The sequence below is a fragment of the Ascaphus truei genome, chromosome 14 (genome assembly GCF_040206685.1).
Source record: "Ascaphus truei isolate aAscTru1 chromosome 14, aAscTru1.hap1, whole genome shotgun sequence".
Lineage (NCBI taxonomy): Eukaryota > Metazoa > Chordata > Amphibia > Anura > Ascaphidae > Ascaphus > Ascaphus truei.
This window is the reverse complement of record NC_134496.1, coordinates 16,538,470-16,600,305: the sequence shown is the minus strand read 5'-3', so window position 1 is coordinate 16,600,305 and position 61,836 is coordinate 16,538,470. Positions and strand designations below refer to the sequence as shown.

The 61,836-nt window shown below is 49.1% G+C and overlaps 2 protein-coding genes across 10 annotated transcripts; both read right to left on the bottom strand.

Moving 5' to 3' along the window:
- Positions 1 to 3,896: 3,896 nt before the first annotated feature.
- Positions 3,897 to 41,493, bottom strand: RIN1 (Ras and Rab interactor 1). 6 transcript variants are annotated; one of them, XM_075569862.1, is made up of 11 exons: positions 40,825 to 41,487; positions 39,289 to 39,507; positions 31,654 to 31,831; positions 29,961 to 30,075; positions 18,708 to 18,780; positions 17,665 to 17,756; positions 14,504 to 15,568; positions 13,642 to 13,947; positions 13,093 to 13,224; positions 9,780 to 9,916; positions 3,897 to 6,807 (listed from the first exon to the last, which is right to left on the bottom strand). In XM_075569862.1, exons 2-11 carry the CDS (start codon positions 39,354 to 39,356, stop codon positions 6,493 to 6,495), a joined length of 2,481 nt encoding a protein of 826 aa, XP_075425977.1. In that variant the 5' UTR covers positions 39,357 to 39,507; positions 40,825 to 41,487; the 3' UTR covers positions 3,897 to 6,492. The 6 variants fall into 6 exon arrangements, with proteins under 6 accessions (XP_075425977.1, XP_075425981.1, XP_075425976.1 ...); XM_075569866.1 differs by having other exon boundaries at positions 39,289 to 39,411; positions 40,825 to 40,927; XM_075569861.1 differs by having other exon boundaries at positions 3,898 to 6,807; positions 39,289 to 39,449.
- Positions 41,494 to 49,380: 7,887 nt separating this feature from the next.
- BRMS1 (BRMS1 transcriptional repressor and anoikis regulator) lies at positions 49,381 to 59,984 on the bottom strand. 4 transcript variants are annotated; one of them, XR_012787944.1, is made up of 12 exons: positions 59,734 to 59,984; positions 58,097 to 58,215; positions 56,393 to 56,483; positions 56,130 to 56,257; positions 55,904 to 55,983; positions 53,247 to 53,343; positions 52,857 to 52,949; positions 52,132 to 52,196; positions 51,786 to 51,825; positions 50,890 to 51,013; positions 49,807 to 50,730; positions 49,381 to 49,773 (listed from the first exon to the last, which is right to left on the bottom strand). XR_012787944.1 is itself a non-coding variant. In XM_075569857.1 (11 exons), exons 1-11 carry the CDS (start codon positions 59,967 to 59,969, stop codon positions 50,607 to 50,609), a joined length of 1,197 nt encoding a protein of 398 aa, XP_075425972.1. In that variant the 5' UTR covers positions 59,970 to 59,984; the 3' UTR covers positions 49,381 to 50,606. The 4 variants fall into 4 exon arrangements, 3 of the variants coding, with proteins under 3 accessions (XP_075425972.1, XP_075425973.1, XP_075425975.1); XM_075569857.1 differs by having other exon boundaries at positions 49,381 to 50,730; XM_075569858.1 differs by having other exon boundaries at positions 49,381 to 50,730; positions 59,788 to 59,984.
- Between the last annotated feature and the right edge of the window lie 1,852 nt (positions 59,985 to 61,836).

The following is a 61,836-nucleotide window of genomic DNA, read 5'->3' as shown; positions in this document are numbered from 1 at the left end:
AGCTGCAGGCGATGTTATACACAGAGCAGGGTGTGTATCTGTATTATACGCAGAGCAACGTGTGTATCTGTATTATACGCACAGCAGCGTGTATCTGTATTATACACAGAGCAGCGTATCTGTATTATACATAGAGCAGTGTGTGTATCTGTATTATACACAGAGCAGCTTGGGGTAAATGTATTATACACAGAGCAGCGTGTGTATCTGTATTATACACAGAGCAGGTGTGTAACTGTATTATATGCAGAGCAGCGTGTATCTGTATCATACGCAGAGCAGCGTGTATCTGTATTATATGCATAGCAGCGTGTCTGTATTATACACAGAGCAGCGTCTATCTGTATTATATGCAGAGCAGCGTGTATCTGTATCATACGCAGAGCAGTGTGTGTATCTGTACTATACGCAGAGCAGTGTGTGTATCTGTATTATACACAGAGCAGCGTGTATATCTGTATCATATGCAGAGCAGCGTGTGTATCTATCTGTACTATACGCAGAGCAGCGTGTGTGTCTGTACTATATGCAGAGCAGTGCATGTCTATTATAATACAGATACAAAGAATGATCACGAGGCACCTCCCGGGGGCCCCAGCTCGGGGACGGGACCCTCTCTTCGGAATCTTGATGACCCCCCAAGTGATTACAGAGGTCCCCGCGCTCTTCCCCACAGCAATGAAACCGATTGCCGGTGAGAGAGCGGGGCCTCTGTAACACAGCAGCCCTCCTCCATAATGTCCCCCGGGGGCCCGTTAAAGCGTAGTTACGTCACTGCACTGTCACTGCATGATATACAATGCACTGTCACTGCATGATATCCGTAGGGAATATAGCTGTAATACACACAGTAACCACAGGGTGGCACCGTCACTGTATGATATCCATAGGGAATATAGCTGTAATACACACAATAACAACAGGGTGGCACTGTAACTGCATGATATCCGTAGGGAATATAGCTGTAATATACACAGTAACCACAGGGTGTCACTGTCACTGCATGATATCCGTAGGGAATATAGCTGTAATACACACAGTAACCACAGGGTGTCACTGTCACTGCATGATATCCATAGGGAATATAGCTGTAATACACACAATAACAACAGGGTGGCACTGTAACTGCATGATATCCGTAGGGAATATAGCTGTAATATACACAGTAACCACAGGGTGTCACTGTCACTGCATGATATCCGTAGGGAATATAGCTGTAATACACACAGTAACCACAGGGTGGCACCGTCACTGCATGATATCCGTAGGGAATATAGCTGTAATACACACAGTAACCACAGTGTGGCACCGTCACTGCATGATATCCATAGGGAATATAGCTGTAATACACACAATAACCACAGGGTGTCACCGTCACTGCCATGATATCCATATTGAATAGAGCTGTAATTCACACAGTAACCACAGGGAGGCACCGTCACTGCAAGATATCCATAGGGAATATAGCTGTAATACACACAGTAACCACAGGGTGGCACTGTCACTGCATGATATCCATATTGAATAGAGCTGTAATTCACACAGTAACCACAGGGAGGCACCGTCACTGCAAGATATCCATAGGGAATATAGCTGTAATACACACAGTGAACACAGGGTGTCACCGTCACTGCATGATACCCATAGGGAATATAGGTACATGATATATACACGCGCAGATAGACAGAGACAGACAATAAATTGATGATTTTCAAAATAGCTACACCATAAAATATATACATTGTCTTTCTAAATGTGTAAATATGCAACACCATTCTAAATCTATTTATAATAAAAGTGAATGTTGTGAGTCTGGTACTAGATGCGGTGAATCTGATTGGTCCTCAGCCTCTGGCCAATCAGATTGGTGGCTCTATGACGTCACCCAACTGCCACTCTCTTCCCCTCGGCCTCACCACACACACACACACACACACTCACACACACACACTCACACACTCACACACACTCACTCTCTCTGTCCTCTCCCCCCCCCCCCCCCCCCATCACCCTCACGTGCGCCGCCCTGCACCGGCTCCCGGACGGAGGGGAAGCGCGGCGCGGCCCTCCTGCCCCAGCTGCCAACTTCAGGCTCCTCCCCCCGCGCTCCCAACAGGCTCCCGGACGGAGGGGAAGCGGGGCCTCTCCCTGCCCCCCCCCCCTCCCTGCCCCCCCCTCCCTGCCCTTCACGCACCCCACCCCTGCAATCCCGGGCAACGCCGGGTATATCAGCTAGTTAACTATATAAAACAATTCCACATATACAGGGAGAGAAAGTGAGGAGTATCAAATATTATATCACATAGAGGGATATAAACTAAATGTTTATGTCTCTAAATTGCAGATGAATATAGCAATAATAAAAGGTATTTTCCTTATAGAGCACTGATATGACAGTGTACATAGCTTCCTGGGTCACAGAGATATGGAGTAACTTGCCCAAGGTCATTCAAGGTGACTGCTTATGAATCGGGGTCACAGGCAGTGACTTATTTGCTCACCTACTCCAGTACTGAGGCTCACAGATGTGACAAAGTGCTTCGAGCAGAAATGGGATCTTGTGGACAAGAGGTTAAGTAGTCCCAGATAGCATCCTTTATGTCAGGATGGGCAACTCCAGTTCTCAAGGGCCATCACAGGTCAGGTTTGAAGGATATCCCTGCTCTTCCACACAGGTGACTCCCTTTACTTCATATTTTGGTTTGTGTGTGCCCTGTTTCACACCACACCACACACACACACACACACACACACACACACACACACACACACACACACACACACACACACACACACACCACACACACACACACACACACACACACACACACACACACACACACACACACACACACACACTACGATACCGTGTTGAAATGAAATCAGAGGCAGTACTCCAATGGATAATCAAAAGTACATTGTGAGTTACCAAGACACCATAACCGACGTTCTCAAGGTGAAGTCTCCTTTATCTCATAGATTTGCACATCATGTATATATATGTATTTCACATATATTGTTAACCCTTTAGGCAGAAGCGCAGGGATTCACTTCCGTTTATATATATATATATATATATATATATATATATATATATAAAATCAAAAAATAAATAGATGATACCGTTCTGTGGCTAACAGAATGCTTTTATTTGTGCGAGCTTTCGAGATACACTGATCTCTTCTTCGGCGATGTTACAATGAATGAAGCAAAAGGTATACTTAAAAAACAGTAATTCTATTAATGTCTCTTGGAATGTTATCTGTGCTGTTCCTTCCCCCGGTGTGGATGTGTTTTATGGCTAGAGGTGTCAAAAGGTTACTGAAAGCAAGTGAAGAAAGAGTGTGTATGTGTATCAGTGTGAATAAAAATGAATGGAGCCCACAGTATATACAGTGCTATACACAAGGTGTGTGTGGAGTGGGAGTGGATATAAATGGTGTGGGTGTGGAAATGTGAGAGTTTGTAGCACAACTAAAAGTGTGTGTGGATACTTAGTGGTCCCTATTGGTGTATAGGGATGGAAAAACAAGGAGTATTAGTATGTGTGAGAGACAGCTGTGTGTGCATACATATATATAGTCAATAAATGAGAACAAAGGCACTCCGTCGGGTAAACAGTGGTGGGTGGCAAATCCTGTATGAGCAAAATAGGCAATACGATACCGTGTGTACGAATATCAGTGGCAGCACTCCAGAAAGTAGTCAAAAAGATTTGTATTAATAAGAATTATTTGGATTGATGTCTTATTAATACAAACCTTTTTTGGACTACTTTCTGGAGTGCTGCCTCTGATATTCGTCCACACGGTATCGTATTGCCTATATATATATATATATATATATATATACAGTGTTCGACAAACCTATACATTTGCACGCCCCGGGCGAGTGGATTTAACATCGTGGTGAGCTCCTATTGGCCCAAGCAGCACACGTGTGGTACTAGGTGGCGAGTAGATTGTTTTGTTCGGCGAGTAGATTTTTTGGTGATTTGTCGACCACTGTATATATATATATATATATATATATATATATATATATATATATATATATATATATATGATTCCGTGACAGGGGTTATCATAAGACAGAGATTGAAGATGCTCTGATTAAAGCAAGAACAACGGACATGACAGCATTGCTTATATTAATACAAGAAACACTGGTGACAAACGTTTAAATGTCATCAGCACATATAGCATGGTCTCCAGCCTTATTAAGCACAGTGTACACAAGAACTGGCACATCCTATCCAATGATGCCCAAATTGGTAACCTTTGCAAAGACCCACCTCTTTTCTGCTATGGAAGAGGTTGCAATTTGGGCAATACACTAACACAGGCAGATCCGGTGGCAAAATATGTGCCAACAACAACCTGGCTGGCAAGGAAACCCGGGGCATTTAAATACCACAGCTGCACCAATTGCCAGTTTATGCTAACGGCCAAACATTTGCTCATCCTGATAACGGCAATCTGATTAAAATCAGGAATGACCTAAACTGCGAATCACGATTTGTAGTATACATCATCCAATGTCCCTGCGGTTTATACTACGTCGGAAACGACAAGGACGCTGAAAGGAAGAATTGCCATTCATAGATTCCCCATCAGGAAGCCACTTCAGGGCACCAATGGAGACGAGGAACTCAAAATTCGACCGGTGGCAAGACACTGTCTGGCAACTTGGCAAGTATGCAGTGTATACCGATACTTCAAGCACACACCCCACCACGGGCAGGGGACAGAAACAAACTATTACCCCAGCTTGAAGCTAAAATGATTTTTTGATTTTTGACTTAAAAACAAAGTCTCGGAGTGGCCTGAATGAAGACTTTAAATGAGGATGCTTCCTATAACAGATTGTTTCTGCTTTGTGGCTAGAATATCCTCTCCTTCCCATTGCAATGATTCATACATCAGCTGTGGATTTCATGGCGTCCCCCCCGGGACCCTCCGACGGCTCAGTGTTACTGGTGACCCTTGCCTTTTTAGTCCTGCATTTCTCCTCGTTTCTCCGATACGTAGCATGACCACGGTCTACCCTTCACAGCCCTGTCACTCGCCCTTGTGCCCGTGGTTTCTTCCGCGATCCACATCTGCAGTGTTCAGCGATGACAACTGGCCAGGATACAGCGGCGCGCATGCGCATTGCTTTGTCAACTCAACATTGATCTCCATAGCAACCACAGACGCTTAGAAAAGAAGCCCGTAGCGGAGAATCAGCTGACACGCACCAAGAGATGGCATCCAGATTATGCAGGATTTAGGCTGCGCTTATAGTGCCGGCGACGTCACGCTGCGGCCGCTGGAAAAATCAAATTGACTTCCAGCGATTGCGACCAAGCCGTCGCTCCGTCCCTTTTGCTATAAGCGCACGCGACGGCGGCAATACCTTTGTTTTGCCGCAACGTCGCGTCACCTGCACTGTAAGCGCCGCCTTATTCAAATTGGCTCATCCTCTGATGGACGGCAGCTGCACTCATTTGCAGGCTTTGTGAATATGTAATTGATTGGGCTAATTGAATAATGGTTTTGTTTGTCTTGTGACACAATTGGGTGTGGGTATAAATGTCTGTCACCATCATTATGTCTGCGTCTCCCTTGAGAAAGGTCCCTTTGTGGGCACCGAAACGTCGCTTTGTGTGCCACCTATTTCAATATACTTTGGATTTCTCTACTACTGTGTGCTGTCTCGTTTTTGCTAAACATCTGTCCGGTAAAACTTTCCCTATACTGTACATACATACCTCCGTTTAACACTAAATACACACGTCCAATGGAAGAAACACTGGCATAAGGTTTAATTCACCGATCTGAGCTACTCTGCATCTTTGGTCCTCTTCTGCTGCACTGACAAAGTTCTCTGGGGAAGATCATGTGACCAGGCAGTCACTAGATTCAATTGGTGCACTGCTAGAGAGAGGGCAGGGCTCAGAAAGGGGTGTGCCAGAGTCTGTTTCAGAAGAGGAAGGGGATGTGACTGTGTAAATGGTTGCTATAGAACCAAAACATGCTTGTTACATTATAATACATTAAAAATGTGATTCAGAGTTGTTGTAGTTATTTTTTTTAAATGCTACAAGTATTTTCTCATAGTACAGAACTGATTCATTTAAAAAAAAAAAAAAAAAAAAAAAACCACACTCATGTTGGATATTGCTTGGTCTGCAGCTTTAAGTCAACAAGCCAAACACTCAATGGATTCTGTATCACTACACAAAAAATAGAGTCCGCTGTCCCGTTTGTCTATTTAAGGCCCATTTCGGGCGCCAATGGTTTTCAAGTAGAAGATACTATAGGGTTATTTTGGGGAGGGGGGTCCGGCGAGGATCACACAGTGAAAGAATACTTTAACGCCGACACAGCACCCACAAAAAGAAGTCCCGTGTCATCTTCATGCCTATCGGGTTTCGGGTGCCAATTCTTGAATAATAGGAAATACAATAGGGAGGGGGTTACTTTTGTTTTAGGAAGGTTGAATGGAAGGTCAACTTGCCAAATCCGGGGAGCCCCCCTTCTCTGGACAGGCCCCCTCCCTCTCCTCCAGACGCTGGTAACAGAAGTAGAAGCTGGATCCCGCCGCCCTCAGCTGGGCTTTAATCTCCTGGGGCAGGGAGTCGGGCGGGAGCCGCTGGTGGTCGGCGCCGGTATGGAGGGAGATGCCATACTGCTCAGGGTGAGGGAGCTTGAATTTGAGCGCGCAGAGGCGGCTGAGGTCGGCCGCAGTCTGTGAGGGCCGCAGTAGGATGGTCTTGGTGGTGCAGCCATTGACTGGATCCTGATGGGCGACTCGAAGGAAGTTCTGCGAAAGGACACGGATAGGAAAAATTACTCCTGTCATATCCCCCCTCCTCTCTGTATCATATCCCCCCCTCTCTCTATCATAGCCCCATCCCTTCTCTTTCATATCCCCCCTCCTCTCTCTCTATCATAGCCCCATCCCTTCTCTGTATCATATCCCCCCTCCTCTCTGTATCATATCCCCCCTCTCTCTCTATCATAGCCCCATCCCTTCTCTTTCATATCCCCCCTCCTCTCTCTCTATCATAGCCCCATCCCTTCTCTGTATCATATCCCCCCTCCTCTCTGTATCATATCCCCCCCTCTCTCTCTATCATATCCCCCCTCCTCTCTGTATCATATCCCCCCTCCTCTCTCTCTATCATAGCCCCCTCCCTTCTCTTTCATATCCCCCCTCCTCTCTGTATCATATCCCCCCTCCTCTCTCTCTATCATAGCCCCCTCCTCTTTCATATCCCCCCTCCTCTCTCTCTATCATAGCCCCCTCCCTTCTCTTTCATATCCCATGTAAGAGAGGTGTGCAGAGGTACACAATGGAGCCCATTTAAAGTGAAACTAAAATTAGGCTTAATTGCGCCTGTCCCTTTAACACAGCAAAACATATGAAAATAAGCCAAACAAAAGACCTATCTCCGCTTTGGAGAATATCTTCACATGTAGTCCAGCCCTCTTTAACTGGGTGGTCAGCTAAGCTAATTACCAGCCCCAAATATATGTACATTTATACAGATATATAACAGTCCCATAAGAAAGTCTTATCTGTTTCTTGTAGCTGTAGGGGAAGGCTTCTCTGCTCTCCTGGGTCAGCACCTTTGTGTGCTAAGGCAATGTCTGTCTAGGTATAGAGTTCTGGTCCCCTTGTCTTGCTAAAGGCAAAGGGAGACACCCGGGCGCTACCCAAACTGAAATATATGGGAGAAATAAAAAATTCTTTTCAGAACATCACGTCCTTATAAAGTATATAAGGTTCCCATCTGCTTCGTAGTCTCTTCCTGTGACTCAAACCCCAATAGGATCTATCCAGGATCCTTAATGGTGCAGAAATACAAGAAAAAAAGGGGGAGCACAGGTTGTCTTGCTATCAGCATACAGTCCAGTCCTTCTGCAGCTCAAGACATCGGTCCTTCCTTAGTTCAACCCCCTATTGTGAGGCTCGGGAATCCTCCTCCTGTGTCTCACATGACACTATTTCACAGAGCTCTGATTAGGCAGGTGGGGTTGGTTGATTGCATGTGTGCAATTAACCAGCACACTGCTGGATCAGAGGCAAGTTTCTTAACATGGGCAAGTCCCTGTTACATCCCACCTCCTCTCATATCCCTCCTCCTCTCTGTATCATATCCCCCCTCCTCTCTGTATCATATCCCCCCTCCTCTCTGTATCATATCCCCCCTCCTCTCTCTATCATATCCCCCCTTCTCTCTATCATATCCCCCTCCTCACTCTATCATATCCCCCCTCCTCGCTCTATCATATCCCCCCTCCTCTCTGTATCATATCCCCCCTCCTCTCTATCATATCCCCCCTTCTCTCTCTCTATCATACTCCCCCTCCTTTCTATCATATCCCCCCTCCTCGCTCTATCATATCCCCCCTCCTCTCTATCATATCCCCCCTCCTCGCTCTATCATATCCCCCCTCCTCTCTATCATATCCCCCCTCCTTGCTCTATCATACTCCCCCTCCTCTCTCTATCATATCCCCCCTCCTCTCTATCATATCCCCCTCCTCGCTCTATCATATCCCCCCTCCTCTCTATCATATCCCCCCTCCTCGCTCTATCATACTCCCCCTCCTCTCTCTATCATATCCCCCCTCATCTCTATCATATCCCCCTCCTTGCTCTATCATATCCCCCCTCCTCTCTATCATATCCCCCCTCCTCTCTATATCATATCCCCCCTCCTCGCTCTATCATATCCCCCCTCCTCTCTCTATCATATCCCCCCTCCTCTCTCTATCATATCCCCCCTCCTCTCTCTATCATATCCCCCTCCTCTCTCTATCATATCCCCCCTCCTCGCTCTATCATATCCCCCTCCTCTCTCTATCATATCCCCCCTCCTCTCTATATCATATCCCCCCTCGCTCTATCATATCCCCTCTCCTCTTTCTATTATATCTCCCTCCTCTCTCTCTATCATAGCACCCTCCCTTCTCTTTCATATCCTACCTCCTACCTCCTGTCATATCCTCCCTCCTCTCTCATATCCCCCCTCCTCTCTCTCTTTCTCTCTCTCATATCCCCCCTCCTCTCTCTCTCTCTCATATGCCCCCTCCTCGCTCTCATATTTCCCCCTTCCGCCTCTCTTTCATAACTCCCTCCTCTCATATCCCCCCTTTCCTCCTCTCTCTCCCTCATATACACCCTCCCTCCTTTCTCTACCATGTCCATCCCTCCCTCTCTCATCTCTCCCTTCATGCTTCTCACACCTACCTCCCCCTCACATCTTTATCACCCCCTCCCTAGTTTGCCTCTTATATACACCTCTCACACCTCTCACCTCTCACCCCTCACACCTCTCACCCCTCTCACACCTCTCAATATTATCTCTATTATTTATTTATATCTCTCCTCTCCCTCCTTTCTCTATCACACCTTCCTCTTCTCCCACATCCTCTCCTTTTTCTCATATCCCCCTCTCCCTCCTATATATCTCTATCAAATCTGCGTTCTCCCTCTCTCTCTCATCTCTCCCCCCTCTCTCAGCTCTCCCCCTATCTCTCTCATATCCCCCTCTCCCTCCTATATATCTCTATCAAATCTGCCTTCTCCCTCTCTCTCTCTCATCTCCCCCCTCTCTCTCATCTCTCCCTCTCATCTCCCCTTCCCCCTCTCCCCCTCTCTCAACTCTCCCCTTATCTATCTCTCCCTCTCATCTCCCCCTCTTCCTCCTCTGTACTGTCTCTGTGCACCCTGTATATGACACTTTCTTTTCACATGGTGAATATAAGGGTGGGTGAGTGGGATACCTGCAGGTCATTGAGTGAGGGCAGCCCTTGCTTCCTGCGGTGCCACTCAGTGAGTGAGAGTCCAGCATCCTGAGGCTGAGTGTGCAGAGAGGAGAGAACAGACAGGGAGGCACAGACACTGGTCAGATAATAACCCCCTACAGAGAGAGAGAAGGAGGAGACGAGAGAGAGAGGGGGGGAGAGGGAGAGAGAGAAGGGGGAGAGGAGAGAGAGAAGGGGGAGAGGAGAGAGAGAAGGGGGGGACAGGGGGGAGAGAGAGAAGAGAGGGAGAGAGAGGGAGAAAATGGAGGGGGAGAGAGAGAAGGGGGAGAGGAGAGAGAGAAGGGGGAGAGAGGGGGGAGATAGAGAGAGAGAGGGTGGGGAGCGAGAGAAGGGGGAGAGGAGAGAGAGAGAAGAGAGAGAGAGGGAGAGAAGAGGGGGAGAGGAGAGAGAGAAGGGGGAGAGGAGAGAGGGGGGAGAGAGAGAGAGAAGGGGGAGAGGAGAGAGGGGGGGAGAGAGATAGAGAAGGGGGAGAGTAGAGAGAGAGGGAGAAAAGGGAGGGGGAGAGAGAAGAGGGAGGGGAAAAGGGCGAGAGAAAGAGAGAGAAGGGGAAAGTCATACACAGTAACACAAGGTGAGACACACACAGTAATCCACAGTGACACACAGTTATACATATTGACACACACAGTTATACACAGTGATGCACACACAGAGTCACCGACAGAGGTACACACACAGTGACAGTTATACACAGTGACACAGACCCCGACAGTGATACACACACAGTGACATAGTTATACACAGTGACACAGTTATACACCGTGACACAGAGACAGAGACACTGACAGTGATACACACAGTGACACAGTTATACACAGTGGCAGAGACACCGACAGTGATACACACAGTTACACCGTTATACACAGTGACACCAACAGTGATACACACACAGTGACACACACAGAGACACCGACAGAGGTACACGCACAGTGACAGTTATACACAGAGACACAGACACCGACAGTGATACACACACAGTGACATAGTTATACACAGTTTCTCAAACATCCAGGGGGAGCATGTAGGGAAAAGAGAACAAAATACACAAATATAAGTGCAGACGTTTCTAAAATTAAATGGATAGTTAGACTGTGTCTGGGCTCATATAGTTGCTCTACTCACAGGACGTTGGAGTTTAAAAGGCAGCTGGCAAATAAGGGTTGCCACCCATGCAGATAACTGTAATCAGGGCCCCCCTTCGAATACTCCGTCAGCAGTAATAACATATAAAATGAGAGAGAAAGCTACATAGTGCGATCAATTGGATAAACTTTATGTAAAATATGGGTAAAAAATGCGCACTTACAATGTGCCAATTAAAAATATGCGTGTATCACACAAAGGTGAATTGGAGGTTTCCCGAACCGCTCACCGCCTCCCTTAGGTGTTTGGCTGGCTTCCACGGCTCTGTGTCCCGAATCGGAGCTCCCCTCTTTGCGCCGTCCGGATATGTGACGTCACGGCTGCAGGGTTGGTTTGCTACGGGTCGCCTCCAAGTCCAAAATTGGTCCACTCAACGCGTTTCGCCCAGCTAGCAAGAACTGTTGTCGGCTTCGTCAGGAGTACAACCGACCAATTTTGGACTTGGAGGCGACCCGTAGCAAACCAACCCTGCAGCCGTGACGTCACATATCCGGACGGGCGCAAAGAGGGGAGCTCCGATTCGGGACACAGAGCCGTGGAAGCCAGCCAAACACCTAAGGGAGGCGGTGAGCGGTTCGGGAAACCTCCAATTCACCTTTGTGTGATACACGCTTATTTTTAATTGGCACATTGTAAGTGCGCATTTTTTACCCATTTTTTACATAAAGTTTATCCAATTGATCGCACTATGTAGCTTTCTCTCTCATTTTATATGTTATTACTGCTGACGGAGAATTCGAAGGGGGCCCTGATTACAGCTATCTGCATGGGTGGCAACCCCTATTTGCCAGCTGCCTTTTAAACTCCAACGTCCTGTGAGTAGAGCAACTATATGAGCCCAGACACAGTCTAACTATCCATTTAATTTTAGAAACGTCTGCACTTATATTTGTGTATTTTGTTCTCTTTTCCCTACATGCTCCCCCTGGATGTTTGAGAAATTGCTAAACTTTGGAACCCGTGAAACAGGTCCCACCAGTGGGTTTTGAGCTGGGTGTTTAGATAATCTATTCATTTTCATCACCTTTCACTTTAAATTATTATTTTTCACATTTTCTTTTATTTAGAGTTGTTTGCGCCTTGTATCACTTTCTTCACAATATAATAGTTATACACAGTGACACACACAGTGACACACACAGTGACACAGTTATACACCGTGAGACAGAGACACTGACAGTGATACACACACAGTGACACAGTTATACACAGTGGCAGAGACACCGACAGTGATACACACAGTTACACAGTTACACACAGTGACACACACAGAGACACTGAATGTGATACAGACAATGGTACACACACAACACACACAGAGCCTCATATACAGTGACACACACACACAGTAATAGAACACAGTGATACACACACAGTGATACAAAGTCACATGCACAGTGACAGAGTGAAACACAGTAAAATTGACAGTGATACACAGTGACACAACTTCACACACACACACACACACACACACACACACACACACACACACACACACACACACACACACACACACACACACACACACACACACACACACTGATACACAGTCACTGACACAGTGACACTGTAATACAGATAGACACATACACACACTGTGATACACAGTCAGTGACACAGTGATACAGATTGACACACACACACACACACACACATACTCACACAGTGATACACAGTAATACAGATTTACACACACATACACACACACACACACACACACACACACACACACACACACACACACACACACACACACACACACACATACAGTGATACACAGGCACTGACACAGTGACACAGATTCACACACACACACAGTGATACAGAGTCACTGACACAGTGATACAGTGATACAGATTGACACACACACATACACAGACGTGATACAGTCACTGACACAGTTACACTGTAATTCAGATTTACACACACAGACACACACACAGTGATACACAGGTACTGACACAGTGACACTGTAATACAGATTTACACACTCAAGTGACAAACAATGATACTCAGTGATACATATTTTAACACAAGTGACATACAGTGACACACACACAGAGACACAGTGACACACACACAGAGACACAGTGACACAAAGACACAGTGACTCAGGCCCCTCTCTCACATTCCCCCAGCATGGTATCCTGAGGCAGCAGCTCCACCATATACTGTGTGTGTACCAGGAGCTGGGGCAGATCACACAGAGCCAGCACGTAACACAACGCCGGGAGGAACTCATCTGCCCCGCACGCATCATCTGAGGGAGACAGGCACATGCAGGCACATGACAAGGCTTATTATACCCCATTTCCTCCCACCTCTCCCTCCTCCCTAATTCCATGCTCTCTCTCGCTCCTGTAGATGTCCTGGCAGGCTTGCTGCATCAGACTGACCTTATCACACAGCGATAACCTCTCTGCTCTCCCCTCTGTCCTCCTCTCCCCCACTCCCCCCTCTCTCACCTTGCTTGGTACCCATGCTCCTGTAGACACCCTGGCAGGCTCACAGGGTGAGTATCCCCCTCTCCCCTCCCACTCTCCCCACACTCTCCCCCCCCTCTCACCTTGCTTGGTACCCATGCTCCTGTAGACACCCTGGCAGGCTCACAGGGTGAGTATCCCTCTATCCCCCTCTCTCCCCACACTCTCCCACCCTCACTCTCCCCCTCTCTCACCTTGCTTGGTACCCATGCTCCTGTAGACACCCTGGCAGGCTTGCAGCAGCAGATTGACCTTATCAAATGGTGAGTATTTATCCTGCAGTCTCAGCAGTTTCTGACGTATCCTATCCAGTTCCTGAGCCCCGGGGACCCTCAGCATCACCCCTAGGAGGGCCGGGCCTCCCCTCTGCACCTCCTGCATGTTCCTCCCAAGTCTCTCCAGCTCTCCCTTCTTGTCCAATCCTCTCTGGATTTCAGACACGAGCAGAGACCTCAGCGGCTTCAAGATACAGCGATGCAGGGATTTCTCTAACACGCGGGCTGTGGGGGGACATAGCTCAGTCTCTGTATATAGAGGTGAGAGGGAGCTCAGTCTCTGTATATAGAGGTGAGAGGAAGCTCAGTCTCTGTATATGGAGGTGAGAGGTAGCTCAGTCTCTGTATATAGAGGTGAGAGCGAGCTCCGTCTCTGTATATAGAGGTGAGACTGAGATAGCTCAGTCTATGTATATAGAGGTGAGAGATATTTCAGTCTCTGTATATAAAGGTGAGAGATAGCTCAGTCTCTGTATATAGAGGTGAGAGGGAGCTCAGTCTCTGTATATAGAGGTGAGAGGGAGCTCAGTCTCTGTATATAGAGGTAAGAGATAGCTCAGTCTCTGTATATAGGGGTGAGAGATAGCTCAGTCTCTGTATATAGAGGTGAGAGGGAGCTCAGTCTCTGTATATAGAGGTAAGAGATAGCTCAGTCTCTGAATATAGGGGTGAGAGATAGCTCAGTCTCTGTATATAGAGGTGAGAGATAGCTCAGTCTCTGTGCCCGTTCACTCCTCTCTCTGTATACAGATGTCTCCACCACCCCTGTTGCCCTTTTTACCTTGCTCTCCTTCCGGCACCAGCGTGTCCAGCTGCAACTCAGAACTTCCCCTCAACAAATCCTTCATCCTGTTCATGAAATCTCTGACCTCCTTCAACAGAGCCTTGTAGGATTCATCCGCCTCCTCCATTCCCTCCGTCCTCTCCTCCTTTCCCTCCGTCCTCTCCTCCTTTCCCTCTGTCCTCTCCTCCTTTCCCTCCACCCTCTCCTCCACACCTATCCTCCTCAGAAACCCTTGCAGTTCCCCACCAAACTCTGATGTGACGTCCCTTCTCATCTCCTCCATGGACACCAGCATCTTTCTCTCTGGAGACAGGAGGGAGAGGAAGGCCCCGCTGACAGCCCGAAATGAGGAACGACCACTCCTCTTCTTCCTCCTTCTATGAAGTTGTGGAGATGACTTCCCACCATCCTCTGAGGTCCCCTCTTCCGCACTGCTCATGGATGCACTGTCCTGCTCTTCCATAGATGGTAGGCTGTTGACGTTGGGTTCTTCCATCACCTTTGGCTCTTGGGTCTTCCTGGTGGGCATGGGGACCTTGTACTCCCCGGCGTCCTTAGGAGACACCTTCAACCAAAGCTCCATACTGCCCTTGCTCAGGCTTTTCTTCAAGCGTTGTCTAAGAGATGATTGAGGTCTTCTATACTCTTGGTCTTCTTGGGTCCTTTCAACCTCGACCCTTTGAGATGTCACCTTCTCTTCCTTCTCCTCCTCTTCCTCTTCCACTGCCTCTTGGGAGGGCACAGGGGGAGGTGGGTTCAGAGGGGGCGAGAGGAACCCTGAGTTTTCTGTTGACACCCTGACCTTGACGCTTCTCTGGAACTGGGATCGCTTGATGGACCCAGAGTCCCTGGGTTGAAAGAGGGGATTGAAGAAACAGAGGGGGCCCTCCGTGCCTCCTAGGGAGAGCTCCTGGGGGCTGCGGGTTTTGAGAGAGGGCAGGAGGCCTGGGGTTAGTGTGTCTGGGAAGTCAAGAAGAAGTGGGGTGAGAGGAGGAACGGGGACAGGAGGGATGGCTGTGAGGGTTGAAGAATCTCGAGTATTGAGGGAGGAACTCCAGAACTCTGCGAAGGTGAGAAGGTCACATAAAGCGAAAGTAAAGACAGGGAAACATTGGTGCAGTTGGCGGTGGGAGTAATTCACCGCATCCCCCTTCCCAAGGAGAGAGCACAATGCAGACAAAAACGGTAACCCCCCCACCCCCATCCTCTACATTGTAAGCTCCATGGGGCAGGGCATTGTCTGTTTGTCATAACATATGTACAGTTGTGTGAAAAAGAAAGTACACCCTCTTTGAATTGTATGGTTTTACATATCAGGACATAATAACAATCATCTGTTCCTTAGCAGGTCTAAAAATTAGGTAAATACAACCTCAGATGAACAACAGCACATGACATATTACACCGTGTCATGATTTATCTAACAAAAATAAAGCCAAAATGGAGAAACCATGTGTGAAAAACCAAGTACACCTTATGATTCAACAGCTTGTAGAACCACCTTTAGCAGCAATAACTTGAAGTAATTGTTTTCTATATGACTTTATCAGTCTCTCACATCGTTGTAGAGGAATTTTGGCCCACTCTTCTTTACAACGTTGCTTCAGTTCATTGAGGTTTGTGGGCATTTGTTTATGTACAGCTCTCTTAAGGTCCCGCCACAGCATTTCAATCGGTTTGAGGTCTGGACTTTGACTGGGCCATTGCAGCACCTTGATTCTTTTCTTTTTCAGCCATTCTATTGTACATTTGCTAGTGTGCTTGGGATCACTGTCCTGTTGCATGACCCAATTTCGGCCAAGCTTTAGCTGTCGGACAGATGGCCTCACATTTGACTCAAGAATACTTTGGTATACAGAGGAATTCATGGTCGACTCAATGACATCAAGGTTCCCATGTCCTGTGGCTGCAAAACAAGCCCAAATCATCACTCCGCCACCACCGTGCTTGACAGTTGGTATGAGGTGTTTGTGCTGATATGCTGTGTTTGGTTTTCGCCAAACGTGGCGCTGTGCATTAAGGCCAGACATCTCCACTTTGGTCTCGTCTGTCCAAAGGACATTGTTCCAGAAGTCTTGTGGTTTGTTCAGATGCAACTTTGCAAACCTAAGCCGTGCTGCCATGTTCTTTTTAGAGAGAAGAGGCTTTCTCCTGGTAACCCTTCCAAACAAACCATACTTGTTCAGTCTTTTTCTAATTGTACTGTCATGAACTTTAACATATAACATGCTAACTGAGGCCTGTTGAGTCTGAGATGTAACTCTTTGTGTATTTTGCAATTTCTCTGAGCATTGCACGGTCTGACCTTGGGGTGAATTTGCTGGGACGTCCACTCCTGGAAAGATTGGCAACTGTCTTGAATGTTTTCCACTTTTGAATAATCTTTCTCACTGTAGAATGATGGACTTAAAATTGTTTGGAAATGGCCTTATAACCCTTCCCAGATTGATGGGCAGCAACAATTGCTTCTCTAAGATCATTGCTGATGTCTGTCCTCCTTTCAACCTCAATGCTCCAGACCAGCAAACTGCTAAAACTTTGGCTTTTATAGAGTTGGTCACACTTGTTGATGATTAATTAATAAAGGGCATTTGATTAGCAGCACCTATCTGCTACTTAGCATCTTACTTCCTATGGAAGCAGTAAGAGTGTACTTAGTTTTTCACACATTGCTTCTCCATTTTGGCTTTATTTTTGTTAAATAGATAATGACGCAGTGTAATATGTCATGTGTTGTTGTTCATCTGAGGTTGTATTTACCTAAATTTAAGACCTGCTAAGGAACAGATGGTTGTTATTACGTCCTGATATGTAAAACCATAGAATTCAAAGAGGATGTACTTTCTTTTTGATTGCCCTCCATCCCTCATTGTACTGCGCTGCGGTGTATGTTGGTGTCATACAAATGTATGTATGCATATCTTCATTTATATAGCGCCCTCAGTGTACTCGGCGCTTTACAAAGACGATACAGTCCGGGGAATTATAATAATACAATAAGCGCAGCAAAGTCAGACAGTAGGAAAGGAAATCCCTGCCCCGAAGAGCTTACAATCTAAGTGGTAATAAATACAAAATAATAATAATGAAATGAAAGAAAGGGAGAGACAGATAGTGATTTATGGTGTGAGAGATAGCTCTTTGTGTTCCCATCTCACCGAGCCCCAGGTGGGAAATGGCCTCCAGCTGTTTTCGTGAGGTGACTTTCTCTATGGCCGCTGGAAGTCTGAGTGTGTAAGGGAGGACATCGCTGGGGAGAGGAGGAAGAGAGAGAGGGGGAAGGGGGTGAGAGAGGGGAAGAGAGAAGAGGGGAGGGGGAGACAGGGGGAGGGAGAGAGGAGGGAAGGGGGAAGAAGAGGAGGGGGGAGAGGGAGACAGGGGGGACGGAGAGAGGGGGGAGGGGAGGAGGAAGGGAGGGGGATAGAGAGGGGAAGAGGGGGGGAAGGGAGAGAAAGAGGGGGAAGAGAGAGAAGGGGAGTGAGAGATGGATGGGAAAAGAGAAAGGGGGAGGGAGAGAGAAGATACAGATGGAGAGGAAGAAGGGGGAGAGAGACAGAGAGATGGATGGGGGGCAGGGAGAGAGGAATAGGGAGAGAGGGCGAGAGAGGGAGATGGATGGGGGCAGGGAGAGAGGAATAGGGAGAGAGGGAGAGAGAAGGAGAGAGCAGGTGAGAAGGAAAGAATGAGGCAGATAGAGAAAGAGACAGAGGGGAGTGGAGGAGGTAAAAGAAAGGGGTGGAGACAGAGAGAGGGGGGATGAGAGAGAAGTCAGAGAAGAGGGTAACAAGGGAGAGTGAAATATTAAAACATAGGTTAGCATAACTAACAAGGTTAATAATCTCCCTGCGGTGAGGACTCACTCACTCCTAATACTCACTCCTAATACTCACCTGTCACTGCAGTAATAATCCCCTTGCAGTGAGGACTCACTCACTCCTAATACTCACTCCTAATACTCACCTGTCACTGCAGTAATAATCCCCTTGCAGTGAGGACTCACTCATTCACTCCTAATACTCACTCCTAATACTCCCCTGTCACTGCAGTAATAATCTCCTTGCAGTGACGACTCGCTCACTCACTCACTCCTAATACTCAATCCTAATACTCATCTGTCACTGCAGTAATAATCTCCTTGCAGTGAGGACTCACTCACTCGCTCGCTCACTCACTCGCTCACTCGCTCACTCCTAATACTCACCTGTCACTGCAGTAATGAGATACCAGTCTAATGAGGTCAGGGAAGGTGAATGCAGAGTGTTTCAGGGAGAGACCTACAAGGAATAGAGACATCACACAGATACTCAACCTCCTATAGAAAACCTCTGTACCTCCCGTACTGTATATAAGGCTTCTCACCCTCTGTACCAGACATACTGTGTATAAGGCTTCTCACCCTCTGTACCTCCCATACTGTGTATAAGGCTTCTCACCCTCTGTACCTCCCGTACTGTATATAAGGCTTCTCACCCTCTGTATCTCCCGCACTGTGTATAAGGCTTCTCACCCTCTGTACCTTCTGTACTGTATATAAGGCTTCTCACCCTCTGTACCTCCCGTACTGTGTATAAGGCTTCTTACCCTCTGTACTGTATATAAGGCTTCTCACCCTCTGTACCTCCCGTACTGTGTATAAGGCTTCTCACCCTGTGTACCTCTGTACTGTGTGTAACGGTGTTTCCCCCACCCGGTGGGAGATTTGGCCATTACTGATCGTGTGGTGCATGATACCCGCTGGTAACAGGAGGGCTGAGTCGGCCGCCGGTGGTAGTGGGGACACAGGATTAGGCTTCTGGGGTTTATAGGACAAGAGATAAGGGGGATAATAATTGTGGATCTGGGTGTGAGGCTGTGATTCTAAATAACCAGATAGATGCACTATCCAACTCTAAATCAAAGCTGCGGCATATTGTACTTCAATAGATCACAACCGTAGTCTGCAGTGATATTGAGACACCGGTGTCTTCCTTGCAGCACTACTGGTAAGTGTTAAGCAAATAAATGGTGAGTGGTGGCAGAACCCATGCCGGTATTAATGTGCTTCTACCTTTAAGTCTCTCCTGACTTTGGATCAGCTGCACGGGACTTAGCTTATGGCGGTCACCCGCCAAAGTCATCCGAAGAAGTTCCAGCGGGAGCGAAACGTACGTCGGGCATTCATGACGTAGCCATTAGTGACGTCACGGACGGGACCGGAGCGCTGGGTTCCGCTTCGTAGTGAGAGTACCCTGCTGATGCTACAGTTAGTTAAACTGTGATGTGGGCCCCACGAGGCAGCCACTAGCTTTAGCTAGGCTCAAGTTTCCTTGCGGGGTTCACCCTCGACTTTGACTGCAGACTACGGTTGTGATCTATTGAAGTACAATATGCCGCAGCTTTGATTTAGAGTTGGATAGTGCATCTATCTGGTTATTTAGAATCACAGCCTCACACCAGATCCACAATTATTATCCCCCTTATCTCTTGTCCCAGCAAGCAAGAGAGTGGGTCATTGTGACGATATGGAAGGAGAGACCCTTATGTATATATGTGAGGCCAGGTAGTATACTACCTATGGTGAGGTGCACTACATTAGCCAGGGGTATCTCATTCACCACTACGTCCTTAGGTTTTAATATATACGTGTACAGTTTTCTTTCCTATTTGTAATAAATAAAGTATTCCCTTTTAATTTAGGTATCAGTAGGGGTTGAGTGCTCCTAATGTGGATTCTGTTTCTTTTGTGTACTAGCGATGTATCTCCCCTAACAGCACCTCCCTAATTAGATTATAATTAGTTTGACCTTTTATATATATTTGCTGAGCAGAGCCTTATCTTGGTCTCTATTTCTGGGGTTCATACTCTACATCAGGGGAGCGCAATCTTTTTCCCCTGCGCCCCCCTGCCGTCTGTCCCTCTGTCCTCGCGCCCTCCCCCCCCCCCTGCATACCTTGCTTCAGTCGTCCTGGCGTCACCATGACCCTGCAGCGTGATTTGACTCCACATTGCCATGGCGACGCGTGACCAGGAGCGTCTGAAACAAGGTAAGTAGAAGTTTACAGAGGCCCTGCAGCTCCCCCGGCATTCATTTAAATGTATTCGGGAAGCGTGCAGGGGCCTCTGTAAACCCCGCGCCCCCTCCCCCCGCAGCGAGTGACACCCCCCTGGGGGGAGCGCCCCCCACTTTGCGCACCGCTGCCCTACATATCTCCTTAGCAGTGCAGCGCCTCCGTCTGCCGTAGGCTCCAGGAACTGAAGGTGATCTCCCACGGTAGAACTGTTACCTCTCCCCCCAGTAAGGTCACGCACCAGGCAGGAGGTATATGCAAACAGGAACGGGTTATTGTCTTCTGTACAGCACAGTTACATGGCAGGCTTCTGCCCGATGCAAAACTTCTCAGCTACCACTGAAGTATGGTCCCTGGACCTTCACTACAGGCCAAGGGCACCCGCAGCCGTCCCAGCTCTTCCCCGCCCCTCTAGCAGAGGCGGAGGTATGGTCCACACTCACTCTCCCCCGGAGGGAAGAGGACCAGGGGAGGCCCAATAGTCAGGCTCTTGGCTGTGTGACCTGCCCCTGTTAAGTGGGTAGAGGCACTCCTGAATACGGAGCGGCACTGCCCTTAAGTACAGGCAGGAGGAGGGCACCAGGTCTGTCTCATGATTGGTCATGCCCAGCCCTGAAGTCACGGCCAACCCGCTGTCACTCAAGTGCAGCTCCAAGGAGGGGGGAAACCCCATGTCAACTACTGGCAACCTGATTGTACCAGGGCGTACTGCCAGTACAGGGCAGAATAGTAGCCATCAGATGACCTGGCTACATGTATATACAGTAAGGCTTCTAACCCTCACACATTCCGTACTGTATATAAGGCTTCTCACCCTCACACATTCCGTACTGTATATAAGGCTTCTCACCCTCACACATTCCGTACTGTATATAAGGCTTCTCACCCTCACACATTCCGTACTATATATAGGGCTTCTCACCCTCACACATTCCGTACTGTATATAAGGCTTCTCACCCTCACACATTCAGTACTGTATATAAGGCTTCTCACCCTCACACATTCAGTACTGTATATAAGGCTTCTCACCCTCACACATTCAGTACTGTATATAAGGCTTCTCACCCTCACACATTCCGTACTGTATATAAGGCTTCTCACCGTCACACATTCAGTACTGTATATAAGGCTTCTCACCCTCACACATTCAGTACTGTATATAAGGCTTCGCACCCTCACACATTCAGTACTGTATATAAGGCTTCTCACCCTCACACATTCAGTACTGTATATAAGGCTTCTCACCCTCACACATTCAGTACTGTATATAAGGCTTCTTCCCAAAAATTAATTTTGCAGAAAAATATTGTTTAATTAAATACATGCAATCACAAGAATTATCCAATAGATATAACCTGAGCATAGTGTGAGATATCTAATATTATTCTGTGGGTAATATGTATATAGGGAACTTAATATATAATTATGTTGAACATTATTTATATATATATATATATATATATATATGTAATATGTAAATCGCATACTGCACAGGGGGAAGGGATAGGTTTTAGTCACAGATACATTCCAGGATACACTGTTTTTAAGTAAAAACCTTTCTTGCTTCATTCATTGTAACATCGCCGGAAGAAGAGATTAGTGTATCTCGAAAGCTCGCACAAATAAAAGCATTTCGTTAGCCACAGAACGGTATCGTCTATTGGTTTTTGATTTTGTATATATATAAAATCAAAAACCTGCATATATACCTGTCTAAGACATGTGAATGTGCTCACAAGTGATCTTATTATTTGCTATATATACATACACATGTATATGGATTGATTTATTTACATTATATACTGTTCACTGTCACTGTATATAGATCATAGGTGGGCAGCCTATTTTTCAATGTAACCACAGGTGTGACGAATGAGAACTGAAATTCGCCACACCATGTAAATGTGAGGATTCTGGAGTCACGTCGCTCACGGCGTGCTCCTCACTTACCTGCAACTCCGTCTGGGTCTCCCGCGGCGCACGTGGACTCCGGAGGCAAGCCGCCGACAGCTGTTCCTCCTATGCGCGCGCGCGCACGTCTTCCTCTCTCTTCTGCTCTCGGAGCAGGGCGTGGGTCCGCGCACGCAGCCGATGGCACTGATTCACGGAGGCGCGGCCACACGGAGGCGCTCCCGCCTCTTAAAGGCACAACACCTCTTTTGATGGCCATCACCAAATACAGTCAGGCTGCTGGGCTTTATGGCTCCTCCCCTGGGACTCCTTCTGGACCTATACCTGCTGTAAACTGGCCTTTCCACACACCTCCACCGTGCTGCGCTGCTATTGGATCCTCTCTCTTATATATACCTTGCAGAGTCACTGACTCGTTGGCTGAGCATAGAACCAGTTGTTCTCACCTCTCTCTGCCTCCTTAGTCTATTTCGCAGACTTCCTCGTGAACTGAACCGGCTTCCGCTACGTCTTCCTGTACCTCTGGCATCCCGAACTCGGCATACGGCTACACGACTCTCCGCACCTCTGGCATCCCGATCCTGGCTTACGGTAAACGACAACGTCCCTCTCTCTAACCCCGGACTTGGCTAACGGCCTCTCTACCTACCGTACCTCTCCTACCCCGATCCGGAATCCCAGACCACTCTTCAATCAAGACGTGCCCTCGTGGCTGTGGGTGGCGTTATTTCCTATCCCACCTCAGCACCGCGGTCCCGTCTCGTTTGTGGTGAGCACATCCTTACATTATGCTCAGCCCAACAAACATGGACCCCGCTGAGGTGGAGCGCACTTTAAACGCCCATACTGCTCTGTTTTCCAGACTAGAGACTTATTTAGACCAAGCAGATAAACGGACGGATACGTTGCAGCAAAGCGTCCATGCCCTTACTCTTCAGGTTCGAGCCCTCACTCAGCAACCTTCACCATTGGCAGCTCCTGTACCGGCTAGTCCTGCTCCGACACCTCCGTCTGCCCCGGAACCACGAATTCCACCTCCCAGACACTATGCGGGGGATCCCCAAGGATGCCGGGGTTTCATTAACCAATGTCTCGTCCAATTTCGTCTCTCTCCCTCTCGCTTTGTGTCTTCTGTCTCCAGGGTTGGCTACATCTACTCCCTTCTCACCGACCAGGCACTGGCGTGGGCCTCCCCCATTTGGGAACAACAGGGTGCTATCACACAGGACATCGATGTCTTCGTCGAGGAATTCCGAAGAGTCTTCGATACTCCTGCACGGAGGTTAACGGCAGCTTCTGCTCTTCACCACATAACCCAGGGAGATCGTTCGGTTGCCGTGTATGCAGTGGAGTTCCGCACTCTTGCTGCTGAGACAGGTTGGAATAATGAGGCCCTATCTTCTGCATTCTGGCAAGGTCTGTCTGAAACCCTAAAGGATGAGCTTGCCGCACGAGATCGTCCCACTAACCTGGAGGAGTTGATCGCTCTGTCCATTCATGTGGATCAGCGTCTGCTGGAGCGGAGATACGAGCGTTCTCATTACCGTCAACGGGTTTCAAGAACTCTTGCTCCCTCCTTCGTGGCTCCGTTACCTCCTTCCGGGGACATTCCAGAACCCATGCAGTTGGGAGGCAACAGGCTGTCTCCTGCTGAGAAACAGCGTCGGCGCAAGGCCGGTCTTTGCATGTACTGTGGCAATTCCGGTCACGCTGTACCCCAGTGTCCTCACAAACCGGGAAAACGCCAGCTCCCAATGAGATCCCGGAGAGTTTCGTTGGGAATATTGACACTTTCTCCCATCGTCCAGAGCATCCTTCCCACCAGGATAATCTTGCCCATTACACTTTCTGAAGAGGGGTTTCACACTCAGGCACGAGCGTTCATTGACTCCGGTTCTGCAGGTAATTTCATTGATGAGACTTTTGCTAGACTGAACAATATCCCTTTGATCAACAGGAGGACGCCGGTAGGACTGGAGGCCATTGACGGTCGACCGCTTAAACCAGCATTTATCACGCTACAGACGGTGCCTCTTCTACTGCAGTTCGTCAACGTCCATACGGAGATCATTACCCTCGATGTAATCCACACTCCTTCTGCTGAGCTGATTTTGGGTCTTCCTTGGCTTCAACTTCATAATCCTCGCATCGACTGGACGGATCAGGAACCCATCCAGTGGGCTCCTTCTTGTGCCAAGACATGTACCCAGATTTTCCAGAGGATTGGTGGATTGTCTACCCTATCTGAGAAGATTAACTCCTTACCCTCTGTGTACTGGGAATTCCGTGATGTATTCGACAAGGCACGTTCCGAGGTTCTACCTCCGCACCGGTCTTTTGATTGTCCTATTGACCTACTTCCGGGCGCACCTCTTCCCAGGGCAAGATCCTATCCTCTCTCTCTCCCAGAGACAAGGGCCATGAACACTTACATTGCTGAGAACTTAGAGAGGGGTTTCATCAGAAAATCATCTTCCCCGGTCGGAGCAGGCTTCTTCTTTGTCAAGAAAAAGGACGGTTCTCTCCGCCCATGCATAGACTACCGGGGTTTGAATAATATCACTCGTAAAAATCGCTACCCTCTGCCTTTGATTCCATAACTCTTCGACCGTCTCCAGGGAGCAACTATCTTTTCTAAGCTGGATCTAAGAGGTGCCTACAATTTAGTAAGGATACGAGAGGGGGACGAGTGGAAGACTGCTTTTAACACCCATAACGGCCACTACGAATATCTGGTTATGCCGTTCGGTTTGTGCAACGCACCAGCAGTTTTCCAGGATTTTGTCAACGAGATTTTTCGGGACATTCTGAACTCATTTCTTATTGTTTACTTGGATGACATCCTCATTTTTTCTAAATCCACTCAAGAACACATCAAACATGTTCAACAAGTACTGTTACGTCTTCGGGAGAACCATCTTTTTGCGAAGCTGGAGAAATGTCAGTTCCACCTCAAATCAGTGGCATTTTTGGGTTACGTCATCTCGGACTCCGGTTTCAATATGGATCCAGAAAAACTTAAGGCTATTCTGGACTGGCCTCGTCCGACTACTCTTAGAGCCGTGCAACGCTTTTTAGGTTTTGCAAACTATTATCGACGTTTCATCCGCAACTTTTCGTCCACCGTATCTCCCATAACAGCCCTCACCAAGAAGGGTGCAGATCCTTCATCTTGGTCGGAGACCGCCATTAGGGCATTTGATCTGCTAAAGAGGGCTTTTGTGTCTGCTCCCATCCTCACCCACCCAGATCCTAAACTCCCATTTACCTTGGAGGTGGATGCATCGGACATTGGGGCTGGGGCTGTTCTGTCCCAGAGAACATCTCCCTTAGCCAGACTGCACCCATGTGCGTTTTTCTCGAAGAGATTTTCGTCCGCTGAACGGAATTATGATGTCGGGAATAGAGAGCTTTTGGCGATCAAGTTGGCTTTAGAGGAGTGGAGACATTTCTTAGAGGGTACTGAGACACCCATTACCATTCTGACGGATCATAAGAATCTCCTCTACCTAGAGGGGGCACGGCGTTTGAACGCTCGACAAGCCCGCTGGGCTTTGTTTTTTTCACGATTTAATTTTCTCATCTCCTTCATTCCTGGCTCCAAGAATCTAAAGGCGGACGCTCTATCGTGACAGTTCCTGGCGGAGGACAGGTCTGAAGAGCAACTTGAGTCTATTATTCCTTCTAGTTGTATCCTGTCCGCTAATTCGTTTGATATCATGGGCAAGATTCAATCCGAACAGTCACGGACTCCTGAGGGACTCAAGGTTCCGGAGGGAAGACTCTACACGGCACCTCAACACCGCAAGAAGGTTCTCGAGTGGTGTCATTCCTCTAAATCAGCAGGACACCCAGGGATACGGAAGACCAACGACCTGGTTCAACGTACCTTCTGGTGGCCAGAGAGGGCTAAAGATGTGGAGGAGTTTGTCAAAGCGTGTAGTATTTGCGCTCGCAACAAGGTACCTCGGGTCAGATCTGCTGGGCTTCTGCTACCGTTACCCATTCCAGACCGTCCCTGGAACCATATTTCTATGGACTTCATTGTAGAGCTTCCAGAATCCAAAGGAAAAAATACGATTCTGGTGGTCATCGATCGTTTTTCCAAACAGTCGCACCTTGTTCCTTTGAGGGGTCTACCGAATTCCTCCAGGCTGGCAGATGTCTTCATTCAGGAGATTTTTCGTCTTCACGGAGTACCTTCTACCATTGTCTCGGATCGTGGGTCTCAATTCGTGTCGAGGTTTTGGCGTGCCTTTTCCCAGAAGTTGGGGATTTCGCTTCAGTTCTCTTCTGGGTACCATCCACAGACCAATGGTCAGACGGAGAGGGTCAACCAAAACCTGGAACAATACCTTCGATGTTTTATAACTGATACACAGGAGGACTGGGTGGATCTGCTTCCATGGGCCGAGTTTGCTCTGAACTCTCTTCGCAATGATTCTACCCAAGAATCTCCATTCTTTATAAATTTTGGATTTCATCCGTCTCGGTCACCTTTCTCTTCTCTCTCCTCAGGGGTGCCAGCAGTGGACAAGCACGTTTCTCGCCTGAAGGTCTTATGGTCCAAGATTCAGGAGAACTTAAGGGTGGCTACAGGGAGACAGAAACTCCAGGCTGATCGACTTCGACGCCAAGTGCCGGAGTTCGCCCCAGGAGACAGGGTATGGCTCTCGTCCAGGAATATCCGTTTGAAGGTTCCTACCATGAAGCTCGCTCCCAAGTTCCTCGGTCCCTTTACCATAGTTAGGAGGATTAATCCTGTGGCTTACAAGCTACGTCTTCCACCTTCTATGAAGATACCTTCGGTCTTCCATGTGTCCTTACTTAAACCAGTGTTTCGGAGTCCTCGCTTTTCCAAAAATACTTCTTCTCCACGTCCGATTATGATTCAAGGTCAACAGGAATACGAGGTGCAGTTTGTCCTGGATTCTAGAATTTCCAGAGGAGGAGTACAATACTTGGTTCACTGGAAAGGGTTCGGACCAGAGGAACGTTCATGGATTCCTCACCGGGATCTTCACGCACCTCGTCTTCTACAGGCCTTTCATCGCAAGAATCCCTCCAAGCCTTATCATGGTCGCCCGGAGGTCGCCCCTGAAGGGGGGGGTACTGTGAGGATTCTGGAGTCACGTCGCTCACGGCGTGCTCCTCACTTACCTGCAACTCCGTCTGGGTCTCCCGCGGCGCACGTGGACTCCGGAGGCAAGCCGCCGACAGCTGTTCCTCCTATGCGCGCGCGCGCACGTCTTCCTCTCTCTTCTGCTCTCGGAGCAGGGCGTGGGTCCGCGCACGCAGCCGATGGCACTGATTCACGGAGGCGCGGCCACACGGAGGCGCTCCCGCCTCTTAAAGGCACAACACCTCTTTTGATGGCCATCACCAAATACAGTCAGGCTGCTGGGCTATATGGCTCCTCCCCTGGGACTCCTTCTGGACCTATACCTGCTGTAAACTGGCCTTTCCACACACCTCCACCTTGCTGCGCTGCTATTGGATCCTCTCTCTTATATATACCTTGCAGAGTCACTGACTCGTTGGCTGAGCATAGAACCAGTTGTTCTCACCTCTCTCTGCCTCCTTAGTCTATTTCGCAGACTTCCTCGTGAACTGAACCGGCTTCCGCTACGTCTTCCTGTACCTCTGGCATCCCGAACTCGGCATACGGCTACACGACTCTCCGCACCTCTGGCATCCCGATCCTGGCTTACGGTAAACGACAACGTCCCTCTCTCTAACCCCGGACTTGGCTAACGGCCTCTCTACCTACCGTACCTCTCCTACCCCGATCCGGAATCCCAGACCACTCTTCAATCAAGACGTGCCCTCGTGGCTGTGGGTGGCGTTATTTCCTATCCCACCTCAGCACCGCGGTCCCGTCTCGTTTGTGGTGAGCACATCCTTACAGTAAACCCCCCCCCCCCCCAATATCAGTCTCTGGCACCGGTGCCGCCGGGGTGTGGGCCCCGCCCCCGCCGTTCTCTGATTGGTCACCCTCTCCTCCACTCAGCACTCGTCTCCTCACTGCTCCCAGCCACCCTCCGCGGCCCACCCCCTCAGCACCAGCGCTTCCGTCGGCCGCCGCACTCACACTTTCCGCCCCGCGCTTCCCACCTAGACAAATTTTAATCCGGACACGCTGGCAAACTCAAACTCGCCACATTTTCATGGCCAATTCTCCACTTGTGGTTGCCCACCTCGGAATGATAGATAATACATTATATAACAACACTGCCACATGCTGGTGACTCTCTATACTGCAACTATATTGCAATATACCTCTAAGAAATAGATTAGGAATTGACACCCTGTGGTCACCTGCAGTATTACATGTATATTGTAGTGTTAATCCTAGGTGTGTACATTCAATTATTATTATCATTTATTTAGTAATAGTAGTGGTACTCGTGTAAACGAGTACATTAAACAGTACTGGTACTCCTGCGTGTGCTCATTACATAGTACCGGTACTCCTGCGTGGTTCATTACATAGTACTGGTACTCCTGCGTGTGTTCATTACATAGTACTGGTACTCCTGCGTGTGTTCATTACATAGTACTGGTACTCCTGCGTGTGTTCATTACAAATTACTGGTACTCCTGCGTGTGTTCATTACATAGTACTGGTACTCCTGCGTGTGCTCATTACATAGTACTTGTACTCCTGCGTGTGCTCATTACATAGTACTGGTACTCCTGCGTGTGTTCATTACATAGTACTGGTACTCCTGCGTGTGCTCATTACATAGTACTGGTACTCCTGCGTGTGTTCATTACATAGTACTGGTACTCCTGCGTGTGCTCATTACATAGTACTGGTACTCCTGCGTGTGTTCATTACATAGTACTGGTACTCCTGCGTGTGCTCATTACATAGTACTGGTACTCCTGCGTGTGTTCATTACATAGCACTGGTACTCCTGCGTGTGCTCATTACATAGTACTGGTACTCCTGCGTGTGTTCATTACATAGTACTGGTACTCCTGCGTGTGCTCATTACATAGTACTGGTACTCCTGCGTGTGCGCATTACATAGTACTGGTACTCCTGCGTGTGTTCATTACATAGTACTGGTACTCCTGCGTGTGCTCATTACATAGTACTGGTACTCCTGCGTGTGTTCATTACATAGTACTGGTACTCCTGCGTGTGCTCATTACATAGTACTGGTACTCCTGCGTGTGTTCATTACATAGTACTGGTACTCCTGCGTGTGCTCATTACATAGTACTGGTACTCCTGCGTGTGCGCATTACATAGTACTGGTACTCCTGCGTGTGCTCATTACATAGTACTGGTACTCCTGCGTGTGCTCATTACATAGTACTGGTACTCCTGCATGTGCTCATTACATAGTACTAGTACTCCTGCGTGTGCTCATTACATAGTACTGGTACTCCTGCGTGTGCTCATTACATAGTACTAGTACTCCTGCGTGTGCTCATTACATAGTACTGGTACTCCTGCGTGTGCTCATTACATAGTACTGGTACCTGCGGGACGCTCGTGTATACAGGTCTGGTGGATGAAGCTCGGGCTGCAGTCATCTGATAGCCGCACACACAGGACCCTTTGCTGCTGAGTATTAGATCTTCTCACCAGGAACGTCTGTGGAAGAGTGAGATGAGATGTACGGTCCTAGAGGTTTCCGCCTTTGTATCGCTGTCAGCCCTAGAGGTGCCAAGGTTTGCATTCATGTGCCATCCCTACAGGGGCCAGGCTCTGTCTCCCGTGTGTCAGTCATAGAGGTTCCAAGCTCTGTCTCCCGTGTGTCAGTCCTAGAGGTGCCAAGTTCTGTCTCCCCTGTGCCAGTCCTAGAGGTGTAAGGCTGTCTCTCCAGTACCAACCCTAGAGGTGCCAGGTGCTCTGTATCCCTGTGTCAGCCCTAGACGTTGGATATAGGTGCCAAGCTCTGTATCCGTGTCCAGTCCTAGAGGTGCCAGGCTCTGTATCCCTGTGTCAGCCCTAGAGGTGCCAGGCTCTGTATCCCTGTGTCAGCCCTAGAGGTGCCAGGCTCTGTATCCCTGTGTCAGCCCTAGAGGTGCCAGGCTCTGTATCCCTGTGTCAGCCCTAGAGGTGCCAGGCTCTGTATCCCTGTGTCAGCCCTAGAGGTGCCAAGCTCTGTATCCCTGTGTCAGCCCTAGAGGTGCCAGGCTCTGTATCCCTGTGTCAGCCCTAGAGGTGCCAAGCTCTGTATCCCTGTGTCAGCCCTAGAGGTGCCAGGCTATGTATCCCTGTGTCAGCCCTAGAGGTGTCAGGCTCTGTATCCCTGTGTCAGCCCTAGATGTGCCAGGCTCTGTATCCCTGTGTCAGCCCTAGAGGTACCAGGCTCTGTATCCCTGTGTCAGCCCTAGAGGTGCCAAGCTCTGTATCCGTGTCCAGTCCTAGAGGTGCCAGGCTCTGTATCCCTGTGTCAGCCCTAGAGGTGCCAAGCTCTGTATCCGTGTCCAGTCCTAGAGGTGTCAGGCTCTGTATCCCTGTGTCAGCCCTAGAGGTGCCAGGCTCTGTATCCCTGTGTCAGCCCTAGAGGTGCCAGGCTCTGTATCCCTGTGTCAGCCCTAGACGTGCCAGGCTCTGTATCTCTGTGTCAGCCCTAGAGGTGCCAAGCTCTGTATCCGTGTCCAGTCCTAGAGGTGCCAGGCTCTGTATCCCTGTGTCAGCCCTAGAGGTGCCAAGCTCTGTATCCCTGTGTCAGCCCTAGAGGTGCCAGGCTCTGTATCCGTGTCCAGTCCTAGAGGTGCCAGGCTCTGTATCCCTGTGTCAGCCCTAGAGGTGCCAAGCTCTGTATCCCCTGTGTCAGCCCTAGAGGTGCCAGGCTCTGTACCCCTGTGTCAGCCCTAGAGGTGCCAGGCTCTGTACCCCTGTGTCAGCCCTAGAGGTGCCAAGCTCTGTATCCGTGTCCAGTCCTAGAGGTGCCAGGCTCTGTATCCCTGTGTCAGCCCTAGAGGTGCCAGGCTCTGTACCCCTGTGTCAGCCCTAGAGGTGCCAGGCTCTGTACCCCTGTGTCAGCCCTAGAGATGCCAAGCTTTGTATCCGTGTCCAGTCCTAGAGGTGCCAGGCTCTGTATCCCTGTGTCAGCCCTAGAGGTGCCAGGCTCTGTACCCCTGTGTCAGCCCTAGAGGTGCCAGGCTCTGTAACTGAACGCTGCTCCGCTGCTGGTTAGTCCTAGAAGTGTCAGACACCTACCCCTGGTGGCTCCCTCTGCAGTATATGCAGAGCAGTGGCTGAGTTGACCCTCAGGGGTAGCCAGACCGGCTGGGTGAGGAGGAGCCTCTCGCTGATGCTGACCGAGGTCGGTGACCCCCTGGAGGAGAGGGAGGGGGGGGGCCCCCGGGACGGGAAATCATACACAGGGTCCATCATCCTGCAACGGGAGACCATATAGTGATCTGAGTATCTCTATACAGCTCTATACAATTAACACGCTGCGCTATATAATGATGCAGAGTACCTACACACTAATGCAGGGGTGGAGAAAGTGGGGGGCGCAGGATTTTCTGGGGGGGTGCAGAGGCCCCGCGTTTGTCCCCAAGGCATTTAAATGACATGCCGGGAGATCGGGTGAGGCCCCTGCAACTGAACTCACCGAGGTTCAGCCGGCTTCACATGACGCGTTGACATGGCAACGCGGCGGGGTCATGTGACGTTACATGATCCCGCCTTGACGCCCATTGCCATGGCAACGTGTCACGTGACGTCACGTCCCATGACCCTGCTGGCGCCGACAGACAGGGTAAGGGGGGGGCGCAAGCCCCGGGGGAGTGGATGCAGGGGGCGCAGCATCAGAAGTTTGCGAACCCCTGCGCTAATGGACACGCTGCGCTGTATAATGATGCAGAGTATCTCTGAAACACTGATAGTGAACACGCTGCCCAGTATAATGATGCAGAGTATCTCTATACACTGATAATGTATAATGAGAAAAGAGAAACAAGCGCAGACCTCTTCTCATGGGGTAGAATGTAAAAGTAACATTTATAAAGCATTGGTTAAAACCGGTATTACCCACGATGATGCCGGGGTTCCCGCTCCGCTGATCTGTGGGAAACCGGGGCGTCCGTCTTATCTGTGGGAGCCGTCTCTCTCATCGTGCGGATGTCGCTCCGGGAGGTTGGTCGCCCGTGGGAGTTGTTCTCAGATCCTCTGACTCCCGGCGTCTGAGTACTCACACGCCGAGCACCGGAGCTTTCCGCCGGAACAGAGGGAACCTCCGAGGAATCGGCGCATCTCCAGCCACGTCTCACAAGTGAGGTCAGCGCTTCCGAATCGGTATACAGCAAGGCCCCGCTTCTCGGAGCCCCGCTTTTTGGCAATCCGCGGCGGTACTGAGAAGGGGGCCGCCATGTCTGCGCATGCGCAGAACGGGCCGGTCCAAGGTCGTGCATGTACACAATGGGGGGGGGTTGCCGATGTTGCGCATGCGTAGAAGGGCGAATTGCCAGTCTGCGCATGCGCACACACCGAAAATCGTCGGTTCCAATTTCCAGCGGTTTTCGCTTTACGGCGGGCCCTTAGAACGGAACCTGCCGCATGCCCGGGCCCGCCGGTATGTGAAGAGTGACAGAAACGCGAGGGGAAGGAGACAGTGCCAGTCCTGTAAAAGGGTCTCTGGCATCACCAGCAATGTCCAAAATCCTACGCGTTTCGTGACTCACACGGTCACTTCATCAGGGGTATAACATTGTATTCCTAATTGTATACAACAAAAGACAAAAATATCCAGGGCTACAAAATACACAGTTAAATACTTCAATGTTATTATTCTTATGAGTAAGGGTCATTTAGTTAAACCCTTTGGCCAAAGCGTTATAAGCCTGCAGCCACGTCACGGCATGACCAGTGTGCAGCCACGTCACGGCATGACCAGTGTGCAGCCACATCACGGCATGACCAGTGTGCAGCCACGTCACGGCATGACCAGTGTGCAGCCACGTCACGGCATGACCAGTGTGCAGCCACGTCACGGCATGACCAGTGTGCAGCCACATCACGGCATGACCAGTGTGCAGCCACGTCACGGCATGACCAGTGTGCAGCCACATCACGGCATGACCAGTGTGCAGCCACATCACGGCATGACCAGTATGCAGCCACGTCACGGCATGACCAGTGTGCAGCCACGTCACGGCATGACCAGTGTGCAGCCACGTCACGGCATGACCAGTGTGCAGCCACGTCACCGCATGACCAGTATGCAGCCACGTCACCGCATGACCAGTGTGCAGCCACGTCACGGCATGACCAGTGTGCAGCCACGTCACGGCATGACCAGTGTGCAGCCACGTCACGGCATGACCAGTGTGCAGCCACGTCACGGCATGACCAGTGTGCAGCCACGTCACGGCATGACCAGTGTGCAGCCACGTCACGGCATGACCAGTGTGCAGCCACGTCACGGCATGACCAGTGTGCAGCCACGTCACGGCATGACCAGTGTGCAGCCACATCACGGCATGACCAGTATGCAGCCACGTCACGGCATGACCAGTGTGCAGCCACTTCAAGGCATGACCAGTGTGCAGCCACATCAAGGCATGACCAGTGTGCAGCCACGTCACGGCATGACCAGTATGCAGCCACGTCACGGCATGACCAGTATGCAGCCACGTCACGGCATGACCAGTGTGCAGCCACCTCACGGCATGACCAGTATGCAACCACGTCACGGCATGACCAGTATGCAGCCACGTCACGGCATGACCAGTGTGCAGCCACGTCACGGCATGACCAGTGTGCAGCCACGTCACGGCATGACCAGTGTGCAGCCACGTCACGGCATGACCAGTGTGCAGCCACGGCACGGCATGACCAGTATGCAGCCACCTCACGACATGACCAGTATGCAGCCACGTCACGGCATGACCAGTGTGCAGCCACGTCACGGCATGACCAGTGGTGTGCAGCCACGTCACGGCATGACCAGTGTGCAGCCACGTCACGGCATGACCAGTGTGCAGCCACGTCACGGCATGACCAGTGTGCAGCCACTTCACGGCATGACCAGTGTGCAGCCACGGCACGGCAGGACCAGTATGCAGCCACGTTACGGCATGACCAGTGTGCAGCCACGGCACGGCAGGACCAGTATGCAGCCACGTCACGGCATGACCAGTGTGCAGCCACGTCACGGCAGGACCAGTATGCAGCCACGTCACGGCATGACCAGTGTGCAGCCACCTCACGGCATGACCAGTATGCAGCCACGTCACGGCATGACCAGTATGCAGCCACGTCACGGCATGACCAGTGTGCAGCCACGTCACGACATGACCAGTGTGCAGCCACCTCACGGCATGACCAGTGTGCAGCCACGTCACGGCATGACCAGTGTGCAGCCACGTCACGGCATGACCAGTATGCAGCCACGTCACGGCATGACCAGTGTGCAGCCACGTCACGGCATGACCAGTGTGCAGCCACTTCACGGAATGACCAGTATGCAGCCACCTCACGGCATGACCAGTATGCAGCCACGTCACGGCATGACCAGTGTGCAGCCACGTCACGACATGACCAGTGTGCAGCCACCTCACGGCATGACCAGTGTGCAGCCACGTCACGGAATGACCAGTGTGCAGCCACGTCACGGAATGACCAGTGTGCAGCCACTTCACGGCAGGACCAGTGTGCAGCCACGTCACGGCATGACCAGTGTGCAGCCACGTCACGGCATGACCAGTATGCAGCCACGTCACGGCAGGACCAGTATGCAGCCACTTCATGGCAGGACCAGTATGCAGCCAAGTCACGGCATGACCAGTGTGCAGCCACGTCAGGACATGACCAGTATGCTGCCACTTCACGGCAGGACCAGTGTGCAGCCACGTCACGGCATGACCAGTGTGCAGCCACGTCACGGCATGACCAGTATGCAGCCACGTCACGGCAGGACCAGTATGCAGCCACTTCACGGCAGGACCAGTATGCAGCCACGTCACGGCATGACCAGTATGCAGCCACGTCACGGCATGACCAGTGTGCAGCCACGTCACGGCATGACCAGTGTGCAGCCACGTCACGGCATGACCAGTGTGCAGCCACGTCACGGCATGACCAGTGTGCAGCCACGTCACGGCATGACCAGTGTGCAGCCACGTCACGGCATGACCAGTGTGCAGCCACGTCACGGCATGACCAGTGTGCAGCCACGTCACGGCATGACCAGTATGCAGCCACCTCACGGCATGACCAGTGTGCAGCCACGTCACGGCATGACCAGTATGCAGCCACGTCACGGCATGACCAGTGTGCAGCCACGTCACGGCATGACCAGTGTGCAGCCACGTCACGGCATGACCAGTGTGCAGCCACGTCACGGCATGACCAGTGTGCAGCCACGGCACGGCATGACCAGTATGCAGCCACCTCACGACATGACCAGTATGCAGCCACGTCACGGCATGACCAGTGTGCAGCCACGTCACGGCATGACCAGTGTGCAGCCACCTCACGGCATGACCAGTGTGCAGCCACGTCACGGCATGACCAGTATGCAGCCACGTCACGGCATGACCAGTGTGCAGCCACTTCACGGCATGACCAGTGTGCAGCCACGGCACGGCAGGACCAGTATGCAGCCACGTCACGGCATGACCAGTGTGCAGCCACGGCACGGCAGGACCAGTATGCAGCCACGTCACGGCATGACCAGTGTGCAGCCACGTCACGGCATGACCAGTGTGCAGCCACGTCACGGCATGACCAGTGTGCAGCCACGTCACGGCATGACCAGTGAGCAGCCACGTCACGGCATGACCAGTGTGCAGCCACGTCACGGCATGACCAGTGTGCAGCCACGTCACGGCATGACCAGTATGCAGCCACCTCACGGCATGACCAGTGTGCAGCCACGTCACGGCATGACCAGTATGCAGCCACGTCACGGCATGACCAGTGTGCAGCCACGTCACGGCATGACCAGTGTGCAGCCACGTCACGGCATGACCAGTGTGCAGCCACGTCACGGCATGACCAGTGTGCAGCCACGGCACGGCATGACCAGTATGCAGCCACCTCACGACATGACCAGTATGCAGCCACGTCACGGCATGACCAGTGTGCAGCCACGTCACGGCATGACCAGTGTGCAGCCACCTCACGGCATGACCAGTGTGCAGCCACGTCACGGCATGACCAGTATGCAGCCACGTCACGGCATGACCAGTGTGCAGCCACTTCACGGCATGACCAGTGTGCAGCCACGGCACGGCAGGACCAGTATGCAGCCACGTCACGGCATGACCAGTGTGCAGCCACGGCACGGCAGGACCAGTATGCAGCCACGTCACGGCATGACCAGTGTGCAGCCACGTCACGGCATGACCAGTGTGCAGCCACGTCACGGCATGACCAGTATGCAGCCACCTCACGGCATGACCAGTGTGCAGCCACGTCACGGCATGACCAGTGTGCAGCCACGTCACGGCATGACCAGTGTGCAGCCACGTCACGGCATGACCAGTGTGCAGCCACGTCACGGCATGACCAGTGTGCAGCCACGTCACGGCATGACCAGTGTGCAGCCACGTCACGGCATGACCAGTGTGCAGCCACGTCACGGCATGACCAGTGTGCAGCCACCTCACGGCATGACCAGTGTGCAGCCACCTCACGGCATGACCAGTGTGCAGCCACATCACGGCATGACCAGTGTGCAGGTCCTACCAGTACCAGTATCAGTAGCTCTCTCTCATTTTGATACAAATATATATATATATATGTGATGTTGTGGGTTCTGGGTTAGAGCGCGCTGGGATTGTGTGTTTATTCCTAAATGTGCCTGATATACCCCTTCATCTATCATTCACTATATCAAGTGAGTGAGGGCTGTTATATACAGGATGCGGCCGTGCGTGCCTCTGCGAACGCGCGTGCACGTGCCGCATGCTTCTCCTGTATATAGTGCCGGGAGCTGCAGGTAATGCCGGAGACCCTTTTACTGGACTGGCACTGTCTCCTTCCCCTCGCGTTTCCGTCACTCTTCACATACACCGATTCGGAAGCGCTGACGTCACTTGTGAGACGTCGCTGGAGATGCGCCGATTCCTCGGAGGTTCCCTCTGTTCCGGCGGAAAGCTCCGGTGCTCGGCGTGTGAGTACTCAGACGCCGGGAGTCAGAGGAACTGAGAACAACTCCCGCGGGCGACCAACCTCCCGGAGCGACATCCGCACAATGAGAGAGACGGCTCCCGCAGATAAGACGGACGCCCCGGTTTCCACAGATCCCCTGAAGCGATTGGAGCGGTGAACCCCGGCATCATCGTGGGTAATACCGGTTTTAACCAATGCGTTAAAGATTTGTCTTGCTGTACGTGCACCTTTTACCTTTACATCTAAATGTTACTTTTACATACTACCCCATGAGAAGAGGTCTGCGCTTGTTTCTCTTTTCGCTATAGATTTGGAGGCTCTGTCATTCAACCAATGACAGCAGCAGCAGGAGCAGCAGGAGCAGCATCAGGAGAAGCAGGAGCAAGAGCAGCAGCAGCAGGAGGAGCAGCAGGAGCAGCAGCAGCAGGAACAGCAACAGGAGAAGCAGCAGCAGGAACAGCAACAGGAGAAGCAGCAGCAGGAGGAGCAGCAGGAGCAGCAGCAGCAGGAACAGCAACAGGAGAAGCAGCAGCAGCAGCAGGAGCAGCAACAGGAGAAGCAGCAGCAGCAGGAGCAGCAACAGGAGAAGCAGCAGCAGCAGGAGCAGCAACAGGAGAAGCAGCAGCAGGAGCAGCAACAGGAGAAGCAGCAGCAGCAGGAGCAGCAACAGGAGAAGCAGCAGCAGCAGGAGCAGCAACAGGAGAAGCAGCAGCAGCAGGAGCAGCAGACCCTCCTGTGTTCCCCGAAGGAAAGTGATTTTATTCCATACTACACTTGGGGTCTGTGGCAGGACGGCCTGTAGCCGAGGTCAGGGAACAGTCCACACGTATAGTTTCAGGATAAATAAAAACGTTCAGTGGCTTTATTTCTCCACAGTAACATAACATGCGGGTACACTGTCCCTTTAACAAAATAAATCCTGCTCCACTTTGGGAGAAAAACTGACTAATAACACAGCAGACCTATCTAGAAGGCTGGCTGGCTAAACCAGAACCAAACCATAAGGGTACTTTAAGCAGTCAGTAAACAAATGAATAATCCTTACTTTAGTTGAAGTAGTCTTTGGTGAAATCTCTCTCTCTCTCCCTCTCCCTCTCTCTCTCTCTCTCTTCTGTCTCTCTCTCTTCTGTCTCTCTCTCTCTTCTGTCTCTCTCTCTCTTCTGTCTCTCTCTCTCTTCTGTCTCTCTCTCTCTCTCTCTCTCTCTCTCTCTCTCTCTCTCTCGTGCTGTATAATGATGCAGAGTATCCCTATACACTGATACTGAACATGTGGCCCTGTATAATGATGCAGAGTATCTCTATACACTGATAGTGAACATGCATCCCTATAAACTGATAGTGAACATGCGGCCCTGTATAATGATGCAGAGTATCTGTATACACTGATAGTGAACATGCGGCCCTGTATAATGATGCAGAGTATCTCTATACACTGATAGTGAACACGCAGCCCTGCATAATGATGCAGAGTATCTCTATACACTGATAGTGAACATGCGGCCCTGTATAATGATGCAGAGTATCTGTATACACTGATAGTGAACACGCAGCCCTGTATAATGATGCAGAGTGTCTCTATACACTGATAGTGAACATGCGGCCCTGTATAATGATGCAGAGTATCTGTATACACTGATAGTGAACACGCAGCCCTGCATAATGATGCAGAGTATCTGTATACCCTGATAGTGACCATGATGCATTGTTTGCTAGTATTTGGGGTATGCGTACCTCCCAGCGGAGTGTGGCGAGGGGGTGTCCGCCTCTATCACGTCTGCATCACATTCAGGGGTTTCCATACCGGGAGAAACTTTGTACTGACTTCCCTGCGTTCCTCTGAACACGACGTCTGATCTGTATATCGGGTCACGATTACAAGATTACATTGGGATCTGTATATCGGGTCAGGATTACAGGATCACGCTGGGATTTAACCCGGAAAGATTATCCCTTCCAAACAGATTTAAAGGATCATTCTAATTTTGCAACAAACATTGAAACAAAACACTTCATATAAGACTTTCTGTATTATTATTACTTCCGGTTATATCTGTATATAGAGTGTCAGCTCTGTGGAGCAGTGATTCCCTTCTATGTGTTACTGTTATATCTGCTTCTCTTCTCTCTGTATTGTACGTGTATCTGTATAAAGAGAGTAAGCTCTGCAGGGCAGTGATTCCCTTCTGTGTTACTGTTATATCCGCGGCTCCTCTCTCTGTATTGTACGTGTATCTGTATATAGAGTGTCAGCTCTTCAGGGCAGTGAGTCCATTCTATGTGTTACTGTTATATCCGCGGCTCCTCTCTCTGTATTGTACGTGTACCTGTATATAGAGTGTAAGCTCTGCAGGGCAGTGATTCCCTTCTATGTGTAACTGTTATATCCGCGGCGCCTCTCTCTGTATTGTACGTGTATCTGTATATAGAGAGTAAGCTCTGCAGGGCAGTGAGTCCATTCTATGTGTAACTGTTATATCCGCGGCGCCTCTCTCTGTATTGTACGTGTATCTGTATATAGAGAGTAAGCTCTGCAGGGCAGTGAGTCCATTCTATGTGTTACTGTTATATCCGCAGCTCCTCTCTCTGTATTGTACGTGTATCTGTATACAGAGTGTAAGCTCTGCGGGGCAGTGATTCCCTTCTATGTGTAACTGTTATATCCGTGGCTCTTCTCTCTGTATTGTACGTGTATCTGTATATACAGAGTAAGCTCTGCGGGGCAGTGATTCCCTTCTATGTGTAACTGTTATATCTGCGGCGCCTCTCTCTGTATTGTACGTGTATCTGTATACAGAGTGTAAGCTCTGCGGGGCAGTGATTCCCTTCTATGTGTAACTGTTATATCCGCGGCGCCTCTCTCTGTATTGTACGTGTATCTGTATATACAGAGTAAGCTCTGCAGGGCAGTGATTCCCTTCTATGTGTTACTGTTATACCCGCAGCTCCTCTCTCTGTATTGTACGTGTATCTGTATATAGAGTGTAAGCTCTGCAGGGCAGTGACTCCATGCTATGTGTTACTGGTATCTGCTGTTCTCTCTGTAGTGTATCTGTATATAGAGTGTAGGCTTTGCAGGGCAGTGATTTCCTTGTATGTGTTACTGTTATATCCGCGGCTCCTCTCTCTGTATTGTACGTGTATATAGAGTGTAAGCTCTGCAGGGCAGTGACTCCATGCTATGTGTTACTGGTATCTGCTGTTCTCTCTGTAGTGTGTCTGTATATAGAGTGTAGGCTCCGTGGGTCTGTATATAAACGTCTCACATACCTTTTCTGGGCCCTGGGACAGTCTGTGCTGTCTCTCTCCTTCTCCCGCCCCGTGGGGTGTTCCTGAGTGAGTAACTCTGGGTGTTGCAAGGTGTCAAAGTGTCTCACTGTTCACTCAGGATTTCCATACACACCTCTTTCTCTTTTCTCCTCCTCCTCCTCCCTCCTCCCTCTTCTTCCCTCTCTCACCTTTCTCCCCCTCTCTCCCCCTTTCTCGCCTACCCTGCAGAGACTTGCAAACTTCACACAGGTGCAAAGATTCCAGTGAAAGGGGGTGAGAGAGGGGGTGAAGGGGGAGGGAGAGAGGAGAAAAAGAAGGGGGGAGAGAGAGTGAGAGAAGGGGAGGGAGAAGGGAGAAAGAGGAGAGGCAGAGAGAAGGGGTAGGGAGAGAGGAGAAAGAGAAGGGGGAGGGGGGAGGGAGAGAGGAGAAAGAGAAGGTGGGAGATGGAGGAAGAAGGGGAGGGAGACAGGAGAAAGTTTAGGGGGAGACAGAAGTGAGGAGGGAAAGAGGAGAAAGAAAAGGGGGAGACAGAAGTGGGGAGGGAAAGAGGAGAAAGAAAAGGGGGAGGGGAGAAAGAGAAGAGAGAGAGGGAGAGAGTGAGATAGAGAAGGGGGAGGTAGAGAGGAGAAAGAGAAGGGGGAGGGAGAGAGGAGAGGAAAAAGAAAAGGGGGCGAGAGAAGGGAGAAAAAGAAGACAAAAGAGGAGGGAAGAGAGGGGAAGAGTGTGAAGGAGGGGGAGAGAGAGGGAAGGATGGGGAGAAGGGACTGAGAGAGCTCCGCCCCCCCCATCACAGCTCCGCCCCCCCCTTCACATCGGTGATTCCCTCCCCTCCCCCCCAGGCTGTGAGGGTGAGTGCATGTGTATTTGTGTTTGTCACTTCACCCCACCCTGCAGGCCAATGACAGCGTGAGCCGCCGCCAACCAATGAGCAACTGAACAAACCCACACACAAACAATTTTTCAGTTTTATATATATAGATATATATATATAACTATATGATAACTGTGCTGGAACTATATATATATATATATATATATATATATATATATATATATATATTGGGTGAAAAGGGCGACAAGAAACCTCCACTGTATACATATAGCAAATAAAAAGATCACTTGTGAGCCCATTCACATGTCTTAGACAGGTCTGCAACCCTGCCTTTCACCATTATCATTATTCACCATTATCATTTAGCATGCAGTGCTTAAGGGTTCCATTTAAAAATGGATTTCATGCAAAAGGTGACACGTGTGCTCATTTGCATGTCATTTCCCAGAATCCCTTGCTGCAGTGGAAGCACTGTATGCTGGGTGCTAATGGTGAAAGGCAGGGCTGCAGACCTTTCTAAGACATGTGAATGGGCTCACAAGTGATATATCTATCTATAAATAACTACAGCTCAACCCCGTTATAACGCGATCCGTTACAACGCGAATCCACTTATAACGCGATGCAAGCGTGGCTCCCAATTTTTGTATGTATGAATACTTTACAACACAATTATTGGTATCTTAAATATTTAATTGTACAATGCATACAATTGTACATTATTTCTAAAGCAATCCGCTTATAAAGCGATGTGATTCTTTGGACACCAAGCACAGCGTTATAAGGGGGTTGAGCTGTATATGCTAATATGCTAGATATACTATAACTATATTATATATATATATATATATATATATATATATATATATATAATATATACTAGATGTGCTATAACGGGAGAGTCTGGCCCTGAATGGGGTATATTTTGGGCTGGGGAATGTCCCTCATGTTTATACCATTGGGAGAATAAGAATCCTGTTGCTCACACCTGGCATTCTATGGGTTAACACATTCCGGCTGTATAATGACTGATTAAACAAACTGTATACTGACGCAGGCACGCCGTGTCACACACCCTGCTACACGCCTCAGCATATAATACATGGCCTGTGGCATCAGGATCAGTAACTCCTCCCTGCTTACAGGCCCGCCACGCATGGAGGTCAAAGGCTGCACAGGATATCCCCAAAAAACTCATTCACATGTATGGGACTGGGACATACCACCGAGAGAAAGCCCCCAGCCATTTAACCCTATACCTGCCATCTGTAATGTTCAAATCCTGACCCCACAAAATCAACACCATACGCTGCTCTCCTTAGGGGCTATGGGACAGGAACTGCGGGTTCTCTGTATCAACGGGAAATGCCAGCGCAAAGTCCTTCATTTGTCACAACCTGCGCGGGACTAACGCTGCGCCTGTAGCGTCCGTGTACTCATCTCAAGGGGCCCCATTTCTGGGTATGTCTGCGATGAGGGATTGATGGCGAGTGGGAGGCATTAGGGGCGGGGTTATATTTGCATATTGCCGCCACCCATGGTGCAGGAGAGGGCAGTTATAATGTGTCTTAGGGGGAATTCACAATGGCAGCCATATTGAAAAGGCCCAGCACAAATAATTTGATGTAGATATTTCTTTGCTGTTATAAGAACATCCCCGCACAGCCCTGACATGCCCCTGTTATAAGAACACTCCTATAAGGACGTCCCCTCACAGCCCTGACATGCCCCATGTTATAATAACACTCCTCCTATAAGGACATCCCCTCACAGCCCTGACATGCCCCTGTTATAAGAACACTCCTATAAGGACATCCCCTCACAGCCCTGACATGCCCCTGTTATAAGAACACTCCTATAAGGACGTCCCCTCACAGCCCTGACATGCCCCTGTTATAAGAACACTCCTATAAGGACATCCCCTCACAGCCCTGACATGTCCCTGTTATAAGAACACTCCTATAAGGACATCCCCTCACAGCCCTGACATGTCCCTGTTACAGTATAAGAACACTCCTCCTATAAGGACACCCCCTCACAGCCCTGACATGTCCCTGTTATAAGAACACTCCTATAAGGACATCCCCTCACAGCCCTGACATGTCCCTGTTATAAGAACACTCCTCCTATAAGGACATCGCCTCACAGACAGTGACAGATTTACAGCACGTGTAGGCCGGGTGTGAGTGTGGTGAAGGAAACCCAGCGCGGTATGGAAACATGATGTGCAGGTAAGTACCAGCCAAGGCATGGGGACACCTACCGAGCTCATTGGGAAATGTGTGGGGAGAACAGAGGGGTACATCCTGGAGGGGAGAAACGAGCGCCGCAGAGAAGGGAATCCAAACAGAAGAGGCTCTTAGACATTGGACCTAGCTGCCCGAGAGATCAAGCACAAGGATTACTGCCAGATCGGCCGCAGGTGTGATGGAAAATCCTTTTTATAGTAATGTAAAGGAAAATATCACGCGTGAGCACCTTCACGTCTCAGGTAGCTCTGCAAACCTGTATTTCCCCATTATCTCTTAGCATAACAGTGCTTCCACTGCAGCTAGGGATTCTGGGTAATCACATGCAAATGAGCAGTATGTCACTCTTTACTTCATCTCCATTTTGCCTGGACCCCCATGTGCTTATGCCTTCCGGATTACACACCGTTTCAGCACAGCCAGTAATCCTACTCAGGCAGCTATTTCACCCTTTTGGGTCTCAACAGTGCGAGGTGGGTTTCTGGCCCTGTAACGGGAAGCTGGTACCTGGGTATAACAAGACGTTAAAAAAGTGACAAAAGCCCTCCCCCGTACAGTGCACAGTGACTACATATACCACTTGTGGTGCATTTCAATGTCTCAGGCAGGTCTGCAACCCTGTGTGTCCCCATTATCACTCAGAAAACAGTGCATCCACTGCAGCCAGGGATTCTGGGTAATGGCATGCAAATGAGCCCAGTGTTTTCCAATACACACCACACCGATGTAACCTCCCTAGGAAGCCGAGCAGGGCTCATTGGGCGAACATTTGGCGCCCAACGTGGGGCTGGGCAAGGAAGAGATGGGGGAAAGGAAGAATGTTTGTGTTTTGCCCATTTTGGAACTTTTAGGACGGAGAGTTTGTTTTATGGGGACTATGTATTGCTAGGACTAGCCTACTGCAGAGCCAAAATGGCGTCTTTCAGGAAATTGTGAATGTATATGGGACATAAGCGACTCCTCTCCGAACTTTCCTGCGACTGTCTGGGGATACTGATCAATGCGAGCCACGCCCTGATCCTGACGGTTTGTAAGGGAAGGGACTGAGTACTATAGAGAGAAGAAAGCACATGGAACAGGGAGTGACCCTATCACTCACTCTCGTGATTGTGAATGCTGGACTATTTCACTGCGGATTTAGAGAAATGGCGGCTGCCACCAGTACTCCACAGCTAGTGCACTTTGACATCCCTGGCGGGGTTTTTGTCATTAACGTAGGAGACACAGAGTTCCTACAAGTTGCTAGCGTTGGATGTCGATGTCCAGGGGCCCTGTCCAGTACCGCCAAGTGTGCGGAGTGCGGGTTGCTTACATGCTGCGGCACACACATTGAGCGATGGAGTCGCTGATAAATTCTGCCCGAGGGAGTGGGAACCCGAGCGAGACAGAGGGATACATCCCTGAGATTCCTGCAGAATCTGAAGCGCCTCCTTCTTATTCCAGATGACTTGGGTCGGCGGACAGAATCTGTGGCTCTGAACTCATGAGTTCCACCCATGAGGAGCAATGCCGTTCCTATCCCTACGGTTGCTGAGATGCCTCTAGAGACCCTTCCAGTGAGACCATCGGAGGGCGACACTGTCCAGGAGTTCACCATGGATCCATCTGAGGTTCTGCACGTGGCGGAGCCTGCGGATGCGGTTTGCTCCATTTCTACGGGAGGTTATGTGCCCTCTCGCTCGTCACTGGGCCGATGCCCGGTGGCTGCCATGCTGCCGGGTCGCACTACTCGCCCAGCAACCCAAGTCTGAAATGACCCCCACCAAGAAAATATCACAACGTGGATTTGCTGCGGGCTGGTGCCCAGAAGTTGGTATGACACGGATGGTGTATTGCCGATGGGGTGATCGAGCAATGGTGGGCCGGAAAACAAGGCCTATACACAGCACAATGAAGGACTTAATGATCATTTATAAATTAGTGATGATGTACTGTGGGATAGGCTCATAGCTTTGCTTACTGAAGAGGGGTCGTTAGTATGGGTGCTACCCGGGGCTCCAGTGGGTCGTAAGATAGCAGTTGAGTCGGGCTGATCTGATGATCCGCGATTGAGTTAAGGAGACCAGGGGTTACAAACACCCCTATGTCCCAGAGAATACTATGAGCATAATAGATAAGTATAGAGGTTACTGAGTGCAATGTGTGGCCAAGGCCCAGCTAGCTCTAGTCACACCCGGCTCACTGCAAACCCAGATATGGCAGATAAAATAGTAAAGATATGGCACATTGGTCAGAGAATTTACAAAGACCGGGTGGAGTATATAGACGAAACAGGTTCACTATATAGAGGCACACTGAAGAGATGATCTCTTATACTTCAGTGACGATGTACAATGGGACATGGATATGGCTGAGCTTCTCAAAGCAAAGCCATTAGTCTGGGTTTTACCCGGTGCTCCGACGGGCCGTAAACTCACCCGGGTGAGTCGGGCTGATCGAATGTTCTGAGATCGGGTCAAAGGAACATGGGGTTATGAGTTCCGTATGTGCCTGGGGATACTATGGATATAGTAGATATGTTCACGAAGCAGTCGTTACAATGTAAAGAGCTCAGATCACTCAGAATGGGCATGCCCTGCTGGCAGAAAATCAAGATGGGGAAGATAAGTTCGTAAGAATATTGCACATCAGTCGGAACATTTATAGGAGTATATAGACGAGAAGGGAGCTAAAAGAGTCAACTATGTCGAGGTACCCGATGGCAAGGAGGGCCTGGTTAGAGAGCCCGATCTAGCTCATTATTGGTAACCTGTGTGTTAATGTTCATTCATGCTTTAGTGAGGCTTTGACCCGGTCCTATACCGGGTAGTAGTAGTGATTATACTCCTTTATAGTTTCATGCGCCTTACGCAACCCTCTCTGGGACCGGAGATATACAATGTTCTAATTCTACTGTTACGCCCGTATCTCCATCACAATGTGGGAAAGAAGCACGCACTGCTGCTGTGCGCCCAATATGTGTACAGCGCAGCCGCCTGGGTACGTCAGGTGCACAGTTTGAATATGTTCGCATGTAAAACATATTAAGTGTCATCACAGACTGTGTATAACTAAATGTATAGAACTGCATGTGTATTCTAGCAATGTCAATGTGTGGGCAACATTGGGTTTAGTTAGGAGTGTAACCCCCTCTATAAAAAGGTTACTAGCAGTGCTATTGTAGGCTAGGCCCACCCTGGGTTACTATGGGGATTCAGGCGTCACAGGGGTATTTTAAGGAGGAGACACCCATGTTCTAAAAGTCATAGAATAGACCAGGCCCCCTACTTATGTTCTAGACATGGATAGTAGGATGTGGGGTGAAGCCGGAGCACAGCCAGGATCCAGGATATCACACCTTGATAAAGTGCTAACGCATGAAACGCGTAGGCACGTTTTTCACCAATCCATTGTGAGCTACACAAAATAAATTCATTGTGATTTGGAGTTGCTCTGGAATTTCTTCATTTTTGTTACCATGGATCCTGGCTGTGCTCCGGCTTCACCCTACATCTCTCTGATCTTCTCTTCATGGACAGCACGCCCTGGAGTGGCTGGACTGTCCTGGCAGGTAATGGGCTGTAGCCCTGTATCAAATTACCTTGTGCTAGCACTTATTATATTATACCTTATGTACGAAAGCATTAAGGGCTAATTATTGTGGTTGTCAAGTGGACACCATTAAGCCCCTATCTCTCCTGGGTTACCTATTCATGCATGGACTGCCTTATTGGGGACATTCATACAGCATCCTGGACACATGGATTTATATCAATCACCTACAGAGCATACTGCACCGACACACTTTATTCGAGCAAATACCCGGTATGTACCTGGCAGATACCTGGAATGCGCCACTCCTAACCTCTGACAAGCCCCGTTGCATTTGCCTTCCCAGCCTGGGTTCATGCCTGGCTGATGGGCGGCTGATCTGTTAAATGATAATGATTAGGGTTTAATAGGCTGCAATGCTTCGCGTGTCTACCAGATGGCATAAATTCATGAATTGTAATGCAGTTTATATATATATACTGTGCAGTATTGCAGCCATAGGGAATAAAATGCTTCAATCCCTGCTTGGAAAATAACTCAATGTACTCGGGCAGAAAACAGTCACAAACCTCAATACACCCGGGTATACCCGAATTCGTGGGACTAGCCAAGCTCGAATAAAGTGTGTCGCCAGTGTACATGTGATTTTTGAGTACCAATTTTAGACATGGATAGTATCCTTGTTAGTTAGGATCCCTAGAGAAGCCTAAGGGAGTACAAGATCAGTGCTAAGTATGAAACGGCGTGCGCCAGAGGGGCCTCAGTAACCAGGAGTCCTGGATACCGACGGATCGGGTCTAATCACAGATCTGCATATACATTCCTCTCAGGCTGCAGTAGCAGTAACCATAAAGGTATTGGGTTATGTATAAAGGACCCGCTAGGATGCCCAATGGGCCTAGTATTACCGAAATAATGAGGAAATAGGTTCCACAGCTATTAGGAGAGGTGCCCGAGTCTTATCCAGTAAAGGAACAAGATATGTACCTTCATTCAAATGTTAAGCAAGAGCAGTGATCGAAGAACAGTGTTGATATCTGTCTGATGTGAAATACAGTGCAACGTGTCTATTTATGGATGAGCGGCGCCTGTGTTTGGGGACACGAATAAATGACACGTGCTATAAAAGTTCCTGGCTCCCATTATTATATAACATTGCTACCTCATCACCCAGCCGCCTGAATTTCAGCCCGAGTCAGGCTAACCCATGCGGAGTAGCCATATAATACACCCCATCAGGATGTATATAATACATCCAGTCTTCGATTGAGCTACCTATGCTGAAGCTGTGATAACCTGAAGACCTGTTGATGGCCCTTGAGGACTGGAGTTGGCCACTCCTGGCGTGGAGTGACCCCGATGATAAAGAAGAGCTGCCCCATGCCCGTGTTTCAGGACAACCGTGACTGGGATCTGTAAGGAAAAGTTAGAAGTCTCAGGATTTCGAGGCCCATCCACCCTCAAAAGATGGGGCACTCAGGGCCTCAGAGAAGGAACAAGCCACGATACACCGCCTCCTTTCAGGAGGAATAAACATGGATCCATTAAAGCGTTTAGTTCTATTTAAAACCACACGCTGCCTTAATCCCTATGCGGAGGGTGATTACAGGTTGATGCCGGAGAGGAGAATTTCAGCAAGTGCTTTACGGGTCTTGCTTGTGACATTGTGTTTGTTCAGGACACGGGGGAAACACTGGGAGTCCGTCTGTTTCTCAGTTTGATAAATAATGTACGGCGTATATAATGTTTCAGTTGTCATATTTACGTGATTAATATCGAAATTCTGTCACCAACTGGAAACAGATATAAGAACCTCCTCATTTGTAAGACTATCTCCTGCCAACAGCGATGTGCCCTATTACTATGTAAGGCCCCCCAGTTATAAGAGCATCTCACAGCCCCAACATGCCCGTCCGTTATAGGAACAACCCTCATCAAAACAGGCCAGGTATAAACGCAGCTGTTTATTAGGTGCTAGTTTAGCTGGTTATAAAAATACATATTTTTATTTGTGCAAAATAATGAAAATACAAGAAAATAATTATACTATTATGTGATTAACTGCACAGCATCCTGTACTAATCCCAATTTCTCTGCGCACACAGCATCCCGCACTAATCCCAGCTCCTCTGAACACAGAATCCTATACTAATCCCAGCTCCTCTGCGCACACAGCATCCCGCACTAATCCCAGCTCCTCTGAACACAGAATCCTATACTAATCCCAGCTCCTCTGCGCACACAGCATCCCGCACTAATCCCAGCTCCTCTGAACACAGAATCCTATACTAATCCCAGCTCCTCTGCGCACACAGCATCCCGCACTAATCCCAGCTCCTCTGAACACAGTATCCTATACTAATCCCAGACCTCTGCGCACACAGCATCCCGCCCTAATCCCAGCTCCTCTGAACACAGAATCCTATACTAACCCCAGCTCCTCTGAACAGAGAATCCTATACTAATCCCAGCTCCTCTGAACACAGAATCCTATATTAACCCCAGCTCCTCTGAACACAGAATCCTATACTAATCCCAGCTCCTCTGAACACAGAATCCTATACTAACCCCAGCTCCTCTGCGCACACAGCATCCCGCCCTAATCCCAGCTCCTCTGAACAGTATCCTATACCAGGGGTGCGCAAACTTCCTGAGCTGCACTCCCGCCAGGCAGCTACAGCGTTCGCACCCCCCTCTCCAAGGACTTTTGACGCCACATCACGTGCCCCCCACGCATCATTTCATGCGCGTTGCCATGGCGATGCGTTGTTGAAGAGCCGGCAGAGAGCAGGTAAGGGAGTTAGAGGCCTCACGCCTCCCCTGGCATTGAATTTAAATGCCTTGGGAAAGAGCGCGGGCCTCTGTAACCGCCACGCCCCCCAGTCCTATACTAATCCCAGCTCCTCTGAACACACAATATCCTATACTAATCCCAGCTCCTCTGAACACACAGTATCCTATACTAATCCCAGCTCCTCTGAATGCACAGTATCCTATACTAATCCCAGCTCCTCTGATCACACAGTATCCTATACTAATCCCAGCTCCTCTGAACGCACAGTATCCTATACTAATCCCAGCTCCTCTGAACGCACAGAATCCTACACTAATTAGATCTTCCATTGTGCTCCTCCTTCGCCCGGCTGCTGCACAGGGATAGCGACCATGTTTTATTTCCCCACCCTCCTCACGGAGTATTTGCCCTTCTGTAGCTGTGAAACGTAGATCTTCGTCTTGCTGCTGTCTCCTCTCCGCAGCCAAACTTCCCCCGTGCTGACCGCAGTAATAATTGCCCTGAATGGAGGAGGACAGGTGGACAATGTTTACCTCTATGAATAAACAGACCCACAGCCCTGGTGCATCTAGGGCTGGGCACAGGGGAGAACCCCGCACCTCTAGGGCTGGGTACAGGGGGGAGATAGCCTGGCACTTCTAGGGATGCACGATCCTTACTGTGATGGGGGTTCATCCTTTATGTCCAGGATAATGGCCTCTCCTTTCGTGAAACTCTCTCCTTCATAGTACAGACAGCCATCCTCACAGCGAGCGCTGTACTGCTGCTTCTCCACCTTCACAACTGGAGAGGGAGAGAGGGAGAGAGAGGGAAAGAGAGGGGGGGAGAGAGAGGGAGAGTCGGGAGCAGGCTTAGGCCCCGCGACGCCACAAGTGACGCGCGCCAGCCGCAACCCGCGAGCAGGCGCTGCCAGGAAGGAAAACACAGCAGGAACCGGCTTAAAGCTCCGCCCCTGTGACGACACGGGCAACCTTCAGCGCACGCTGGCTACGCGCAGATGCCGCACGGACACAAGCAAATAAGGGGTTAATTCTCTTAATTATTCCTCAGCTGCTGTGCACCCTGCCCCTGCCTATCAGTGGACAGCCTATGTCTGATTGCATTCATTACTCTGCAGCTGTGGGCTTGCCTACCATTGGCTGCCTGCCCTTTTAGTAGTCAGACAGCGCTGCTACAAACTGGCTGAACATAAATGTTGGTTTATGTGTTTTGTGCTCCCTCAAGCTACTCGTTGGTTTTGCCGTATCTTATCTTGCCTTCCTGTTGTGACCTCAGCTCGTACTTGGACTCCAGACTTCTCGGCTCGCTTCTGGACTTCCACTCTCTCCTCTCACACGGAGACACGACAATTCTACACTCTCCAACCCCAGACTACGGAAAGTACCTGCTACCTACCTGACCTCTCCTACCCTGACCCGGCTATATCACCTCCACTGCACACCGGACGTGGCTGCTCGGTGGCTATCAACATCCCCACCTCAGCCTCGCGGTCCCACCTTGTTGGTGAGCACTCGTCACAGAGAGATAGAAAGGCGATATCGCTCCATAAACTCACCCTCCGGTTTCCTTTTCTGCGGGGAAATGGACGCTTTGGCCTGAAACAGAAAGACACGTTACCCGAGGGAGGTGCCTTACATTATATTGGGGATTTGGACCATCTGGTTTCATAGCTCCTCGTGTTCAATCTTTTTGCTTATATTTATTTTTGGTTGTTGACAACTTTCTTCCATGTATATTTTTGGTGCACACTACACTATTCTTTCTGTTATTAACACATTATAGAAATATTTTCTCTCCCGCAGCAGGATTTGACCCGGGATCTCCTAAATAAAGATTTACCCGCAGCGACATTTAAACTCTGGGGACCCCCCGCCCCCCACAGAAACAGGCTGTTCTGTTACCTTTTTAATGGCGGTCCAGTCTTCCAGGATATCTAGATCACGCAGCATGTACACGACATATGGGCCTAGGGGTGCGTCAAGGAAGGGTTAATTCATGGAGTGGAGCACCACTATCAGACACCAGAAGGATTCTGGGAGTGTGCCGAGGCGTTCTGACTGGGCAGGAAGAAGCGTCCCTCTGCTGAGGGACTATTTTATCTCCCCGAGGAAGGATACGGATTCATGAATGTATTGCAGATTGGTGAACAAGTGATAACCCTGTGACAGCGTCCATTACTCTCCGTCCTTGAAGGATACCAGACACCAAGGGCTTTCTGTGAATGTAATTAGGAACGGCATGAGAGCAGTGGGAATCTAGTGTGACGATTGGCCAACAATATCCCCTCCGTGTTGGGACTATGTTACAACAAGCTCACGGTAGGATACATATAAGGGGGGGTCCTGGGAGTGTGTTTATTACATACCGACAAGTGATATCCCTCCGCCAAGAACCCCATTACCACTGACGAGAGACGTGGATGTAATTATGATCAGTTAACACAGGTAGGAAATGTGGCATTCCTATTGGCCGGCACCAGATATCCCTCCACCACCAGGCCCTATACTGTGGGTGAAGGGCGCATGGCGGCAGCTATGCGATTACGATCAGTAAGGAATGGAGCGCTCTGACCAAGGGTGATCGCTCGTCACCCAGGGACTATACTTTCACCCTTAAGGAAGGATACCGGACACTAGAGGGACCTTCCACTTCTTCTCCGATCGGAAGGGGTCCCACTTCTTGCGGCTCCGTTTGGATCTTAGCTCTTCGTCCCACCACTCTGTGGGGAGAGAGCAGGGGGGGGGGGGAAGACTCTCAGCTCGGGACGGAGTGTAATGATACCCTGCCGTGCGGGGAGCTGGGGCGCCTCCACTCTGTGGCTCATCTGATTGTCAGTTCTTGGGAACAGTCACAGTGGCACTGCCTTTGTGATTAGGGACATGCCCTGACGGATCTGACTGTCAGCTCTTGGGGACAGCGTGGGTCTGCTCACTGCTTTATCACGGCCCTGGAGCTCCTTCCCTCTCATGTCAGCACAAGCACAGGATAGAGTGTCAGCTCTAGGGGCGAACCGAACCTGAGGAAATGTCTATGCTCTGCCGGTCCTCCTCCATCCTCTGGATGCGCTCCAGGAGCTCACACTGCATGTTATCAAACAGGAGGACTTTCTCACTCTGCAAAGAGACAGGAGCGAGTGTGACAACTCGTACCCACAGCTGCACAGGCAGCAGAACTGGTCCAGTCTGTAAAGTAGGACAGTCTGTACCTACATCTGACTGACACACACACACACACACACACACACACGATCTGGGTATCATGTGCAGAAATACACTTTCCCCTCCCTACCATTTGCAATATCACCAACTTATTAAAGAGCACCGATCCCAGGACTGATCCCCGAGGCACTTCACTGGTTACCTACCCCTCCTCTCTTTACCACAACTCTGTTGCCGATCCTTCATCCAATGTCTTGTCCACTGTAACCCCTTTACAGCCCATTCCCAAGCACTGCAACGTGTATATTAGTCTGTGGGGCAGTGGCACAGGCCTCACTAAAATCTACTGCTCCACCCTGATCCATCACCTTAGTCACCCAGTCAGAAAATATCAATTGGGTGCGTGTGACATGACCTCCCCCCAGTGCTGCCCGGGGGGAATCTTGTACACTGCTGCATTTTAGATAGTTGTGAAAAAGAGAGGGCGGATTGGGCACTTCAACTAAATAAGTAAATGTGACTGGTGCTTGCACAAGATGGGAATCTGCAGCCACAGACATCTTCAAAGAAACAAGGTCCTACATCGTTACTGCATGAACAAATCCATGACCGTATAACAATGTCACAGGGATTCCTGCGAGATTGCTGCAGAGTGCTGCGTGCGAGAGTGCTGCGTGCGAGAGTGCTGCGTGCGAGAGTGCTGCGTGCGAGATTGCTGCAGAGTGCTGCGTGCGAGAGTGCTGCGTGCGAGAGTGCTGCGTGCGAGATTATGGCGGAGTGAGCATGCTCATGCGCAACCGAAACCATGAATCAAAATGTGATCGTCCATAGTGCGGGTGCGGCACGTGCCCGTGAGCTTTCTGCTTGCCGAGACAAGCAAATTAGATTTTTTTGCACTTGCCCTGGTCACGCCCTACGCACGGCACTAGCAGGACACAAATTGCCTGACGTTATGGAGCTTGAGAGCCAGTTCGCTCGCATTCACCCTGGCCGCAGCCCAAGGTGACCGCTATACCCCAAGACTGCGATTATACATCCAAACTGCAGGTTCGCAGGGCGACGTGCACAAGCACAAGCTACTGTGCGTGCGGATGCAGGCTGAAATCTGTTTTTTGATTGGACCGCTGTGTCACGTGACGTGGCCGTCGCAACCAGAAAACAAATTTGCAAAACGCTCCCACTGTCGCCCGCATTGCAGCAGCAAGCGGCGCAACAGCCGTGCTGGGAATAAGCGCTTTCCGGGTATGTATAATGTGTGTTTTGGCGATGTGCGGCGCTGCGCGCGCTTTGCTGTATAATCACGGCCGTAGGCCCCAGTGTTCACTGCCTCGCGGCGCGTGCATGGGTAAAAGCCGCAATCTGCAGTTGAGCTGCAGAAGAGCAGGAGATCGTGACAGGGGGGAGGGGTGTGGCCATGACATCACGTGGATGGTTCGCCCTCACTGGTTGAACCGCCGCCATGACGTGGCCAGTGCTCCGTCGCCACAAGACAAAATCCTTGTCTTTTACAAAGTGTGGTCGTGCATCGCGGTCTCTACATGTGCGTGCAGCTACTGGGCCCGGCGCCATAGCGGAGCGGATCTTGTTCCCGCCGTAGCACGCGCAGCAGCGGCCACCGGGGACTCTGCCTTAGGCTGGTTTTATAGTAGCCACGTCCGTGCATGTGCGCGAGTGCTACAGCTCGTGCACGCGAAACACACGTTGTGTGTGTATAGAGTTCAGTGCTGTGAGCGACAGGTGGGCGTGGCTATGATGCGCACAGGTAGGGGCGGCCATGACGCGCACAGGTAGGGGCGGCCATGACGGCTTCAGTGTTTCCCAGACGGGCTCTGACTCCTATCAGTATAAAACTGACTTTCATTTTCTTTTTTTTTTAAACAGTATTCTTCTCATTTTATTAGTATGTATATATTCCCAAACAGCATAACACCCCACTGAGCCCTAATACCGGGAGGCAAGACGTTCCTATACTTCATACCAGCCACGTTTACTAACCTTCATCTTTGTTACACACAGAGATTGTACAAGTTATTTATTTAGTTATTTCTCCCTTTTCTGTTGGCACGTATGAAAGCTTCACAACCTATTGGTTACCGGAGCGTGACGTTGAGCGGCAGCAGCGCAAAGACACTATTCAGAGTCTTTCCTCAGATCTGCCGGTCAACACTCACTGCCGTGCCCGAAGTATATAAAGTCAGGCGTAACACAGCCAATTATAAGTGCCGCGCGAGCGCACAATATTTCGGGCCTTAGTCTTGCTATTTCTGCTTTTGGTTTTTCTCCATTTACTTATTTCCCTAAACAAAATTGTGTCTTCTTTCCTGGCGGAGTTATTGTCTCTTCTGCTTGGGGCACATCAAAATATTTGCTTTGCCCAATATACTTCACTATCCCCATTCCTCACTCGGCTTCCATTTCCTACAAGCTTCATCTTTTACAGTTTACTAACCTGGCTACCAAAGGAAACTCTCACTCACCTCCAAGTCCTGCTCAGTTCCCTGAATCTCACACTCACCTCCAAGTGCTGCTTAGTTCCCTGCATCTCACACTCATAGCGATTCTTGATGACATCCAGACAGAATCCCCTGTAGATCCCTACAAAGAATAATAGACAATTACTTTGCCCTTACACCCTAAAAACGTAACCACATCCTGTACATAAGGGGATCATTACCAAAATACAACTTTAAATGGTTGCGCTCTACTCTATAGGGTGTGCTGGCACCTAGGTGATGGGTTACCTGCTACTTCAATACGGATTTTCATATTCTTCTGCAGGTCGGCTAAAGGGCTGATATATTCCATGGCTCTGCCGCTGGTCACCTCCTCTAATTTGGCTTTTAACTGGTTTAAGCGTTCCTTGAATAACCTGTGAGCGAGATAGAATGAGAGGGAATGACACAGATAGAAGGGAGCCGAGTCTGTCCCTCCCCCCGCAGGGGGACACAGTGACAGACAGAAGAGAGCTACGAGTCTGTCTCTTCTCCCGTAGGGTGACACTCACTTCTCCTTCAGTTCTGAAAACTGCTTCTCCAGGTGACACATCTCATCCAAACACTCATTCCTCCTTCGCTCACAATCGAGGTCATCCATGTCTGCAGGAAGACAGGAAGAGAGAGCGTGTCCGAGGGCGACTTCCTTACACCTACAAAATCAGCTACATCCATTAAAAAAATAAATAGATGTTAAAAGCGCTAATTAAACTATGTGAATCTGCTCTTTTCCAAATCTCTAACAATGCTCGGTGCTGGCTGGATGGGCAAAGCGCCTCGATGCACCAACAAGCGTTTCAAAACAATAAAATATCCGTCTTGCACGATCCTAGAGATGCAGCAAAACGAGCTTTGCTTACTCAGAATATTTTCCTCGAGACAGTGACAGCACAACGTTTCGGGGGTCACTTGTTATTTGCACCTGAGGAAGGGGCTGTGACCCCCAACATGTTGTGCTACCACGGAAAATATTCGGAGGAAGCGAAGCTCGTTTTGCTCTCTAGGATCGCGCGAGACGGATATTTTATTGTTCTGTAATCAGGAAATCCCCAAGCCAAAGTAGTTACGTTAAACCAGCAATCCCGCCTGGGAACTTTATCCTTTTACTTACCTAAACCAGGAGGTCCCCGGAGCGATGGTCTCGTCGCAGGTCCAGGAACCCAAGCCTGGGCTGCCCAGATATTTGTCATTTTTGTGCGACTTTGATGCACAAAAAATGACAAATTTGGTGTCGAACTACAAATGCCCACGGGGTCACCAATAGAAATAATCAGCAAATGCTGCAGCTTTTCTATTCAAAGTGGGACAGTCCTCACCCCGTGGCCATTCCGAACCTTACCGTTTACTCGGTTGACCCGTTTCCGCTACCCATAAAATGGGGAGCACAAGTTATATTTATAAAAAAAAAAAAAAAAAAAAAAAAGGTTTCCAGACAGGATTGCTCCTTTAAAAACCAGCGAGATTACTGTGGGAAAGTAGTTAGGTTAAATACTAACCAGTGACAGAATAAAGGTAGTGACATGGTTAAGGGATCAGTCCCTCCTAGAAGCAAAGTGTACTAATGGCAGTGACATAGCTAAGGGTTCAGTCCTTCCTAGGCCCAAAGTGTACTAATGGCAGTGACATGGTTAAGGGGTCAGTCCCTCCTAGAGTCACAGTGTACTAATGGCAGTGACATTTTTAAGGGGTCACATGTGGGCGATTGATGCCTTTTTTACCCAAATCTGACAGCCGTAAGTACTTGTAAATCATAATTGAAATTCTGTTTGTAAACCCGGCGTGCTGAGATTTGGGAGGGGTTTGATTTCCTCTGGCTGCTCTCTATTGTGTGATGTCCCAGTGATTAATTAGCAAGAGTTTGCACCGGCAAATCCCCTCTTCCCATTCCTTATATTGTTTAGCTCTCGGATAAGGACAGGGGGGAATAAGGGTAAAGAAAACACTTGAGTGACACACTCCCCCATTCAAAGGCCATGAAAAAATGCAATCAGCCATTGTCAAGAGGGGAAAAAAGCAGAGATTTGCTTTTAGAACAGTTAGGTTAGTCTATGGAAGCCAATTAGATTCTTAGAAACTCTTTAGAAAAGTTGGTTTTCCGCCCGGCTGAGCGGGATAGGATCTTCCCAGACCCAACGAGTAAACTCTCCCTTATGGGACAGTCCACATTTCAGGGGCCCGGACGGTCTCATTAATGGGTTGGCGGTCTTGTTACACACCAGAACTCTCTTCCTCCGAGTCGGACTGGCTCGCGCTCTCCTCCACATCACTGTCGGCCTCCTCCTGCCCATTCATTTCCGTCGCGGAGTCTGCATCGCCCTCCATCGTGGGAGGAGGTCTGGAAAGGGGAGGAGGGAGGGGAAGAGGTCGGGGTTCCGAGAGGGAGAAGAGAGAGGGTCAGGACTCGGAGCAGAGAAGCGGTCCTATGGTTAAAACTTCAGGTGCCGGTTCGATTTCCGGTCACAGCTCTTAAATAAAATGATCTCCCAGCAAATTGTGATTGCAAGCTCTGTGGGGCAGGATTCCCGTGCAGGTAACGTATATTACACACTGTGCGGTGTTCATGCCGATTAACCCTTTATAAATACCACTCCTATTATCCCATATACATTCTACATACCATTCATATTATACCCTATATTATTCATAATAGCCCACATTATAGAATGCATATTATAAACTCATTGTTCATATTATCCTACACATCATTCATACGAACCTAAACGAACATAATATCCTATATACATTTCTAAACGCATATATCATCTATAAACATACACACTTCCACAGAACCCCTATATATTCTATATTATTCATAACACATGGTATACTGTATAATGCATGTGCTACATTTGTATACAAATACTCACATTTTGCATATTGCCCGTTATTTAGTGTTATTTAGAAAAAAAACATGTACAATGCAGTGTATAAAAAAACATGAATAATGCAGTGCATATTTGACCATTATATATATTATGCTATAACACATTAAACCCATATAAACATTCTTATTATCCTAAATATAAAATACATAAAAACCCTTGATATCTATATTCTCCCATACAATTACAGATATGTTATATCAGGTTATTCATATAACCTTTTATTTGCATTATTATTCAAATAAACTATACACAATGCATAATAAGCCTTTTATACACTACATTATTCATATTACCCCATATAAATCTTACATATACACATTAACAGCTTCTATAGCCTATATAATAAAACTTATACTACACGAGCCCTTTATAACCTATATCATCCACATTACCCATATAAATACTATATAATACACACTAACCCTTTTTAGATATCATTCCCATTATTTAACAAATCATACAATGCACATGAACCCTTTGCACACAATAGTACGCCTGGATAATATTCGGCATCATATTTACGCTTTATATACAAAATGATTCATATTATCCATAATAAATACTATATATTATTCCTATTAATCCAGTACATGCAACAATGATATAATTCCCCTACATAATCAATATTAACCCTTTATACACCATATTATTTATGCCTAAATAATCCATATTAACCCTTTATACACCAATTATTCATACAGTTCTCCTACATGATCCATATTAACCCTTTATATAACATTATTCCCCTACATGATCCACATGAACCCTTTATACACCATATTATTCATATAATTCCCATATTAACCCTTTATACGCCATATTAGTCATGTAATTCCCATATTAACCCTTTATATGCAATATTAGTCATATAAAGCCGATATATAAACGCACATTAACCCTGTATATACAGTACAGTAACCCTATGGGTCTCCCTATCCCCCTCCCTCCTTTTTCTCTTATTCGTTCACTTTTTTATTTCCTCTTCAAGTTCTCTATCCCCAACTCCGCGTGACGTCACCAACCGTCTCCCCTCTCCCCCACCAGCTCTTGTTATCCGGATAAACCCAAACAGGCGCGGGCCGGGGCCAATCAGAAACGGCAACGCTGGGGAAGCCTCCAGTCGCCGCGTTGAGGGGGCGGGACAACTAGATGGGGGATCGGTTACCAGGACTACACCTTGACCTATCGGCGAAGAGCAAACCATAGAGTGGAAAGGAGTGGCAAGAAGGAATGATCAGTCTACTATGGCAGCAGTGCATTGAGGGATGTTGGAGGACTCCAAAACTTGCCTATTAATAAATGCATTTCAGTGGATTCTTATGCTTTCAAATCCAGGTTTTCATCAATTCAGCCAACAGTACACAAATATAGCATGCATATATCTAGGTCACATTTCAAATGTGTGTTAAACTCATACATGTGTAGATTTTCATTACAAATTCCATATATTTTCGCCTATAAGCCCATACGTTCCTTATTAGAAATCCCCTTAACTTCAGCACAAAGTAGAAGATAAACGCTCGCTCCGCTGCTCTAAAATCCCCCACAAAGGGGAAAATAATGCAAGAAACCAGTGAGAAAAATAACCCCCAAAATTGGTGGCACTCAGTACTACTAATGTTTAAACAGCAAACGTGTATTCTGCGTACAGATTCATTTCATTTACGGATAGTGCGTCTCACCGGCGGGACAGGATTTACACCCTATTATGTAGACAAAAAGTCTCCCGTGTGTTCGTGGGCGCTGTGAGATAAATCTGCTGAACTCGACCTCATAGCAACCACAAACATATACAACTAGAACGAATGAGAGACTTGTCTAAATAGGGTGTAAGTCCTGTCCCCACCGGTGTCACTGTGCCACCTACAGATAGCTTATTCATGTATATTTTCCACTGGGAGTTTATAGGGTCGAACCTCTAGCCATCCCATATACAATCGTTACATTGTTCATAATGAATGAATTCAAACTGGATTTGAATGCGGTCGCTGCTAGTAAGGTATTGATGGTAGGGTATTATTGATGGTAGGGTATTATTAATGGTAGGGTAATATTGATGGTAGGGTATTATTAATGGTAGGGTATTATTAATGGTAGGGTTAATGCAGTCATTGGCTCTTTGATAATTAATTATTGCTCAGATGCCCCCTTTACCAAGACCAAATATTAGTAAATTAATCTGTACTAAGAATACGCATTTGCTGTTTAAACATTAATAGTACTGAGTGCCACCAATACGGGGGACTATTTTTCTCTCTGGTTTCTTGCATCTCCTTTACTTCCCCTAATAAACTTATTATCATATGCGTAATATACTCTCCCCTATTGGAAATCAGATTATTTTCTCCTGTTAGAAATCCCCTTTATTCCTCCCCAATCCATTATAATCCCCTTTACTCTCCACTTCTCTACATGTTATATAGAAATCTTATATATCGTCTCCTTTAAGAGCCCACTTTACTTCCCTATTAGAAATCCCACATTCCCCCCTATTAGAAATACCCTTTACTCTCCCCTAGGTCACCCTAACCTCAGACAAACATTCCATAACTTTCCAACCCGAGATATATCTACATCAAATTATATTTGTGGGTTCTTTAAATATAGCCACAGCTGGAAATCCATAAGAAATGCCTTTCAACTCTGCCCGATCACTGCAGCTTTGGGATCGCTGCAGCTTCCTTACCCTAATTATGACAGATCCCCAGCCCCTAATGAGAGCATGTGGTTTATAATATATATTACAGGGTTTATATGGGGATTTTTCGTTGTGAGGCCAGGACCCGCTGACTCACTGAGTGTACCCTAGAAGCGGTTCTATATGACAGTGCACTTTCAGCCCTACCGGAGAGAGGAGAAGCAGTGGTATTAAGGGCATCACATTTTATTTAAGTTACAATAATACAGTAGGATGGAGAAAGAACGAGAGAGAGAGAGAGAGAGAGAGTGGGGGGAGAGAGAGAGAGAGTGGGGGGGAGAGAGAGAGAGAGAGAGAGAGAGAGTGGGGGAGAGAGAGAGAGAGTGGGGGGAGAGAGAGAGAGAGAGAGAGAGTGGGGGAGAGAGAGAAAGAG

Bases quoted from the DNA above. Each gene is read 5' to 3' on its own strand.
- RIN1 (XM_075569862.1), bottom strand. From the start codon at position 39,356: ATGGAAACCCCTGAATGTGATGCAGACGTGATAGAGGCGGACACCCCC. The intron at 30,076-31,653 runs GTAGGTGTCTGA...ACTCTTCCACAG, and splicing joins TGCAGAGGGAGCCACCAGGG to ACGTTCCTGGTGAGAAGATC. The intron at 13,225-13,641 runs GTGAGAGAGGGG...TGTCTCCCTCAG, and splicing joins GAGCATGGGTACCAAGCAAG to ATGATGCGTGCGGGGCAGAT.
- BRMS1 (XM_075569857.1), bottom strand. From the start codon at position 59,969: ATGGTTTGCTCTTCGCCGATAGGTCAAGGTGTAGTCCTGGTAACCGAT. The intron at 52,950-53,246 runs GTTCGGTTCGCC...CTCTCCCCACAG, and splicing joins GAGCATAGACATTTCCTCAG to AGTGGTGGGACGAAGAGCTA. The intron at 51,826-52,131 runs GTAACAGAACAG...TTTCTGTTTCAG, and splicing joins ACTGGACCGCCATTAAAAAG to GCCAAAGCGTCCATTTCCCC.